Raw genomic sequence first — 72089 nt, forward strand, 5'->3', positions numbered from 1 at the left:
AATATTCATTTCTCAAGGTATAGAACATAAGAGCAGGAGTGTGATGTTGAGGCTCTATAAGGCATTCGTGAGACCAGGCTTGGAGTATTGTGTGCAGTTTTGGGCTCCTTATTTTAGAAAATATATACTGACATTGGAGAGGGTTCAGAGAAGATTCATGAGAATGATTCCAGGAATGAAAGGGTTACTATATGAGGAACATTTGGCAGCTCTTGCACTGTATTTCCTTGAGTTCAGGAGAATGAGGGGAGATCTCATAGAAACATTCTGAATATTAAAAGGCCTGAACAGATTAGATATGGCAAAATTATTTCCCATGGTCTGGGATTCTAGGACAAGAGGGCATGACTTTAGGATTGAAGGACAGAGATGCAGAGAAATTACTTTAGTCAGAGGGTGGTAAATCTGTGGAATTTGTTGCCACAAGTGGATGTGGAGGCCAAGTCATTGGGTGCATTTAAGGCAGAGATAGATCAGTTCTTGATTATTCAGGACATCAAAGGGTGTGGGGTGTGGGGATGACTGGAAGAATTGGATCAGCCCATGATTGAATGGTGGAGCAGACTTGATGGGCCAAATGGCCTACATCTGCTCCTATATCTTATGGTTTTATGGTCTTATGAAGTGTGGTATTAGCGGGAATAGTCAAAACTACAGGAGAAGTTGTGTGAATGGTTGTTGCGGTCGGAGCAAAAATTCAAAGTACAAAATAAATATGTCACCATATACTTACCTGAGATTCAGTTTATTAATTTAGAGATACAGCATGCAATAGGCGCTTCCGACCCTTCAAGCCACACAGCCCGATAACTCTCGACAACCGTGATTGACCCTAACCTAATCTCTGGACAATTTACAATGACCGGTACATTTTTGAATTGTGGAGGAAACTAGAGGACCTGGAGGAAACCCATACATCCCACAGGGAGGATGTACAGAGACTCTTTACAGAGGATGCTGGGACTGAGCTCCGATGCCCCGAGCTGTAATAGCATCATGCTAACCGCCATGCTGCCATATTTCTCGCTATTTTCCTGCAGGCATTTGCAATAGAACAAAGAAATACAATAGATCAATGAAAAACTGCACACAAAGACTGACAAGCAGTCAATGTGCAAACAAAGACAAACTTTTTTTGGCATCCGTTTGTCTCGAGAGACCATGGATTTGCACCTTGGAAAGTTTCCAGGGCGCAGGCCTGGTCAGGGTTGTATGGGAGACTGGCAGTTGCCCATGCTGCAAGTTTCCCCTCTCCATGCCACTGATGTTGTCCAAGGGAAGGGCAAGGGCCTATACAGCTTGGCACTGGTGTCATCGCAGAGCAATGTGTTGTTAAGTGCCTTGCTCAAGGACATAACACATTGCCTTAGCTGAGGCTTGAACTAGCGACCTTCAGATCACTAGACCAACGCCTTAACCACTTGGCCACGCGCCAACACAAACTATGCAAATAAAAATAAATAAACAAACAGACAGACAAATCTGAAAACAGGAGTTGTAGAGTCATTGTGAGTGCAAAGGTTGTGTTTAGTGATCAGTTCAGTGTTGAGGTGAGTGACATTATCCACACTGGTTCAGGAGCCTGATGGTTGAAAGGAAATAACCTGGCAGTGTGGGATCTAAGTTCAGGAGCATTGCTCAAAGTTTCTACTGCTGCTCAGTTAGTTGGTAAAAGTCATTAAAACTACAAAATGAATCATCAAAGTTTTGCCAAGAAACAGGTGACAGTTGTCAACAGTTTTACCAAGAGACCAGTGACATTTACCAGAGCTACCAACAAGTTGTGATTTGGTCAAGTTCCTGACGTACTCTTGCTGCCTCAGCAAGAGTATTATAGGCAAATAGTAATCTGATGTACTGGCCAAAAAAAAAATTAGAAATGGAGGCTAGTTCTTTGTTGCTTATGTCTGGGCCTATGATGCCTTTACTTTCCAATAAAAATAGCAGGACAACTGGGCTAACACTTCTGCAAATGTACCACACATCAAAAGTATTGGTCTAGGCAAACAACTCTCCTATATCTGCTGAAGCTATGGAAGGTGTTATATATGTTTTTTTATATATGTAAGGAAGAAAAGTATTAATACATTTAAGATTTTAAAACTACTTGGCACAAAGTATTGTCTGTTGCAAGACATTAAATTTATTAGACTTCAGTTTAAAATGCAGTAATTATTACAATGTGTCCAGTCTGTATTACAAGACTCAGGAAACAAAACGGTACTCCAGTATCTGCTATCTTAATCATCAGATTGCAATGTATATATAATTCCACTTCATACTTGATTTAATGAGAAACAGATAGCTCTGACTGAAGTAAAGGTCAGCACTGGTTAGTGTAGTGGTCACCAACCTGTTGATCACGATCGACTGGTCGATCTTTGAGACTTTCCCAGTAGATCCCAAAAAAAGTGAAAAATAAATACACAAATACTGTTGAGAGATTGTTTCCGGGTTGCAGGGTTTTAGTTCCGTTCTTTCTGCCCAGTGCGCATGCGTGTAGCTCCCCCGCCACGCACTGCACAGTGTACTTCACTGGTCCCCAACCACCGGGCCGTGAGGAAATGATATGAGTCAGCTGCACCTTTCCTCATTCCCTGTCACGCCCACTGTTGAACTTGAATGCAGGCAAGGTCATCAGTCGCCTAAACGCAATGATATCCTCACGCCAGGGATCACTGGTTGGCCTCGGATAACCGGCTGCCTTGTGCGGCCGGTGAAAGGTGCCGTAGCTACTAGCCTGGGGCACAGACAGATGGGCGCTGCCTCTAAACCTGTTTAGCACACCGAATGTTTGTGGGGAACCCAGTGCTAAAATATTCTCAGATGACCTAATTCGGGCTCAGGGTTTCGTAAGCAGCAGAGCAGCTACCTCGCTGCGATCTACTGAAATTCATCCCTCCAGCCAAACTTTTGTCGGCTGATAGATCCTACCTACCTACAAGGGGGGAGGGCGCACACCCTGTCACACTCTTCGCTCGGTCGGTCACTCTCTCCGGACTGCGACCGCGGCACAGGGACCTCCAACCCTGACCTTTTCCTCTCATCCCACCCACGACCAGCCGCACCTGACCAAGGCGTCTGGCGGCGGGCAGGCGGCTGGAGTTCGGGCCCGGAGGCTGTCAACTGAAGCAATGAAGCCCTCAAAACTGCTTCAGTACCCTGAGTCTAAGCACCCTGCACTTAAAGACAAACCTGTTGAGTTTTTTCAGCAGAAAAAATGTGAGCAAGCAGGACAGAAGTTAAGTGCTGAGAGCCATGTAAACTAAATTGCGGAATAGACTGGACATAAGGAATCTGCTTCGAGTATCACTGTATTCCGGTCATGTTTAACACCCCCCCCCCCCCCCCACACCCACCCCGTTGGCCAGTCCGCAAGAATTGACTAAACCGGTCTGCAGTGCAAAAAAGGGTGGTGACCCCCTGGTGTACATACATTATTTCTACTTTTGGGTTGCGGGATTTACTTTCAGTCTTTTCTGCCCGGTGCGCATGCGTGTGACTAACCGATTTAGTAGGTCGATCTTACCTTTCACTAAGGCCGAGGTAGGGGATCTTGGGCTTAAGAAGGTTGGTGACCACTTGGTTAGTGGATCAGCGATCTCCAACTAGGAAAGGTTAATCCCAGGAATGCTTCCATTCATGACATGAGCATTCTAACCTATGGAGATCACATCCATGTTGGCTTCATTGTCACACTGAAAAATTCCATTGGGCCACCTTCCAGCTGCCATTGTTTCCCATCCTCCTAGTCCTGGAAATATGCTAAAAAACGATTGTGGCTCCCATTTCATCTAAACATAATTTGTCAACTGTGACAGAGCTAACAGCTCATGCTTCCCAGAAGCAATTAACACATCCACCCACCCCTAGACCCAGCATGACTCCATTCACCTAGAACTTCCAGACATTGAGGATATTTTCCAACTTTTCAACTTTGACAATTGTCAAGTATATTAAAAGGCTGAGTACAAGTTTAGATGAATTCCTTTGAAGCTTCTATAAACCAGGTTCATTAGTAAGGAGTTCCCACCAGCTATTCTCTGAAAGTGTGTAGAAAACCCCAGGTCAGATGTCCATAGGTGTAATAAATTATATAGCCATAAAATTATATAGAAGATGAATAGATCCTTTGGCCCACTATGCCCATGTCAAACTTTTTGCTTATCTATATATAGTACTTTGCCTCCATTAGATAGGCATCTTTCGATTCCTTTCCTACCCAAGTGCATGTCTAGATGTCTCTTTAACATAATGATTTTATCTGACTCTATCGCATTCTCTGGGAGTTAGTTCCAGCTATCAACCATCCTCTGTGTAAGAAAACTTTCCTCTCAGATCTTTAAAACTGCTTCTTTTCACCTCACATCTATGCCCTATTGCTTTTGATAACCCTACTACCAAAAAAAAATACCCTATCCATAGCAACACACACAAAATGCTGCAGAAACACAGCAGGTCAGGCAGCATCTATGTAAATCAATGAACAGTCAACGTTTGGGCCGAGACTCTTCTTCAGGACTGGAAAGGAAGGGGAGAAGATGACAGAATAGAAAGCTTGGGGGAGGGAAAGGAAGATAGTTAGAAGGTGATAGGTGAAGTCAGGTGAGCAGGAAAGGTAAAGGGCTGGAGAAGAAGGAATCTGATAGGAGAGGAGAGTGAACCATAGGAGAAAGGGAAGAAAGACAGGACCATTGGAAGGTGATACACAGATGAGAAGAGGTAAGGGCCAAAGTGGGAATAGAAGAAATGGGGAGGAGGAGAAGATTCTTTTTACCAGAAGGAGAAATTGATATTCATACCATCAGGTTGGAGGATACCCTGATGGAATATAAGGGGTTGCTTCTCCACCCTGAGGCCACATTGTGGCAAAAGAGGAGGCCATGGATCAACATGTTGGAATGGGAATGGGAATTGCACTTAAAATGTTTGGCTGCCACGAATTTCTGATTTTGGTGGATGGAGCAGTGGTGCTCAATGAAGCAGTCCCCCATTTACGACGGGTCTCACCAATATAGAGGAGGTCACATTAGGAGCATTGGGCACAATAGGCAACCTCAGCTGATTCGCAGGTGAAGTGTTGTCTCACTTGGAAGGGCTGTTTGGGCCGCTGAATGGAGGTGAGGGAAGAGGTGAATGACTACCTGAACCATTCCTCTTATAACTTTCCATACTTTTATCAGGACTCCCCTCATCTTCCTTTCCTCAGGAAAACAAATCCAATCTCCCTCCTTAATAAAACTGATTCAGATTCTGATCTCTGCATTCTCACCACCACAACTGCATCTTTCTTATTATGCGCTGACCAGAATTGCACACAACATGACATCCCAACATTTATATTCTCTGCCCTAACCTGAGAAAGCAAGCATGCTAAACGTCTGTACCACTTTATCTCCCTGTTATGCCCCCTTCAATAAACTATGAACTTGAACTCCAAGGGCACTCTGTTTATCAAGCTTTCATAGTGCCCTGCCATTCATACTGTATGTCTTACTCCTTCTTGACTTCCCAAAGTGCACCATCTTGCACTTAAGTTCCACTTGTCAATGTTCAACTCAAACGTCCATCTGCTTCCTCGCCATCCACAATAATTTCAACCTTTGTTGCATCTGCAGCCTTTAAAATCATACCTCACACATTCACATCTAAATTGTTTAGTAAGTATCACAAAAAAGAGCTGAGCCCCATAGTCACAGACTTCCAATCAGAAAGTAACTTTCCACCGCTATCCTCTGCCTCCTGTCTAAACCGAGCCAAATTTGGATCCAAGTAGGCAGCTCACTTTAGATCCCATGTGTCTTAATCTTCAGAATCAGCCTATTATGCAGGACCTTGTCAAATGGCTTGCAAATGGGTGAGACCCATCTTCCTTTACCCTTCCTGCCTCAGGATAGTGGTTAGCTATTTTGAATAATAGCAACAGCTTCTCAAGTCAAGTCAAGTCACTTTTATTGTCATTTCAACCATAACTGCTGGTACAGTATGTAGTAAAAATGAGACAACATTTTTCAGGACTTTGTGACATATTTAATTGAGAAACATCAACCTTTTTTGATTTAACTGTTTTATCATAAGCACCTCATATTCATTTTTGAGTGCTCCATCCTGTCTTAGAAGATGATTCTAGAAAGTTGGACCAAGAATACTTTCTCACTCTTCTGTGTTTCTATCATTCGGGCAAGCCATTAAACAAACTTAATTTTTCAAGTCTACATGCCTAATAAATTCATCCCTTTTCACTAGTGTTAACATCAAATATTAGACACTTTCAAAAATTGGATGCAGTTGACAGAACTGAATTCTGCAGCAAGAGCCAAATGTACAGAAGGACATGAGATGTTTAGGGCCATTGACTCGGCATTGAAATATTAGACAATGTTTCATGACATTATTATCTCAGTGCTGTTTGTGGGAGCACTCTGTATCCAAATTGGCTGCAACGTTTCCCACAGCACCAAAGGCTATGCTTCACATTATCTTAGAATTCTGATATCCTAAAAATGTGGAATTCTTTAATATAATAGGCAGTTCTTCCTTTCATACACTCACTGGTCACAGAACTGACGACCACTGGAACCTTTTTTTGTTTCTCACAACATTCTCTGTAAAATCTAGAAACTGTTGTGTATGAAAATCACAGATCATCAGCAGTTTCTGAGATACTCAAACCACCCCCATCTGGCACAAACAATCATTCCACAGTCAAAGTCATTTAGATCACAGTTCTTCCCCATTCTGATGTTTGGTCTCAACAACTGAACCTCTTGACCACATCTGCATGATTTTATGTTTTGAGTTGCTGCCACGTGATTGGCTGATTTGATATTTGCATTAATGAGCAGGTGTACCTAATAAAGTTGTCACTGAGTATAAGAATGATACTCATATATCGGCCCCTAAATGACTACTAAATGTCAGTCAGTAAATTAGGAAATTTAGATATAAGTAGGTCTTCCTGATGAAAGGATGAAAGGTTGACATTGTGTTTGCCTCCACAGATGCTGCCTGACAGCTGAGATTTATAGCTCTTTTTTTGTAGCTTGTATTTATGTTTACGTCAATGGTTGTTGGAGAATGGACAGTGAACATTTGAATAAATCTATCCACTTTGCAGTGGAGGACCTGGGATAAGAGGAACAGTTTTGTTTCACTCTGCCACAAATCTAAGGCAAACGTAATGCACTGAGTGGTCTCCCACAGAGTTACGAACTTCAATGGTTTTAAAGCCACAGGGAACAACTGTACTTAGGTTCTATTCCAACATCTGTCCTGGCCTGTCCCAAATATTACAAGGAATTTTGGCCCCTTTCCCTTTCCTTTTGGCAGGGCTCTTTCTGTGTATATCCTTGTGGAGGGTGTCACTGATGACAAATGAACACTCGCTGATGAGTCCAAATCGTAAGAGGGTCTTTGTAAGAAGTTAAGATTTCTCACTGGTACAACGAAAACCTAAGGGGCAGAACGGGAGAATTTATGTTCCCGTGTCTGGCTTTAGTCTCATGTTTGAACGGTTGACCTGCAAGCAACCTGTAATGGAAAGATAAACTCATTCTTTATTTCATAGGATTCAAAACTATTACAGAGTAGAAGACAACAATTGCTCTGCAGGTAAACAGATATCTGATAAAAGAATTCCCTTAAAAGAATAAAGAACCAGTTTAAGACATCTATATGCAGCTTGACAGATGGCAATAATTTGGAAGTATCCACCAGACACAGATGGCCTTGTGATCCATGATTGCTAAGCTTTCAGGAAACCCTTTTATGTGATTCAGCATTGGTGTCATTGTCATGGTTTTTGCTTTGTTGGCTAATTCAATCAAAACTGATAATCCCCGACCGTTCATCTCTACATCAAAGGAAAAATTTCCCAAGACACAAGAATCTCATGGCCCTTATTATTTGTTGTCTTATTGTTGATAATTTCAAAATCAAATCAAAATCACTTGTGGACTAATCCCACTTCTACTAATTTCCAATGTCTTTTTCTTCAGTACATTGTTTATCCCTAAACAAATCTTCAAAGCAGTTTAGTCTACGTTGTTTGGAATGTTGGCGCTTGCTGTTCCTTGCTGGCTACCCTCTAAAATGAAGGTTTACAATAAAATGAATTTGGGTCACATATAGGCCAGACTGGGTAAGGATGTCAAATTTTCTTTCCTGGGATAATCTATATAAGATAGCATGTTGAAATGCAGCTTCCAGTTTATGGAGGATTAGTTTAGTATTTGTTTTGTTTGGCGTTTGGGTAGAGGTAGAAAGTAAAGACTACCAAATCCCGTTAAGATGCACAATTTTATGTAGCAGACATTGTTTGAATGCTTTCACAAAGAACCTAAGACTTCAATTGAGCTTTAAGGAGGCAAACCGAGAGCTTAATTGCCAAAAGGACACAAGGTTCCCAAGGTTCGCAAGGGAAAGAAATTTTTTGGTGGAAGTGCCTTTGAAAATCAGATGTTTCAAAGTGAATGCTTGAGCTTTCACTGGAATGTTCGGGAATGTTGTTTATGTTTCACTGCTAGCGCATATCTTCTCTTTAACCTATAAGCATAACTTTTTTTTACCCATTATTTTAACCAATGACTCTAAAGGGTTTTCAATGGGGACATGCTTGCATTGGAAACAGTTCCCTTGGTTGATTCCTGGAAAAACAGAACTGATGATGTTTGAAGAAAAGATGAGTAAGTTGTGTTTATATTTATTGGAGTAGAGCTCTTAAAAGGGTAAGATTTTGGGGGCGGGGGTTTGTTGACGTGGATGCTGAGAAGATTCCTTAGCGTGGCCAACACAGTGTGGGGTATAATTCTGGAATAAAAATTTTTCCAGTTCAGATGGAGTTGAGGAGGATTTTTTTTAACCATGAGTTGTGATTCTTACCCTCCTGTTAATTGTGTTTTTACATCCTTTGGAATTCTGTATCTGAGACATCTGTGCAGGCTATGCCACTGAATATATTTAAGGTGAAGACTGAAGGACATTTACAATGCAAGGAAGTCAAGGGGTATGAAGAAAGCAGGAAAGAAGTGTTAGGGGTAAGAATGGAGCAGCACTGATCTAATGAGTGTCATGGCTGCTCTGTTCTTGGTCCTCTGCCATCATGTTGTCATTCTCACGCTCCTGTTTCTTAAGTTCTTTGAATTCTTGATACAGAGGCAATGGATGGTGTAAGGTGGGTGCAGGTAGTTTTCCAGCTTTCTAGTTATGCTTCAGCACACATCTCCAGTGTCACTTTCTTACAACAATCCAGATCTCTTGACTTATTTTACATCCTAAGTTCTATTTTTTTTTTTGGAATATGCTCGATGATTGAAGCTTTCCAACCTCCCAAAGATTTTTCTCATGTCAGTCTGGACTGACAGGACCTGTATTTTGAGTCTCTGACCCTTGACTTTAATCATGCTGCTCAGGGGAAACATAATGTCTGTGTCTACCTTGTCAAGAGTTTTGTCTGTTTTGATGTTATCAACTTCCATTCTTCTAAACAGGCCCAGTCCTTCAAATGCAATTTCTCCATTCCCATCCTTAAACATCCCACAGCCCATGAAAGACTTCTTTTTAAGTGGAATAGGAATTCCTCAACTTCATGAACTGGTGAATAGTATCACCAGGTATCCCAATGTTTTCTGAATCCATGAGAGAAACATTACCCCACATTGGCTGCAGCTGATCAAGAAGGTACCCCCTCACTATTAATTTCTTTTGGGGCAATATGGGAATCTGACACTTGTGCATGAAGAATAATTTTAAATGAGAGATCTTTTTGCCTGTTTGGTTCCATCTTCTCACAATGGGACCTGGAGGTTCAATGGCACAGTAGCTCTGCCTTTTCAGTGCTGGATCAGCACTGAGACAAGATCAGTCCATCATTGAAAAGGGTCATCCCATCCTGAGTTTCTACTGTGGTGTTCACCACAGAAACATACCATGTAATCTTCATCAAAAGACCAGATGGCCCCAAAATAAGAATTAATGCTTGGGGACAGAAGAGATAGCAGATGCTGGAATCTGGATTCCAGTCCAGATGAAAATATCAATTGTCCATTTCCTTCCATAGATGCTGCCTGAGCTTCCGAGTAATTCCAGCATCTTGCTTGTTGCGATGGCTTTATATTTCAGGGATAGTTATGCCCTCCCATTTTAAACTATGCTGTCATAGAATCAAAAAGGTATTCATTCTAATGTTTGACCTAACACCAGCGTTGAGTAATCCACCAGTTTAAGGTAGAGTTAGTGAGGATAATCAGTTCCCTGTCAATATGAGAGATCCTGCAGCTAAATTCACACCTCTCGCACATAATTGAGTTGTGATTTGTTATGCTTGTGCCCAGGACTCCAAAGGAACTTGCTGCTGACCATCATTCGCAATGATGTTTAGACTGTGCTTCCAATTTCTACCGTATGAATTCAAGTCCAGCAGCTGAACAACATGGAAGTTAAAAAAGCACACAACACAAAAGTTACAATCAAACAGTGTAATTAATGAATAATTGCAATTTGCTTTATTTTAAAAAAATTATTGATAGTCATATGTAAAATAAATTCTTTTGAATACATGTAAAATACTATACAAAAGAAAACTTTATTTCCCCTTGCAACATGGGATTTAAAACTAAATATAATTGGTTCTAGTTGAATGATATTAACAGCTCTGAAAAGCAACACTGAAACATCTGTAAGAATTCCACAGCAAAATGGTAGATTCAATCTTAGATTAAATAATCTTGCTATTTTAATAACATTGATGTGAAAACAGAATATTGGTAGATGCAAAATAATTAGAATTTCTCTCAGCATTTTGAAATCTGTGATACTTGCTTTAAAAATAAGTCTGAAATTCAATACATATATTCCTTTAATAATTACAATGGTGTCTTTAATATTTATGGTGATGGTGGGTGGTAGGATGAGGGATGTAGAGACAATAGAGGGGATGGGAAAGTCAAGAGATGATAACTTCCATTTGACTTACTTAGCATACCAGCAGTAATTATATCCACAAAGCAAACTGAATAAAGTGTATAGTATATTGCGGTGTCTCATTCCCCAGATCCTGCTTTCTGAGAAAATCCGCTGCAAACAATAAGTATAATAACTTATTTAATACGTGACTTTATATGATTGGCATTTGTGTCATCTGTGATCTCAAACAACTTTTCATGTCTTCTGCATCTCTCTTCTTTTCCAACATTAGTAGAATCCCTTGTGGCTGTTTTCATCTCTTCCAATTGTCATTTTTTAAAATTTGGAAGTGGCCAGCAGTTACTTAGTTATTCTGAATATTGAGTGGTAACGGATTGATGCCCAGTAGATTCAAAATTCCCTTACGTGCATGGATCTTGCTTGTGCCTCTTATAACCATAGATATTCCAAACCAATTTAAACTATGCACAGACTCCAGCACAACATAACACACACAATATCCCTTATAATGCAACTACAATCTCCCAGTAACCTTTATATTGACTGACATCTTGCATCTTAACATTGCATCGTCAACAGCACTATTACAGGAAATAACTAGCAGAATGACTGGGATAAAAATAATCCCATTCACTGGATACAGATCAAGATAAACTTCAACAGCAAATTTCAAGCAATTCATCATCTGGACTCCTTTAAAAAGATAATTTTCTGGCAAACTCTCACTGCTATCCATAGTTCCCTGTATAATTCTCTCCAAAATTACCTCACCATTTTGTTTTTCCATAGTCACTATAATGTGCAGTTTAAGAAGAGGGATTAACATAACTTTATCTATGTTACATCTGTTGTTCTAAGCATTATTCACTAATAGTACATACTTCATTATGCTTTACGTGGGCTTTAAACCCTTGAGGTGTCAGAATATTAAAAATACATCTTGATATTTGTAGTGAACTCTTAAAAGAACAAAAAATTGCTACTCGTGTTAGCACAACCAGAAAATTAGACTCAGCACCCCGAAGTAGAGAAAAGAACTGGCTTGATTTTCTCTTCAAAAGAAATCTCAGGCTTTGGATTATAGAACTGTACATAAAATCCTGTACATGTTTACACTTAGCAATCACCAACATGTTTGTGACATTATAAGATACTTTTCTCCTTTGGTATTGATACTGAGGAAAATTCTGTTAATATATGGCATGGTCTATGTCACAATCTCTCTTTTCTCAACCTGATTTCTGATCCTTTTGTCAATATATGTAAGTATTATGACAATTTGGCTCACTAATGTGTGCAAGTGTTCCACCCAGTGCACTTTGATCGGCAGCGATGAAGCTCTGTTAAGTGTAAACATGTGCAAATATGTGCTGCCAATGGAATATTTGATCTCACCTTACTGCCAGTTGGGTAAAAATACAGTTCACAGCTCATTTTGACAGTCTGTATTTTAGTTCCCTGGTTTTCTGCTCATTGGGCAAAAATCGAGGATGCACATTTTCCTGAAAGGTACTTTCAAAGTCCGGGGAGTGCTTAACTGGAAAGTTTCACTAAAGTTAACAGGGGTGAGAACTTGGCCTTTGCCAGCATGAGCTTCAGCAAAATGGCAGTCTGTTTTCATTCTGCAACTCAATTATCGGGAAGAAAATTTGGAGTATTACAACCTTACTGAATAAAAGGCTTCTAATTCACTAGTTCCTGCCTCATCCAACTGTTGTCACTTATGGTTTGCATTTTTTACTGACTGAATCAACTTGTAAGATTAAATATATTGGACTGTGCTGAGAACAGCATGATCTAATACTGTAACCACAGTTCAGTTTCACGGATTGATTAAGAATTGATAGTGACATAAACTATCAGCTTTATCTCCTCTTGATAGATCAACTTCATTTACTCCCCCGCCACACCTCCTTACACCCTTTCTTTCGCCAGCGTACGATACAAGGGCTTTTGCTGAAATTTTGTTTTGAAGTCAACAACAAACACATGATCAAAGGTGAACTGATATTACCCAACTACTAAATTTCCAGATGTTAAACTAGCCCTAGTGCTAGTTGGATGTATTGCAACAATGATTGACTGGTGCCACCAATTATGATGTCTCCATAGAATCAAAGACATGATCAACAATTATGCCTTCAGCACTGGAGTGATACAACCTTGCATCTCCCTGTAGCTCCATCCTTACATGTGTATCTGATTCACTATTAAATTGAGCTTTAGTCTGCTTCACTGACCCATCAGTTAGTGCATTCCAGATCACAACCTGCTGTAAATCAATGTTTCCACATCAGTTTGGTTCTGTTACTAATAACCTTAAAGCTGTGGTCATAGAGTTTCCTGTCAGTTTCCTGTCAATTTCCCCATTTCCAATATCAAAATCTTTTTATTAGCCTGAACACTTCTTTTAAATCTTGTCATTACTGTCTCTTCTCCAAACACATTTTCTCTGATCTCTTTAAATAACTTTACTGAAGTTTCATTAAATTGCTTCTGCACCCAACCTCAGGCTTTGCCATTTTGCTGGTGCTTACATTGGATATGGTACTCTAGCTCAGACCTAACCAGTAAAAATCTGGCAAATGTTTCTTGCTTTAGTAAAATTAAGGGTCCTATATATTTTCTATCAGTCTACATATGGCACCAAAGAACACACAATACTTTGTGTTTCTGCATCCCCTTCTAAACAAGACTACTTGTAAAATACTGCAGTTGTGGAAAGCTGAAATAAAGTCTGAAAGTAAACAGATGCTGTAATCAGGTGCTACATATAAAGATAGAAACAGAACGAACATTTCACTTGATGGTGTCTGAACAGAACTGGAAGAGCTTTGATGTGAACGCAAGACAAGGTGGGGAAAAGAGTGGAAGATAAATGACAAATATGGTGAATGTAAAAGATGAAAGAGGGTGCTAAAGATTAATTATGATATAACTAAAAAATAGTTTGGAGGAATGGGAGAAATTGAGAAAATAAAAATAAATTTAACTTTGGAAATGAAAAGTGCCAGAATATAATTATTAATTATCTGAAATCACTGAATATTCAGTGAGTCCTGAATATGAGACATTGCCCCTCAAGCTTATGTTTAGTTGCATTAGAACAGTGTAAAAGATCAAGGACAAGAAGATCAGCATTTACATTACTTATTTCCCAAATTTCTTTACCAAATTCATCACTTCATAGCTTCAGGCATTATGTAGAATTTCCCCTGCCGTCAAGCCATTTCTCCAGGTGCTCTGCATTCTTCTAGCGTCTACTGTGTAATATTCTTCCGTTGTTTATTTTTCATAAAAATACACAAATTAGCAACAGGTTGATTGGACCAGTAGTGAGTAGCCCTCACTTTAACTTCACGCACTGCATCTTTTAACTTATGTGTTTTGAAACAGATTTTTAAATATCATGAATCACATAACACTTTGAAGAAAGGAATCTGATACACAAGCTTAGATTGTTTTAGATAAACTATTCAACAAACTTCCTAAAACTTACTGGGTGATAAATTGAAAACGGCCTTTTGACTTTTCACCTTTTCTTGAGATATAAATGTTCAGTCTCAGTTTTCTCAATGATAGATGTGGTCTTATCTATTCAAATTAGGTTAGTGGCTTTCTCTCTAATGTAACGAGAGATAAAAGGGACTTTGAGTCTGCATGAAAATGGTGGATAAATGAACTGGAGAGATATTCTCCATGGTGGAGTTGAATGGAGGAGCAGATTTGAGGGGCTGTGGGACTTGTCTGTAGTATTAAGTTTATCTCACTGAAGTTTCTTGATACAAAGCTACTAGTGAAATGTTTGAAGTGTGTAACTTTGTGCGACTCTGGCGAATGGCATCTCTGCAGATGAAACCAATAGGTTTTATGTGGGAAAAGACATGACTAATGACTGTTCTTTGGCAGCCCACTGGAGAAATGATGAAAGATGGTGACTGCTCCTGCTCTCCCAGAGGCAACATTGCAAGTCAATAAATGCAGGCTTGCATGCATCCCAATATGTTTTAAAGTGCTGGGCCAGGCCCTATGGATCAAATGGCTTCCACTTGTGCAGAAAGGTTAGATGTGTAGTTCACATAATCCAACCAATATCATTGTGGGGCATTTCCAACAGTGGGAGCTCAAGTGTAGACCTATCATCAACTTTGTTGGGGGGGGGGGGGGCACTGGGATGTGAAATAAATACCAGACCTGTTAGTGATACCCACACCCTGAAAATTACAAATTGTAATGGAAAATAAAGACTGCAGGCCAATGCTGCCTGCTGTAAGGCTTTTAATTTATTTGAAAATGGTAACCTGTCATGGATTAGCTGAAGTGAAAATGCTGTGACTCTTGGACCTATCTTCTTTGCGCTTTTGCATTAAGCGAGAATGGATTCTTGTTAAAGAAAAGCGGCTTTAACAAATCCTGCATTATTTACATGATATGGTCCTATAAAGCACCTTGTTTCACACAGTCTCGGGGCTGTAGCACAATCCCAATGCATTCAGATTTTCTGGCAGATGTGGAGCCTCGATTTGGCTTCTTTCCAAATTTTGCAGGAAAGTCCTTTAGCACAGTCACAGCGCTGGAAAAGCTCTAAGCCATGTGAACCTTTCCTCTTCTGCTTTGTACATACTTCTCCCTGACGAAGAACAGGCTTGCAAATCTTGGTCCAAAAGTGGCGGGCGCAACAGAATCCTTCCGCACAATCAGAAGAACGTAAACAAGAGTCTCCTTCGTGACCTATGCAATGAAAAGGACATGAATTTACATATTTCTCTGAGCATTGGAAAAAGTGTGCCACCAAGGTCCATGGTGGTTACATATTCAGACAATAACGTATACTGAACTGATGAAGACACTATGGGGAGGTGGAGTTTTGGTGAAGCAGACAGAGTTGGAGAGTTTTTTGGAGTGAATTCCAAAGCTTGGGGTCTCAGAAGCTGAAGGATACCAATATTGAGATTTAGGAACTTTAGAGGGCAGATTTGAAGAATTGCTTGTACCTGACCAAAGGGAAGGAGGGGCAAACTAATTGTACTCTTTGTATAATTCTATAGATAATGAAATAATTCTTGACTGTAAAGAGTTGTAAGTCAATACCTTTTTACTTAGAGGCCTAAATCTTTGCTAGTTATTGCCTCAAAGCATCAAGAAGCAACATCTGCAGATGTCATTTTATGAACAGCCACATGAAAGAGCAGGAGTGCCCTCAATAATTTTTTGTATGAGGTCTATTGAGTCCCATATTGAAAAAACTAGTTGACAAATTGTAGTTGGTGAAAATGTAATCCCGTTTTAAAACACAAATCCTTCTACTGGCATTGAGAACTATCTGCTGATTGTTTTATGCAAAAAAAAATCCTGTAAAAGTGAACGGGTCCTTCAGAAACAATCCGAATTTATGATTATGGAAGAGATGTGAAGAATTTGAATTCATATTTCTAATTAACTGGGGCAAAGGGAGTGTTCTAATACATGCTGAAGTACAACAAAGCAACCTAGATTACCCTGATGTTCATCAAATTGAGCTTATCTTTCACATCTATATCCTAAATGACTATAATTTATGTGTTCACTATGAGAAGCAGAGTTAGCAATTATGCTGCAAAGTATTCCTGGAAATGTCATTATATAACCTCCAGTGGTTGTTAGTCCAAGAGCTTATTCCATTCCACTAATAACCAGCTGACTAAAATCACCAACAACAGTGAAGAATAGCAGTTTCCTTCCATGTCCCTGTGTGATTTCTTTCAGCTACTAAATTACTATGATCCAAAGATGCCAAAAATAATCTCAGGGGAGCAATGGATGTACAGAAATTAGGCCAAAGATGAGGTGAAAACTTTTGTCGAACTGGATGCCCAGAAGACCCTGCAACTAAAGTGGGGGATATAGCTGGAGAAAATGATCGGATCAAGGATGGATCCCTAAAGATTTTAGATAAAACATTATGTTGGTGAGAGCTCTTTTATTTCAATTATTACTGGAAGGCACGGGCTATCATCTATCAATGGCAAAAAGACCTTACTCCAACTGACTGTGTCAAGGACTAGAGAGAAGATGAAGAAGAATAATGGAACATGGTCGCATTCACTGGATGTGTGGTGTATTTGTATATACTTATGTAAACATGGTTAGATAATGTAAGTACAACATGTGAAGATTTCCTCACTGTTAGAAAAAGAACCACTATTTAAAGACTTTGTATCCTTTAAAAGTAATTATGAGTAGAATTTATCCACATTTTAATTGAATCCAAGATCCAGTTTAGGATACATGACCAGAGGATGGGAAAACAGGAAAATAGGAATGTACGGGTCTGCTTCACCATTTAACACAATTATGGCCAATTATTCATTTCAGTGCCATGTTCCTGCTTTCTCCCATATCCCCTGATCCCTTTAGCATTAAGAAATACATCCATCTCCTTCTTGAGTATATCTAATGAAGTGAATAAATTTTAAAAAGGGCAAGAGATAAAGGCTGTGGTGAAGACAACCCGAGGCCTGTTAGGAGGCTCTAAATATTTTGTGTGTGAATTAGTACTTGCCTGAAAGCACAGTGCAATGGACAAGTGGAACAAGGAAGTTTGTCCCAGAGACAAGTATATGTGAAGCATGTAAAAACCCACCCGGTGAAACAATGAACTTAGAAATATGTATCATCTTATTTACAGGGGTAACATCAGATTGGGATATTTCCTGGAGTAACCTTCTTAAACTCCCTCTAGTGAACCTTTGCAAAATCACCCTCTGAAATATGATAAAAATGATCTGCCTTCGCTCCATAATTTTGCTACTCTGCTCTTCTGTCAAATCGTCAAATGCTAAAACATAATTCATAGGCTGAAAAACTCTTTATTTGCTGGATTTCATTGGTAGTGAATGTGATAAGCCTTGTGACTAGAAATCAAAGTATATTTCTAATTTGCACCCTTCTCCTTGTAGAAGAGGAATTCCCCATCTGAGTTCTAATTATAACTAGACTGGTCTGGGATGGAAATAACTAATGCATTATTTTACAGTTCCACTAGAGCTTTAGCCAACACAGTAAAATTATTAATTCGCTTGCTTCAAGTATACAAGTTATTCCCAACAGCCTGGTATGGCCCTATATGTGGCTGTAAAAGTTTATCAAATAATGGTGAGTAAGCACTTATTCCAGTGTTATATGGAGCAGCCACCCAAATATAAGTTGTGGGGTTTATTATTAAGTGATCTAATTCACTGCAAAACATTATAAAACCCACAAGGAGCCATTGCTTTAAATCAACTTTAAGTATCTTTCCAGTCTCCAGCTGGTTATGATGGTAAACTACAAAGACTTTGTGAGCAGTATATTCCTGGGATGGAACTTGCTGCTAACTTCATGGTGCATTCACAATACATGCACTGCCTATAGAGGTACTGTATCTCTCAAAATGATGTAGTAGTGGGTTTGATTCCCCATATACAAAATACTAAAATTTCCCTTGGTAGCATGGTTAACACGCCTCAGTAAGGTCAGATGTGACACTTGGCCTCACGTTCCTGTTAAAATTTGAGGCTGATAAAGAATTTGGTAATAATAATGATGGCACTTACCTTTCTCACGTGATGGTTTAGCCTGGGTGTTGCCCACAATCTGCCAGTATGTGCCCTTGGATCCACGGTGCGTGACCTTTTTCGAGTGCTCTTGTACATCCCCAGCGGAGGTCCTGTGTTGAGTGCCATCAAGAAGTGCAACACAGATCCCTGAGAGAAAGAACAACAACGGCAACAAGGTTATCACACAGCCAAAAGCTAGTCACCGTTAATCCAGTGGCAAAATCACAAGGCATGGGAGCACATAGGGAGCTCTGTGTGAGTGGCGCAGTGAAACGTTGAGTGAGCTCACCATTTCAGAAACTGTTCAACAGCTTGCACCACTGAACTCCTCCTGCAGCAGGTGCTGTCTACATATAGCCCTCATTACCAGCTTGGAACTGCCAGAATGAAAGAACTTTACCTCATCCTAAGAGATGTCATATAGAGAAACGCACTTGTGCAAACATAGAGCCAGGTAGAAATGTGTGTGTGTGTGTGTGTGTGTGTGTGTGTGTGTGTGTGTGTGTGTGTGTGTGTGTGTGTGTGTGTGTGTGTGTGTGTGTGTGTGTGTGTGTGTGTGTGTTTATACATACATGTATGTTTGTGCTTATAAAAGCACAAATAATTCCAGAGATGAATACTTGTGCCTGATTTGTTACCCACTGACATTTCAAGATCAGTCCATTCGTTACCTTGCTGGGCAACTTTCCAGTACCTGGAATCCTACTTCTCAACATTAATTTACTATTTCTTTGGGCATCATAAAATTCTCTTACATTCAGTCATATCTCCTTTCATTACTATTATACTAATGGCTATTATTTTCTGCTCATGTGAATGCAGTTATTTAGCAACTCAGTGCCTAATTTAGCTTCTTAATGAGTCTAGTAATTTCCTTGCTTCTTTTCTGGCCCACAAAATATTCTTGTGCCAAATGAATCGCTCCATCCATTTGTTATTCAGTTATCCTTTCAGCCACCTTGGTATCTTTATAGTGATTTAAGTTGCCTGCTGTGGTAGCCCAGGTATCAGAAGCATACAGGAGTGTAGTGCAGAGATCATTGCTGCTCGCAGACCATGCTCGAGGTTCAAGATCTTCATCTTCAAGCGCACTTTTCCTCAATCAACAAAGGCTGTGTTACTACAAGATAGATACCACAAAGACAGAAAATCCTCTTAATGCACTGGAAGGATAACCAAAGAATGCCAACACCCTGATCCTGGGTTCCAGAACCCTGTCTGGGTTCAAAAGAGTAGAGATCCGAAATAGAAAATATCACTGTTGTAAAGGGTTAAATTATGAAGAAATGGCTCTTGGAATTGCATATATATGTTTAACAGGTGTGCTGGGTAGGAGATGGTTTTCTTGCTATAGCTTCAAAGTGACTGGATGATTTAATTAGACCATCACAAAAAAAATCCATTCCTTTGTTGAGTTAATTAAGAACAGGGCTAATATTAGAATTAGAATCAGGCCTTCCAGGAATGAAATCTAAAGACAATTGGAAAATGGTGATTAAAATCTGGAATTCTCTCTCTATAACTTGTGGATTCTGTGCAAAGTAAATTGTTAGAACTGAAGGTGGCAGATTTTCATGAGGCAAAGGCACATCAAACACATAAGTAAGAGCTGAGCTATGAAGTGATGGAATAAACACAAGAGATTCTGCAGATGCCGAAAATCCAAAGAAACACACAAAATGCTGGAGGAATTCAGCAGTTCAGGCAGTGTCTATGGATGGGACACTGTTTCAGGCCAAGGCCCTTCAAGAGATTGAATAGACTTGAGGGGCTGAATGGCATGTTCTGTTATTAGTTTCATATTATTCTCAGATGTCTTCAGTTGTCACAGTTCAGCCCTCTTCTCTGCTGAATGATGGCTCAGATCTCCCTATGCTCTTGAAGGAAATACATGTACCAGTTATTAGTCTTAGCAGATTGCCCAGCCATGCTAGCCTTTATAGATCATATAAATATAGGACAGAGAAGAAGACCATTTACTATGCTCTATGTTGAGAGTCCTTTATACTGGAGCCAAAGTCCATTCCTAAGTTGTAGTGGTCTTTAAACTACAGATATCACTTTTTTTTTCCTCTCTGTGTTCATCATATACCACTATACCACACCATTCCGCCAACAACTGAGGAGTGGAGACTGAAGTCAAAGATGATGACAAAAACTGTTCAGTCTTCATCAGGATCAGCTCTTTTCTGACTGGTTGCTTTCACGGATTGGTTTATTATTCAGGGGCTAATATGATGAATAGTTGTATTGATAAGTCTGCTACTATAGAATGGAAATGTCCATGCAACATCATGGTACATCGGTCTTGATAGAGATACTACCTGGCTCTTGGAGTGAATGGCATATTAGAGTTTGTGTTAAGTGATTCTTGATGAGATTATCTTCTTCTGAAAGATAAGGGATGAAGGCAGGAGTTTGACAACACAGTGTGGGTTCCCTCACAAACACCTTGATCAGGGTTGTCTGCTGGACCTAAAGACCACTTAGTTCATCCTTCTACATCCACCTCCGGTGTTGTGGTCACTGTGAGTCTTGCAGTTGGAGCAGTAACCACTTGCTGAAGGGTATTGGCTTCAACTGCAACAAATCACCAATCTGGATAAAATTCAGCAGACTTTTAAGGGAAGGAAATTGGTTCAACCAACATTCCCCAAGTGATCTCCAGCTTAAACATGCTGTGCAAGTTAAATATCATTTATTATAAGCTGATGCTTGTGGTAACTGTAGGAAGTCAGGAAGTGCAAGAGTGTGAGATTTCTTCCAAACTCAACACTTTAACACAACTTCATTGCTTTTTTTGGGGGATGCGGTTTCCAATGGGACTATAAAAGAGCATCATGAGGCACAGATGTGAAAAGATCGTTCTTGCAATTTCCTTCTGAGAACTACAATGTGGTCAGTTGCTGATACTGCTGTAGTATTTCTATAGCAAACTCAGTTTTTACTCATTTATGTAGGGTAACTGTTTTGCCCTCCTCCAGTGGACTGTGTCATTGCTAGAGACAGAGCATCCTGGAACCTGTAGCAGAGAACTGGAACAAAGTGATAAGTCTGTTCACTGGAAAGCTACATGCACCATCCATCACGTGTACAATCTCTGAGCCAGACCATCCTTGGTCATCATTTGCAGTCCTTATGATTCAGCACAGAGCTTAGCAAACATTCAATAATTTTAATTTTTATTTGAGAATTTATATTTTTACTAACAATTTAATGATTTAATTTTTATTTTTGTTTAATTGCTTTTGAACTGTTAGACAATGTATATAGATCTTGGTTCATGTCACCCAGCTGGCATCATGGATCTAGTTTGTGTTTTGCCATAGTTAGAGTCAGCAGTACAATGCAAACCCTAGCACTGGACGACAGCCACAAATAGGGCAAGCCCAGTCCAGCAAGGCACTCTGATGGTGTGCCAGATAGAAGCCAGATGGAAACACTGGAGAAAATAGAACAAGGAACCTGCTTGGTGATGTCAATTGCCACTTCTCAAGCCAGGGAATTTCTTCCGCACAGTCTTGTGGAAGTTTGCACAGCTGGATTCAGAATTTTGGGCTCACATTGGCTTAAATAATCGTGCTTGTTTGTAGCAATTTCCCCTGATTGTTTCAGGAAGCGAACAATGCAGGTTACCATCACTGGACACACATCACTGAATGTACTTCCCCTTGAGCTTGATGCATACTGGCGTATGGGCAGCACTGCCGTCAATGTATCCCAGCTGAGAATAACCCAGCAAAGGAAACTTTGGTAAATACACCGTTTGGTTCTTGGAAATGAAAATGAGTGGAAATTACTTAAACTGTCTGATTTTCTGTTTCTCTTCCTCATGACCAATTCTTTTCAGAACAAATCCTGAAACATTGGGCTCTTATATTAAACATCCAGTAGAATGGCAGCTGCTCATCATGTTCTGCTTCTAGCATCAGGGGGCTCACCACAGATCTGATTTATTGGCATTCAGTGTTACAGTGAATTCCCACACCATAGCCACAGAATGTTTTAAGGTTACACCACATTCTTCGTCTGTTTCACATCCAGTGCTACAGAATGGACAGGCTGGAACTTGTTGAAAGATGCCGGTACATCTACATTGACACTTATTTCCCAAACCTCACAGTTATGTGCCTGAAATTCTGGGACATTATCTCAAGGATGGAGTTCCCAAACTCACTGGGCAAGCTCTGTGAGCAATTTCACAGCAGTGCCTGCCGTTAGCCTCTTTAGTGGGGTCTAAAGCTGTGCACTAACCTTCTGCAGCTCTCCAGCAGATAGGTGTTGTTCTTCTTAACCTACCTGAAGTCTGAATGGAGTGGATCTGTCATGGGAAAACAATAACTCCAAAGAAATTCACATCTATTGGTTCGCTTTTATGGCCTAACTCTTTACAAATATATTTTAAATGATAAAGAAAATTCTAAATGTTTTGTTGTTCTCAATAATGTTGATTTTTGTTTAGGAATTTATATTTTTACTAATAATTTAATGATTTAATTTTTATTTTTTGTTTAGTTGCTTTGACAATGTTTCTGAATGTTTTGTGTATCGACGTTATTTCATCTCACCCATCTAAAAGCATGGCATCACCCAAACTGGATTTTAATTATTGACAGGTTAATATCTCTGGACAATAAAATGTAATCAGATCATACGCTGGTAGCTGCCAGCAGGTTCTAGCCTAATTTGTTCGAGCTGGCAAATCACACAATAAGGCCTGAACCAAAGGGTTAACCTGCTATTTATGGACAGCACAGGGAAAAGTTCTGATACCATATTCATTCAGATTCTGTGAAGACATCTCTGTGACTGCATAAAACAACCAAGTGAGTGGGGCCTGAGGGTGACCCAGCCTGGAGCTGTGTTGCCCTGAATGCAGCAAGACGATCAGGTTACCAGGTGTAACCGAAGGTTAAACAAAGGATTTTACAGATCCTTAGGACAGTCTCATTAACAGACATCCCAGATTTCTATACTTCATCCAGGCCAGCTTTAAAAACTTCAGCAAGATCTCAAGGGGTTTCTGCCCCGCACATCTGTATCTCCCACCCATTCAGGCAACAAGATAATAAACAGGAATTCTGCTATGGTGATAATGGTTTGTAGACAATTGTTAGCCAGGCAAACTGTTCTATGCAAGCTTTCAAGTTCAACTGGTTGGATCTACAGCAGCTCCAATAATCCATCCCTCCAAACTACTGCACTACCTCTGTTCAGAACCTGCACCAATGCATTACTCTCTGAGTACTGCACCTCCATTAGTGCAGGGTTGCCTCAGTACAGCAGCAATGCAGCACTCCTTCAGTGCAGGACATCCAGCAATGCAGCACTGAAGGGTCAGTCTTCTGTGTCCCTGCTCCATGCCTTTGACCAGTTAGTGGCCCCTCTCTGCGTCATTATTTACCTAATACAGATGCTCCTGAAATTATAAATGCCTGACTTATGGGCGCCCCGTACATGCAAACAAGCGTCTGGGAAACCAGAGTCAGCTGCACTGGGGCTGCGGGCACCTTCTGCCAGGGTGGGGCAGGACCATGCGCCTTCTCTCCCCACCCATCACAGAGTTGCAACAACCAGGTGGACCCCAGCAGAGTTTGGAGAGCCAAGCAGTCACCGAGCCTTAGGAACCGGCTGGTGGCTGCTCTTCTAACATCTGCCGACTCTCCTGTCACACTTCATTCTATTTGTTTCCGATATACGAATGGTTCAGTTTGGGAGCAGTTCTCAGTAAAGGAACCCTGTTGTAACCTGGGGGCTTACTGTACTATGACTCATAAGGCAGTGAATTCAAAGTGCACACACCATTACTGCAGTAATTCCCAGGGCAACACATGGAGTCTCTGTGGCATCGCTTCTTCCTTCGTCTGCAGGAGAGGCAGGTTGGGTAGCCTTGGTGGTGTGAGTGGTGACAGTAACCACTTGGTACACATTCCTTATCGCTGCTGCATGCTTGTTTCTGAAGGATAGGAAAAAAAATCACAAAGTATACTATTAAGATTTGATTAACAATAGTAACAGTAAGTGAAGCAAATGCTGCAGATGGTTCTGTGGAGAGGGTGGGGAAGATGAGAGCATGGTGATGGTGGGTGGGACCAAAGGTTGTTGAAAATCCACTCAGCACCTTGCCCTGAAGGGGAGAGTATCAGGTTTTGATGCACTGTTGGTTGAAAAAGAGTGGCTGCACTCAGTAAAATCCCTCGCGTTATTGAACGCTTGTGAAAGATAGCTTTGTCTGAAATCATTTTCACACAGATATCCTCTTCTTATCTCATTCACAATGTCATGTCCCCTTGTACAATGTCCTCTTGCTCCACAGTAACCATCACAGATTTTGCTTCTCTATTTGCTGTTGGGTATGAAACGGCGCAGAGAACAGGAGTATAATTAACACAACAGCATTGTAATTGGAAGAGTCATAGCAGACTGATGTAAAACTCCCAAGGTAACAATGTAACTATGTAAACTACAGTGACATTTCTGCATGCTGAGTTGGAAAATCTTAAATGTCTTTTTACAATGAATATATAATTAGTTTCATAAATCTAGCCATTACAATAAATAAAAATGTTACTAACTCAATGTTTTCCCAATCAACTTTAATAGGAGAATTTCTTATGTCAGCATGCTGTAATCTTACCCGTTAGTGATTGCTCTACAGTGCCATCACTGCTGGGAGGGTGTAATTACAATTTACAAATTTATAAAAGGAAGGATTTCAAGATTGAAATATATTTATTACATGCATATTGAAACATACAGCAAAATGCATCATTTGTGCATTTTGTATTGTATTGTATTGACATTTTTATTGAGTGTATTGAGATAAGTCCTTCCATGGCCTCAGGATCACATTCCAGAGCACTTTGTAACCGATGAAGTAAAGAAATATTTTGGCGTTATCTCTGTCTGAATGTAGCCATTTAGTGAACAGTAAGGTCCCTCAAACCAAACTAATACCAGATCATCTGTCAGTGTGCATTTTGACATGGGTAAATTTCATAATAAATGCAAGAATACATATTTATAAAATGTATAAAATAAAGACAGAGGTATAATTTCAAAACAGATCCATAAATCACACCTGTTCTGGTCCAATTATCCCCCTGAATTTAATTTAATATCTAAATAACAAACAATAATTTGCATACATCATTAAGCTAGACATTATATAATAAATTCATTTTTCATTCTGCAGTTCTTAAAATACTACAGTATATATATTTAATTTTTTGAAGAAATTTGGCAAATATACTTTTAATTTTAGCTGTAATGCTGCAAAAGGTCAAGCAGCATTTGTAGAGGCAAAGAGCAGTTTGACATTTCGTGTTGGCACCCTGCGTCAGGAATGCATCCACTGCCTCCACAAATTCTGACTGACTCACTGAGTTCCTCTGGCAGTTTGCTTTTTGCTCCTGATTCCAACATCTGCAGTCTCTTTTAAAAGGACAATTTTAAAGGGAAGCCAGATGAAATATTCTTCTGTTTTAGTTACCATGTTCCGAATTCCCGGCTGCCCCAAAGCAATGACATCAGAGATCAGCTAGCATACAGTATAAAATGTGAGTAATGACTACAATATTACAATCTGATTGAAGGATTAAAAGAGAAATGATAAATCAATTTATTACTCACTTCTCATAGTGCAATGATTAGATTATCATTTTATAATCACTGCCATGTATCTGTAATTCTTTATGCAGAGTCTACACAGAGAATCCCCTGGAGATCCACAACAAAATCCATGCTATCTTTTAGATAAGTTTTGGTCTGTATAGTTACAACACTGTCGGGAGTAATGCCATCCACTTATAGTCAGCAGTGTGGATCTTGGGTCACTGTACTACCTCTGCCCTGAATTAAAAGATTATGACTTCATGCTCTATATATGAGACTGAAGCGTGTATTCCAGACTAACATCACAGTGCAGGAGGTGCTATTATTACTCAGATGGTTGTTGTATATAGTTGCTGAAAATAAAAAGGAAAACTGAAAAATTAAGTTGTGTTTGGGACACAAGGAAGTAGAATTTAGATTTGGTACATCATAACAGCATTGCATACAACACAAGTTCTGCAAAATGATTGCAAAATATCTTGAAAGCAAGTGTGCAATGATGTTAACATAGCTTCCACCTCAAACAGCAGCGTTCAACAGCCTCACTCCACTTAAATAATACATTGCTTTCCCACTCTTCTTACATCATACTTTGCTACTTTATAATCCATATGACGCTGTTATTGTCCATTCATCTAATTGGTTTATATTCCTAGCAGATCTTTTACTCAGAATTTAGAAAGAGTGTTACTTGATCTAAAACTGGCATTACATGAAATTGATTCTGCCAGCTGTAATTTCTGAGTGAAAATACATTTCAAAATTTGAATTCAAGCTATGATCCATGTTGTTATAGAGCATAGGAGAGTTCAACACAGAAACAGGCCCTTGGGTCCATGATGTCTGTGCCAAGCATGATACCAATTTCAACTAATCCCTTTTGTTGCACATATACCTCCATTGTTTGCTTATCTGCGTGGCCATCTAAAAGCACCTTAAATGCCACTATCATATCTGCTTCCACTAACAACCCTGTCAGCACATTCTAGGTACCACCACTCTCTGTGTGAGAAGATCTTGCCAGGTACAACCCTTTACGCTCTCTCTCAATTTAAAGCCTTCTGGTATTCAATATTTCTACTCTAGGGAAAAAAATATTCTGGCCATCTACCCTATCTATGCCTCTCATAATCTTATAAGCTTCAATATTGCATTCAATATTTGCTGAGTTAATTCGTATTTCAACTCCTAGCTCTCAGGACCTGAGCACTTTTGTTGATTGTGCAATCCCAATCAGTAGGAGCAGTGGTACTGTAACTGAGCTTTTGCAGTGTACTTGGAAAAGATCATCAGTTCTACAATCACAATAGCAGACGGACACTAGGGGTACAAAAGCTGCCAGGGAAGAAGGAGAAAGTCTTTACAATTGTGGACTTCTGCACCTTCAACCCCCAGAACCAATCATGGTGCCAAAAAGTACTTCTTGTTTTAATTAATCACATCTTTCTAAAGGCATTCATTAGTTTGAATACAGACTGAGCACTTTAGAATGTGAATGTCTTGTCTCCAGTGAGTTTGGGATCTACTTTATAAAGTGCAGTGTCCACAGAGTAATCTTAGAAAGGGTTCTTTACTAAATACAGCAGAAGGTCATGCATTTGTTTACTTTTGACTGTTCAATGACCAGGCACTTTCATGTCCTTGGGAGCAAGGGATGAAATATGAATAGCATAATGACTGATATCACTGCATGATCTTCAGCTGGATATAATCACTTGGAGCATAGCCTGACATGTTTATTTCATTTGGAATTGCTGCGATTTTATTCAGAAATGATTGTAAATATAATCTACTTCATGTAATGCTGATTTGGATGACATAACACTCTTCCTAAATTCTTAGTAAAAGGGTTGCTAAGGGATATAAACAGGTTAGCCTCTCAAAGTTCAACCCTACATCGCTGTTGTCAGAGACGGAAATGAGCTCTGGTGAAGCTGTGTAGGCCAATCCCCTGTACAGTGAATGGAATGGACTACAGAAGCTTTGATGAACTCCAACCATACCATTGACTTCAGAGGACGATGGAGATGGGAGGTCATCAATGGCCTCTGCTTCACTGGAAGCTAAGGACCCAAGTAAGTAAATACAAACAGGTTAAGTGAGTGAAGAAAACCAAGTCATCTAGATTAAAGTGTGGAGAAATTTGATGCAGGAAGAGAGGGAAATAAATGCATTGTTTAAGTTATGTGAATGCTGCTGTTGTGAGAGAAGTTTGCATCAGAAAGTTGGCAGGCATGACAAGAAATGGAGAAGGTAAATGGGATGATAGTGAATGGACTACAAAAGTGAATAAGTTTTGTTATAAATGTACAGGAATTAGTTGAGATCATGCCTGAGGTATTGTGTATAGGTTTAATCTACTTAGTTAAGGAAGGATATACTTGCTTTGGAGAAAATACAAATAAATCCACTTAATTGATGCCAGATATGAAGGAGTTATTATATAAGGGATGAACAAGCAGATGGGCATACTACATGAGCTTAGAAGAATGGACAGTAATATTATTGAAAACAAGATCCCCAGCAGCTTGATAGGATATATTCTGAGAAATGTTTCCTATGGTGATTAACCTAGTACTGGGAATTATGGCCTCAGGACAAGAAATTGGTCTTTTAAGATTAAAGAGAAGGAATTTCTTCTGTCAGAGATATGTGAATCTTTAGAGTTCTCTACTTCATGAGCAGGAGGGGCTGAGTCATTTAGTATTTTCTGAATTACAGGGAAAACCACGGCATTGAGGATCGAACATGAAAATGAACTGAGGCTTTGATCTTACTGAAGGCTTGTAGGGACGTTTATTCTGCGTCTAGTTCTCATGCTCTGAATAGACTGTTAAACAGAGATACCTGTCTATCTTTTAAATGAAGGCAAGTTTTCCTGGCACAAGAAAATGATGTATACTCAATCATGTATGGGAAGTGGACATCACTGGGATATATTGTCTATCTCTAATTGTTCCTGAAATGAAGAAGTCGTGAATCAACCACATTCTTAGTTCTGGAATCATATGTAGATCAGATCGAATAAGAATAAGCAGATTTCTTTCTCTTAGTAGGATCAGTGAACTAATTAAGTGCTTGCAATAATTTAGCACTTTCAAGACCATTGTAACTGAGACTAATTTAATTTTAATTCCATATTAATTTAATTATAATTTTAGTGGAACTGAAATTTGGAAAAAGAGATCACAGCTCCTAAAGACAAGCATAATAATGAACAACATGATTTACAAATAAAAAGTATAAAATATAATAAAATATGCTCATATTAAATTTGTAGAAAAGTCATAAATTCTGGAAGTTTGCAATATTGGGAATATTGTTCTGCCCACCTCACCAGTCTTATTCAATAATATTCCCTTGACAATATAAGAGTTCCCTTGGACAATTTTTACATATATATCATTGTACTCAGCACTGAAAGAGGTTTGCAGCAAAAAATATCAGATTCTGAACTGAGGCTTTGGCAAAAAGGTGACTGATGATTCAAAGGTTTTTCTTTCTGTTTGTGTTCTCTTGCTGATTAATTGGCTGAGACACAACATGATCCACACAAGAGCAAGTTCACAACCCCCTTACTAGTTTCAAGGGGATAATGTTCCCACTGTGAGCAAACTGTTCCTCTTGTAAATGACGCTTTTCTTTGGATTAGTTTATTCTCAATAATCTAAAGTGCTATCATGCTCAAAAATGTTGCACAACAACCTAAAGACTCCCTTCATTTTACATTATTTTACGTTCGACAAGTAAGTCTTTCTTTCCTGAGGTTATGAAATCTATCATGCTAGCTCATTAATCCTATTGGGAACATACTGAGCGAGCTTTCACACTGGTCAGCTGGCTGACCTATTTCCACATCACTGCCAAGGCTGCTCCTTGCCAGTGTCAGGGAGCTAGACAAATACACTTGAGGAATGACTTTCCATCTTCATCTTGCCAAGATGGCCAGTCTCCTCTCCTTGTCTTCTGACATTCAGAGTTCATTGAGGAAGAGAAACAGATCACACTTTTTCATACAGAGGGTAGAGTGGGTGGGTATATGGAACAATCTGCCAGGGGAAGTGGTAGAGGCAGGTACAATTACAGTATTTAAAAGAAAGGAGAAAAGGATTAGGTGGATATGAGCCAAACATGGAAACAGGTTATTTGGCCCAGGCTCTGGGGCAATTAGTGAAATTCTGTCTCCCAGCTCCAATGGGCCAGTCTCAACTCTGCAGAAGTTGGCACAATCACCTTGTCACCACTAGGTTCTCCATTTTCACCTACACTGCCAAGGGCATATAGATTTGTATGTTAATTGGACATGAGGTTAATTGCAGGTAAATGATATTAGCTTAGATTGGGATCTTGTTACCATGGACCATTTTGGCCAAAGGACCTGCTTCTCTAATGTATGGCTCTATGACTCTACCATAAATTACCCCAAATACAAATGAGATAGGATTGTAGAGAGAATAGATTGGAATGAAAATTAGTAAGGAAATGGCTTTGCTCTGTGAGCTGGCACAGATTTGATGGACTGAATAATGTCTTTCTACACCATAAGGAGTCGGAAGATCATAGGGCAACACATTCAAAATGCAGGAGAAACTTAGCAGGTCAAGCAGCATCTATGGAGAGGAATAAAAAGTCAACACTTTGTGCTGAAATTCTTCATCGGGGTTCATAAGGTCATAAAGTTATGGTGACCAAGTTACCTGAGCTTGTCCCATTTGCCTGTGTTTGGCTCATATCCACCTAATCCTTTTCTCCTTTCTTTTAAATATTGTAATTGTACTTGCCTCTACCACTTCCCCTGGCAGATTGTTCCATATACCCACTCACACTACCCCCTGTGTGAAAAAGTTGTCCTTTAGATCCCTTTTAAATCTTTCCTCTCCCACTTGAGACTTCTGCACCAGTTTTAGAATCCCTGGCCCTGGGGAAAGACTGTTATCACCTTACACTCCTGTACCTAATAAAGTGGCTACTGAGTGCATGTTTGTTGTTTTCTGCTGCTGTAGCCCATCCACTTCAAGGTTCACCATGTTGTGCATTCAGAGATGCTGTCCAGCATACCACCTTTGTAATATGTGTTATTTGAGTTATTGTTGCTTTCCTGTCAGCAGGTACTAGTCTGGCTGTTCTCCTCTGATCTTTTTCATTAACAAGGTGTTTTCACGCATAGAACTGCTGCTTAGTGAATTTTTATTGTTTTTTTGTACCATTTTCTGTGAAATCTAGAGATTGTTGTGTGTGAAAATCCCAGGGGATCAGCAGTTTCTGAGGTTCTCAAATCACTCCGTCTAGCACAAGAAATCATTCCATGACCAGAATCACTTAGATCACATTTCTTCCATGTTCTGATGGTTGGCCTGAAGAACAACTGAACCTCTTGACCATATCTGCATGCTTTTATTGTTGCCATATGATCGGCTGATTACATATTTGCATTAATGAGTAGGTGTATAGGTGTACCTAATAAAGAGGCCACTGAGTTTATCTATACCCCTCATGATTTTATAAACCTCTTTTAAGTCACTCCTCAACCTCCTAAATTCCAGGGAAAAAGTCCCAGCCTTTCCAGCCTCTCCTTATTAGTCAATCCCTTCAAGTCCAGCAATGTTTTTGTAAATCCTTTGTGCACCCTCTGCATTTTAATGATGTAAGGACTTGGGGAACTGAATGGTAATACTCACCAGAACAACCAATAAGATTCATCCACACTGACGAATAGCTAATGAGCGGCTGGGTCAAGGCTCCCTAATTTGATTCCTGATCTAATTTGATGTGTTATGCACTTGTTGCATCATCTGATGTAGAAAAGACAAGAATAAACTGATTTTATTGCCCCAGGCTATTAGCCACTGACCAGCTGGGAAATTTCAAAATGAAAGAATTTAGAGATTTAGAAATGGGTGCCATGGTAGCTTCGCAGTAGCGACACACTATCACAGCTCGGGACATCGGAGTTTGGAGTTCAATTCCAGTGACGTGTGTGAAGAGTTCGGAGATTCTCTCCATAAACACGGGTTTCCTCCAGGTCTCCTACAATCCAAAGATGTACCGGTTAGTAGTTAATTGGTCATTGTAAATAGTCCTGTGATCAGGCTAGGGTCAGATAGGTGGGTTATTGTACAGTGTGGCTTGCTGGGCTGGAAGGTGCCACAGGGCTCGGTATTGGGACCACAGCTGTTTACAATTTACGTCAACGATTTAGATGAAGGCATTGAGAATAACATCAGCAAGTTTGCTGATGATACTAAGCTGGGTGGCAGTGTGACATGTGACGAGGATGTTAAGAGAATTCAGGGTGACTTGGATAGGCTGGGTGAGTGGGCAGATACTTGGCAGATGGCGTTTAATGTGAATAAGTGTGAGGTTATCCACTTTGGGAGTAAGAACACGAAGGCAGATTATTATCTTAATGGTATAGAGTTGGGTAAGGGAGTAATACAAAGAGATCTCGGAGTCCTTGTTCATCAGTCACTGAAGGTGAATGAGCAAGTGCAGCAGGCAGTGAAGAAGGCTAATGGAATGTTGGCCTTTATTACAAAGGGACTTGAGTACAAGAGCAAGGAAATCCTCTTGCATTTGTACAGGGCCCTGGTGAAACCACACCTGGAGTATTGTGTACAGTTTTGGTCTCCAGGGTGAAGGAAGGACATCTTGGTTGTAGAGGAAGTGCAACATAGATTCACAAGGTTAATTCCTGGGATGTCAGGGCTGTCTTACACAGAGAGGTTAGAGAGACTGGGCTTGTACACGCTGGAATTAAGGAGATTGAGAGGGGATCTGATTGAAACATATAGGATTATTAAGGGATTGGACAAGATAGAGGCAGGAAATATGTTCCAGATGCTGGGAGAGTCCAGTACCAGAGGGCATGGTTTGAGAATAAGGGGTAGGTCATTTAGGACAGAGTTAAGGAAAAACTTCTTCTCCCAGAGAGTTGTGGGGGTCTGGAATGCACTGCCTCGGAAGGCAGTGGAGGCCAATTCTCTGGATGCTTTCAAGAAGGAGCTAGATAGGTATCTTATGGATAGGGGAATCAAGAGAGATGGGGACAAGGCAGGAACCAGGTATTGATAGTGGATGATCAGCCATGATCTCAAAATGGCGGTGCAGGCTCGAAGGGCCGAATGGTCTACTTCTGCACCTATTGTCTATTGGAAGGGCCTGTGTTATACTCTCTCTCTAAATAAGTAAAATAAATAAATTAGTCTAAGGGATATTTTGGCTTAGTTACCACTAACTAGTTCGAGTATTAACAACATTTGATCAAAGATGTTATTAGACAATAGATGCTTTTCATAAAACTGCATCTTCAGAAATGAAGGTGATGCAGAAGAAAGGCAAATGAAACTTAAGCATACTTTTATCAAAATAAATCGAAGCGATCACATGTTTTCATTCAGTTTCTAGAATTTATTTGCAAAGAGCTAAGTGCCTCAAAGCAAATGTCAGAACCTACAGTAGTTAGGTCTTTTTTTGGAGTAAAGAAGCTGGATAGGAGATTTGATAGAGGTTCAGACACAAAGTGCTGGAGGGACTCAGCAGGTCAGGCAGCATCAATGGAGGTGAACACAGAGTTATCGTTTTCAGCCGTGACCCTTCGTCAGGGCTCAGAGTCTCGACCCGAAACATCGGCTCCTTATTCCTTTTCACAGATGCAGTCTGACCTGCTAAGTTTCTACAGCTTTTTATTTCTGTTGCTCTGGTTTTCCAACCTGAAGAATCACTTTTGTTTTGGATATAGGGGTACAAGATCATGGGTTTAGGTCAGAGAAATTGCTCTGGGTAATGGGTGATTGATGATCTGAGGCACAAATTCAATATGTTGGGCGGAAAGCACAGGTAGGATGTGAAGAAAGTGATCTGGGACTGATTAATCAAAACTTTCAAAAGGGAAGCATGGTATTAATGTAAGTAGGAGTTTGACGGCCAATGCAGACACTTTACTGTACTCTCTGGCTCTGTGACTGGAAAATAGGTAAGCATCTGGGAGAAATTAATTTCCAGGGCTATGGGAAAAGAGTAAGGGTATGTGGCATAATAGATAGTCCCACAAAGAGTTCCATATGCACTCAGTGGGTCAAAGGAAACCTTCCATACTTGAATCATTTTTGCTTCTTCAGGTCTACTAAAAATGTAGAAAAAATACAATCTGCAACAATAGATGTGAATTATAGAAACACTAGAACAAGAAGAGGCCATTCATAGCCCCTGGTGTCATTCAATGGGGTGTTGGCTCGTCTGTTCCCTTCCGAAAAGCACCATTTCTCTTATTCAATCAACTGATGATCAAAACGTAACAAACTCAGGCTGACTTCTCAACAGCAACTGCTCCAAACTTCTAATACTTGTCAAGAGTAGAAATGCTTCCCAAATTCAGTCATAAAAGATACACATCTATTATTTTTTTTTAGTTCAGGCTTACTAAGCCAGTGCCAAATATATAAAATGTTTCTTTACTCTATCAGTTCAGCTAAATAGCTTGGAAATTTTTGATCAAATCATCACAATTCTGGAGAATAAATTAGTTGTTTGTGTAGCCTCTCATGGAGTCATAGAAGACTACAGCACAGAAGCAAGCCTTTTAGCTCATCTAGGCCATGCCTAGTCACACCTAGACCATAACCCTCCATAGCCCTCCCATCCATGTGCCTATCAAAATTTCTCTTAAATGCTGAAATCAAACCCACATCCACTACTTCCGCTGGCTGCTCATTCCACCCTCTCACCACCTTCTGTGAAGAAATTTCCTCTCACTTGCCCTTTAAATGTTTCACTTTCAACCCTTAACTCATGACGTCTAGTTCTAGTCTAGCCTCACTGCACTTCAGTGGAAAGAGCTTGCTTGCATTTACCCTATCTATACCCCTCATGATGTTGTATACTTCTATCAAACTTCCCCTCAATTTTTGATGCTTTAAGTGAATAAATTCCGAACCTGTGCAACCTTTTCCTATCCCTCAGGTACTCAGGACTCGGCAACATCCTTGTAAATATTCTCTACACTCTTTCAATCTTATTGACATCTTTCCTGTAGGTAGGTGACCAAAACTGCACGCAGTACTCCAAATTAGGCCTCACCAACGTCTTATACAACTTCAGCATAACATCCCAAATCCTGTAGATAGGTAGATACTTTATTGATCCCAAAGGAAATTAGTGTCACAGTAGCATTACAGGTGCACAGATATAAATATTAAAAGAGAAGTTAAAAGAATTGACAAAAATGTCACCACAAACAGTCTAACAGGAGGCAGTCATCACTTCCCTGGCTATAGGTTGACTCATTATAGAACCTAATGACAGAGGGTAAGAATGACCTCATATAGTACTCTTTGGAGCAGCAGAGTAGTCTTAATCTGTTACTAAAAGTGCTCCTCTGTTCAGCCAAGGTGGCATGCAGAGGGTGAGAAATATTGTCCAGAATTGCCAGGATTGTCTGTAGGATCCTTTGTTCTACCACAGCATTTAGAGCATCCAGTTTGACTCCTATAACAGAACCAGCCTTTTGTAATCAGTTTATTGAGCCTGTTGGCATCACCCGTGTTGATGTCATTGTCTCAGCACACCATTGCTTATAAGATTACACTGGCAACAACAGACTGTTAGAACATGTGAAGGAAAGGCCTGTATACTCCAAAAGACCTCAGTCTCCTCAGAAAGTAGAGGTGACTCTGGCCCTTTTTGTACACAGCCTCTGACTTGGAGCTCCACTTAAGTCTGTCATCCAGGTACACCCCCAGGTACTTGTAGGTCCTCACCATATCTACATCCTCACCATCAACAGTAACAAGGAGCAATGCAGGCTTAGTCTCCTAAGGTCCATCACCATCTCCTTTGTCTTACTGATGCTGAGCTGCAGATGATTCAACTTGCACCATTTGACAAAGTGATTCACCAGGGCCTGTATTCATCTTCCCAGTCTCCCCTTATACACACTATTATTGCTGAGTCATCAGAGAATTTCTGCAGTTGTATGTAAAGTCCGAGATATACGGGGGAATTGCACTCGTACTTTGATTTATGAAGGCCAATATGCCAAAAGCTTTCTTTACAAACCTATCTACCTATGATGACACGTTCAAGGGAGAACGGATCTGTATTCCAAGATATCTCTGTTGTACCACACCCCTCAGTGACCCATCGCTCACTGTGTAAGTCCTACCCTGGTTTGTTCTTCCAAAATGCAACACCTCACACTTGTCTGCATGAAATTCCATCTGCCATTTTTCCAGCTTGTCCATATTCCACTGCAAGCTTTGATAGTCTTCTTCACTGTCCACTACATTCCCAAACCTGGTGTCATCTACAGATTTGCCGATCCAGTTTACCACATTAGATGGCAAACGAAGGACGCAGCACCAACCCCTGCTGCACACCACTAGTCACAGGCCTCCAGTCAGAGAAGCAACCACTATCACTCTGTTGCTTCTCCCTTGAAGCCAATGCCTAATTCAATTTACCACCTCATTTTGACTGCCAAGCGATTGAAATTTCTTGGTCAACTTCCCATGCAGGACCTTATCAAAGACCTTGCTAAAATCCATGTAGACAACATGCACTGCCTTACTTTCATGAAATTTCTAGGTAGCTTCCTCGAACAGCTCTGTAAGATTGGTTAGACATAACCTACCACACAGAAAGCCATATTCACTATTCCTAATCAGTCCGTGTCTATCCAAATATGTATATATCTGGTCCATTGGAATACCTTCCAATAACTTAGCCACTACTGATGTCAGATTACTGGGCTATAATCTCCTGTCTTAATCTTAGAGCCTTTTTTAAACAATGGAATGACATTGTCTATCCTCCAATCCTCCAGCACTTCATCGCTGGCTAGGAACATTTTAAATATCTCTGCTAAGTCCCTAGCCTCCCTTAGGGTCCCAGGGAACATCCTGTCAGGGCATGGGTATTTATCCACCCTAACATGCTTCAAGACAGCAAACACTTCCTCCTCTCTAATCTGTACACAGTCCATGACTTCACTACTGCTTTGCCCCACAACTATAGACTTTGTGTCCATTTCCTGGGTAAGTAGAGATATAAAAATTCCATTGAAGATCTCCCCCATATAGTCTGAAATTGGATCTTAGCGGCAAGATGAGTGACGGTCTTTGCCATCAAGACAGCATTTGATATTTGGCATCAGGATACCCAGCCAAACTGAAGTCAATGGACATCAAAGACAAAACACTCCAGTGGTTGAAGTCATACATTGAAGAAAAGGAAGATGGTGTAGTCAATGGAAATCAATTATCCTAACTCCAGGGCACCACTGATGGAATTCCTCACGGTGGTGTCCTAGATCCATCCATCTTCATCTGTTTCATCAATTATCTTCCTTTCCCCGCAATTCAGATGTAGAAATGTTTGCTGATGACTGATCAACTCTATTCTCAACTCCTCAGCAAATAATGCAGCCTGTGTCTATATCTAGTAAGTTCTAAACAACCCTCAGGTAAGGGCTGACAAGTGGCAAGTAACATCTAGGCCACAAAAGTGCCAGGCATTGACTATCTTCAACAATAGAGAGTCTATATATCACTTAATATATTACCATTGGCAAGTTCCCCACCATCAATTTCCTGTGGGTCATTGTTGACCAGAAACTCAGTTGGACTGTCCATGTAAATACTGTGGTTACAAGACAGAATGGAGGCTATATATCCTGCAGGGAGTGATATTTCCTGACACCTCAATTCTTTTCTATAATCTATAAACCACAAGTTAGATGCATGTTGGAATACTTCCCACTATTTTGCACAACTATAGATCTAACAATGTTCATGAAACCTATCACTTGAAATGATCAATAAGCAAATTGTTTGGAATTAAATGTCCTCGCTTGCTCTCTCAGGGCTGGGTGTGTCTACACCCACACCATTCCCTGCCCCGGCTCTCCTTCTCTGCCGCCTGTCCTAGATCCCTCCTGTGGTGCTCCAACCCTCGCCATTCCCAACATCCATTGCTCTTGCCGGATTTACAAAACTTAATCTCTGTTCAATGATGACAAATACAGTATTGTGCAAAAATCTTAGGCACCCTAGCTACAGGTATATATTCGTGTGTGCTTACGACTTTTGCACAATACTGTAAATGTTGCTAATGTACCTGCCTCTGGCAGCTCCTTCCATTGACTGACCACTCTTTGGGTGGAAAAAAAAGTTTCAAATTAATTGGAGGACTTCAGTGAAATGTTTTTTGAAAGTTGTGGATTCTTTTACTGAATTCAGCTTGTGTTGTTGAAACTGGAGCTCAACTCTGAATGCCAAATTTGCTTTTCCTTGAAATGCAATGTATGTTGCATGTATAACATTGTTGGGCAATACATTTTGCTTCAGTCTGATACAAATAATTGAGCAGTAAGCATAATGGCCTCTCCTGTTGCTATAAAGTGGCTTTCAGTGTGAAAAAGCCATGATGTAAATAGCAAATCCTATCTTCAATCTTAAGCCAGCCTTCATTCTGTAATATACCTGAATCAAAATAGAAGGTAACTCAACATTTGACAGATATTTATACAAAAAAAAGAATAAAATCAGCCCTACCCTTACACTATTCTAATGAATCCAAATGACAGTCTGGGAATGCCAGATAAGGATGAGAACACACTTGCTATGATTCCTCAAGAAGTCTGTGAATCTCAGCCATAAATAGAAGATGGAGACATAAAGTACTGAAGATGCTGGAGTCTGGAGCAACAAGCAATCTGCTGGAGGAACTGAGCAGGTGGAGTATCATCTGCGGGGAGAAAGGAATTATTGATGTTTTGAAAGCCTGGATCAGTTCCTGTGATCCCACAAATGATGTTCATCCAGCAGAAGAAAAATCACAGGAAGGGGACATTGAGAAAGGGTCTCACTGAATTCCCATCAAAGATGGATGTTCATTCATCCAGCATATCGTTTGTTACTTAAATATGGATGGGTATACCTGAGAACTGTGCCTCAGGACAGAAATGTAAGGTGTTATGTTGAAGTTTAGAAATCTCATGCAACATGAGAATGAGGGAATCCAGTACTTGGATCAGGAAGGGCAGCTCTGTGTACACTACTCATCCTCACAAAGTGAAGTTAATGTATTTGGAATCCATGAGGAGTGCCAAGACCATTATAGGCACCAGCATGCTGAAGCCCTGCCTGTCACAAGTCTGTACCTGTTCAGATATAGGGGAGGAAGGTTATTACTGATGAACAGGAGATGAAACCCATCAACCCCCAGAAGTGATGAGAGTGATTCTAATCTGCAGCTTTGATATTGCATCATGCGGGGGTGTTTCAGAAAGGAATAGTATGTTGGAACAGTAATGATATAGGGAATCCCAGCTCTTATGGACATGCTGCTTTCCAACTGCAGTGAAATTAATCTTCACTGATAGCATCCTGGTGGTTACGTAATCCTTACCTTTCCACCCACTGCTCCATGCAGCTTTGAAACTTAGGAACTTAGATGTTAACCCTCCCTCATAACATCATATCATTTACACAGGTTTTGAAAGCATTGCCTTTAATCTCATTTGTTTTGTTATCTGACTGTCTCTTTGTGTCTTGCTATTTTTGTACACAGAGTAAAACAAATATCATTTCATTTTCTCAGCAAAGCATTTGGCAACTGTGAATATCCCAGATACTTTTTAATCATTCACTGTTGCTGTTTATTCCCTATTTCTCTCATAAATGGTTCCTTTCCTTTGCCTGTTGCTCTCCTAGTCTGACCCATTTGAAGTACTCTTCTGTTGTGCCTTTACCTTTCACTCTCTCTCCTCCGTCTTCTAGGAGAAGAACAAAATCAAGGTCCAAGTATCTTACATAACTGACAAAAGTTCTTTGCAAATGCTATTCCCTAGAACAATACATAATAACATTTACAACATTTTTTTTATCATGTGCATGCTATAAACTTGGCACATTGGAATTCTAATAATTCAAGAGTAAAGTACAATGCAAGAAAATATAAACTGTCAAGTATTTTGAGTTAAGCAAAATAAATAACACATCAAAGTGAGATCTAATTAAGGAACAGAGCTGATGTGTGCTGCGAAATATCAAGATTGTTTTGTAGATACAATAAAATCAACTTTAACCCTTCAGTCACTAGTCATGACTACATACTATATAATTGAGAAGCTACACAGTACATCATTCCTAGCATGTGGACATACAAGAAAGACGTTGAAACATGCAGATTTTTTTTCACTAGTGATGATTAGGAGATACTTAATATTAGGCAACTTTGAGATAGACTCCTTCTAGCGGTTGAGAGGTGGAGATAACTAAGATTAAATGTTAGAGATTTAACACAGAGAACAAAAGAAATACATGTTTTTTGGCTGTAGAATCACTGTCAGTAATTAAAACAGATGCTATGCCTGATAAACGATAAAGAAGAACAATGATAATAGAACAGAAGCACAGGATTAGGAGTACTGTATGTGGACAGTAAACAAGCTCAGTTGTATGACGAGACTCTGCATTGTAATTTTTATGCAATTATCCTGAAAAACAAAGTGCTAAAATGAGATTACTTCCTTGTGTGCATATCAGTAAATAAGATATCTTCCTTTCATACTTTAAACATGGCCCTATTATCACATTGTAGTGCTTCCAACTACATTTCAAGAGAGTCAGAATCAGGTTTACTACCATTGAGTTAGGTGATGTGATATTTATTGCTTTGCAGCAGCAGTACGGTGCAAAGACATAAAATTAATGCAAAACAAAAGGAATAACCAGTTTAGGATTAGAGTACAAAGGTAGTGAAGCCCTTCCTACAACTGAGCAGATCTTTGGAGCAATCAGACCTGGAATACTGAGTGCTGTTTTTTATTTTCTTGTTTAGGGAAGAATATATTTGCCTCAGAGAAAGGACATATTTTATAGGATTAATTACTAGGAGAGATGACTGATGAAGAAAAATTGAGTGAAATTGGGAAAACTGAGAGGTAAATCTTCTCAAAATATTTGAGGAAGTTTTACAGGTTGCTTTCTGTTTTGGGGGGATCTTAAACAAAGGGACATCATTTCAGAATACATAGACACACAATTAAGACTGAGATGACAGACACAGGATAATGAATGATTGGAGTTTCCACTCAGGAATTGATTATTTTTATGGCTGATATAAACAGTCTTTGGACCACAGAAGAATCAAGATCTATGCCAGAATATTTGAACTGAGGCTGTGGATCAGATCAGATGATGTTAAAACTTATTTAAATTGTGGTGTGACCTGTTTATTTTATTTTTACGCTCGATCCAATTTCTTCAGCATTCAATGTAAAACTTGACTCACTTTGTAATCATGTCACTTCAATGTAAACAGGCCAGTCTGATACTTGTTCATAAAGTCATGGTAATGTGATCTTCCCCCATGGCTTGCCCTACCTCTCTTCCCTTAAGCTTTCTTTTAAAAGCCAGTGGTACTTTTTAAGAACTCTTAAGTGATGCTCTCTTTGATTTGCTACATTCTTTCTAACCAAGCCAACTTTAAATGCATGTTATTGTTAATTGAACAACTTTTGTTGGAACATCTGGAACAACTTTTTGCTTCTCATACCTTCTATTCTCCCCTAAGTATCTTGTTTGCCTCTCCCTCACCATTTTTCATTAACATGTTGCTGTTGGTAACATTACCAGAAAACGAAGCACCACTTTCAATATTGACAAGGATAGCATCCAAATCTGTGTCTGCACCATATCTCATGACCCAGACTGTGAGTCTAGCGTTGTTATTCCATGAGTGGAGATTTCCTCCATCTTTATACTAAAGCCTTTTTTCCCATTGCCCCATTCTTTAGCCACCAACACCATCTCTATTATTGGTAGCTGTCTGAAAGTTAGCCACACTGTTTATAATATTGGCACCATCTTTGATCCCATAATGAGCTTTGGGGCACATGCACATGTCAAGATAATCAAGACCATCCATTTTAACTTCCATAATGTTACCCAACTCCACCCTGCCTGACATCGTCCAGTGGCGGTGTAGTAAACTCAAAAGGGCAGTGGTTTAAAGTGAGAGGGAAGAATTTTAAAGAGGATTTGAGGGATGTGCTCCATTTCACTGTAAGTGTTGATATCTGGAATGTGTTCCCAGCGAAGGTGATGAAATTAGGTACAATCACTACCCTTACAAGATATCCAGACAGACACAGTATATAGGCAATGCATAGAAGGATAAGGACCTAATGCAGGCAAGTGGGTTTAGTGTAGATAGGCAAATGAACTGAATGTACATTGTAGGCCAAAGAACCCATTTCTATCCTGTATAACTCTCTGGTTTTGACCCTCATCCACACCTCTACAGTTGGCTATATCAATGGTTTCCTTTATTCCATCCTTCCTTAACTTAAAGTCATTCAAAATTTAGCTCTGGATACCGCTCCTCACACCAAACACATTCACCCATCTCCTTTCACCTTTTGATTTGGCTCCCATTCAAGTAACTCCTAAAATTCATATTCTCACCTTGTCTTCATATCCCTCTATGATCTTACTAATCGATCCTTATGATCTTCACTAGCCCAATATTATTCCAAGACAACTGCAAAGCAAAATTTGCAGATAGTGGAAAATATGAAACAAAAACAAAAAAAAAGTTGGAAATACTCAGGCAGAATCTAATGGAGAGGAAACAGAATCTATGTTTCAGTTTGATAGTTTTTCACCAGAAGCGGAAAAAAATAGAAATCTAACAAGTCTTAAGTTGCAGAGAAGGAAGACCTCTTCCACAGGTGCTGAGAATTACTGCTCCTAGTTAATTCTCCAAGACATCTACACACAATGCTTTCTTCCTTAACCCCAGATGAAGTTACTTCACCAGTGGCCCATTGCCAGCTGTACCATCAGCGGCTCAGGTTTCAATCTCTGGACCATTTCCTATACCTCTCTGCCTCTTCCTCTTTCTTTCTGACATTCAGACCCTTTATAAAAACTCATTTGTTTGGCCAGGCACTTTATTATTTCACCTATGGGGCTTGACAGGTTTTGCTTTGCTTGATTAAACTCCTCCGATGCATTTTGGAAGAATTCCCTATGGAAAGGTGGCAGTCGAGATTTTGTAAATAATTGTTCTGCATTCAGATTAAATTCTTGACACAAGGTGTCAGCCTTGGCTCAGGGTGGCAGCCTTCTCAGGCGACTATTCAATGAACATCTTCCGATTTTTAAGGTTATAACACAGGATAACACACAAATATGTCAGGCAAATTTACGAGAGATTAGACTGAGGAATTGCATGTTATGGGAAACTGGCACAGGAGATGAGGTCAGAATTAATTAGCTATGATTGTATTGAACAGCAAGGCAAGCCGAAGCAGGCTACTACTTCTTGTCTTTTCTCTTCCTTCAGTTTTTGCCTTCTTGTGCTCTAGAGATGTCCTGTATTTTCTGCCTTTTGGATGAGATGTTAAAATAGTGTTTTATGTCATGGAAGTACGAAGACAAGATTACCTAAGTTATTCAAAGAAAAACAGATATCCCCCTTGTGCCGTAATCAGATTAAATTCCTCACCCACCATCTACATAATACATTATTTTACTTTGTTTAATTGAGATACAACGCAGAGTGGCCTTTACGGTCCTTTGAGCCAAGCAGCCCAGCAATCCCCTGATTTAATCCAAGTTTAATCATGGAACAATTTACAATGGCTGATTAACCTGCCAACCAGCATGTCTTTGGACTATGAGAGCACCCAGAGGGAATCCCATGCAGTCACAGGGAGAATGTAAAAACTCCTTACAGGCATTTGCAGTAATTGTGCCTGGGTCGTCTATACTGTAAAGCGTTGTGCTAACCAACCATTGCACTGCCATGCTCCTATTTGGCTAATCTAATTTATAGGACCACGTTGTTTGAAAATCAGAAGTTATATTCCCTGTAATGACTGTGTTTCAACTTCACTGGGGCACCTATTAAGTGTGCGGTTCAAACACAAGCTCCTTCTCTCCCATTCATCCTATAATATAAATGCATATTGAATATGATAGCTGCCACTACACCATCCTCTCAGTGACTCCATGATAGTTTAACTTCACTGCGTGCTACCACAAGCTGCTATAAAATATAAAATACATGATTTAAAATGAATGGGAGTAATGCAAATAAATGATACTTGGAATTGGATTTTGTGTCAAAAAAGATTATGAATTTTTTGTTGTGTTGTGTGATGATTGATGCCAAATATGTTTTTGTATAAGTAAGAGGGGTAGGCGTAATAAGCTGTAGCTTCAGCCTACGCCCTTTCGGTCTGCTTTAAAAAAAATATTATTTAATTTTGTCTTATGAAATCATCTTGAAAAGAAAGAAAATTATGCTTTTTGTTATGTTTGTACTGACAGAAAAATAAAATTTCATTCATTCATATAAAATGCAGAATCTGAATAGGTGGCTCTGTCTGCTGAGTTTGCAGTGTATTGAATGGGCCCTGTCTGGCATATTTAGCAAGTGATAGGTGAGCTAGATTAGCTGAATTTTTGTAGCACAGTTCATGGCCCGGAGATGTCCAAAATCATGTTGCAGCTGACAAAGAAATTCTGAAGTGACTTGTTGCAAATCAGGAAATGTGGCTCATTTTGCACAGCAGGATTTCAGGTGCAGAAGATCTCCTTTATTAACGCAGGCTGAGGGATATTTATCAGTCAAGGCATTGGGGCAAACTCCTCCAGTTTTCCAGAGGGATCTTTAGGTTTGACTGAGGAGCAGTAATGTTACATTTCCTCTGTATGGCACCAAAGCCTCAGTACATGCGTCAAGAATTCTGAACGGCACTTGGCCTCAGATGTGAGTGCCACCAACTTCTCACAGTAAAATGACTTAAACAATGATATGGATTCGCCAGGTAACCTTTTCATGATTCAAGATTCAAGTTTATTTATCATGTGTACATCGAACCACACAGCGAAATGCGTCGTTTGCGTTGGCAACTAATAAACCCAGGGTGCGCTGGGGGCAGCCTGAAGTGTCGCCACACATTCCAGCGCCAATAATGCTTTCTTATTCCGGCTGAAGAAAATGCGCACCCCATCATATATCCGGAGCAAAGTAATCTCTATTTCTGACCTCACACTGCACTCAGTTCTTCTGATACTAAATCTTCCAGTTGTTAGGAAAATTTAATTTGTGGCTTACCAAATACATTAAACTAATAAAAGAAACAGTTCACATTTCGGTGACTTTACAGAGAATTACCTCAGAATAGCTGTACAAAGGGGACATGTAACCGAACGGGTCCACGTCAGTAATAATAAGGCTGAAGTTCATTTCTCCTTCAAGGTTCCAAAGAGCTGAACTTACATTGTTGACAGCAGGGCGTTTGAAATTTATTGGCGTTTTTATTGCTCTAACTTTATTAGTGGGTGGCAGTAAGATAATTAAATACCGTTTGACTCCATAAGTTTAAAGTGGTTGACTCGGGAGAAGCGGAGACGCGCCAAAGGTATTGGCTTGTGTCTGCCGGTTACTCCCCTTGATGTTCTTGGTTTAAACCTCTAGTTTGCGGTGCATTCAATCCCTAATTTCTCCCGCTTTCGACCCATACTTTCTCTATTTAACCCCTCCCCTCGCCCCTTCGGACTTGCCATGGGATGAAAATCCATTTCTGTCTCCGTGCCATCCCTTGTATCCATCAGAGCTCTGGTCAGCCGAACCGTCCCCAGAACAGAGTAAATCGTTCAAAGTTCAGACCGTCGTCAGTCTGGTGTTTCTAAAGATTCCCCCGACCCTCCATGGGTTACAGATGCACCAGTAGGTAGATTCACAGGAAAGCTCATTCTGGTGGGAAATAGGACCTTAGCAATCTTTTATATTTATCTTTATATCCGTCTCCCTCTCCCTCTCCCCCTTCCTCTCCCTCGCCTCCTCCTCTCCCTTTCCCCTCTCTCACCCTCCCCTCTTCCTCCTCTCTCTCTCTTTCACTCATCAGTCTCTCTCCGCTCTCTCCCTCTCTGTATCCCCTATTAATTCCGCCGGCCTACCCCTATCTTCCTTTAACCAGGGCACAGAGCAAAGACTGAAGGTAACAGGGATGGCTGCGTACGGTTGAAGGGTCTCAGCCCAATCCCGACGTGCATAACAGCTTATCAAACTCAGTATGTGCGCCATCAGATTCAGATAAACAGCCGCTCACCCTCCAAAAATTAATCTCTACTTTACCCACAGCTCGTTGCCCACGGGCTAGCCCGCAGTGCACGGCGTGAGTTCACTCACCTGGCTCCCGGCGGCACTTTTCTTGTTGACCTTCGCCTGCGGAATCACGGTGGATCTGTTGACGGGCAGTTGGTCCGGAGACTGTCCACTGACCGGAGACTTGATGGAATTGACCTTGGATCTGCCGCTGTCAGCCCTTTGCACCCCGAACAAGAGCAGCGCGGTCCAGAGAAGGAACCAACCAGAAGGAGACATGGCCAAAAGTCTTGTAAAGAGCGAGAGAGGTGAAGTCTGTGTGAGAGCAAGCGACTCACATTAATAATTCTCCAAATGACAGCACTTTAACAGAGATCTAACTAAATAGAGCACGGTTAGGCTCGACAACACGGCGTCAGGTTATCCCAATGGAATCGATTTATCGGTAATAATCTGCAATAATAGTCTTGGAATTGGGTCGCCTGTAATTGCTCCGTTTGAAGCCGCAGATCGCTGTCTGCGCCCCTCGAGCTCTCTGCCCCTCTATTTATAGACCCTCCTCCGCCCTTCCATGCAGGAGATGACGGGCAGCGTGAGGAGGGAGGGGGTCGGATACAGGCGGGTCTCCCACCCCTTCCCACCACTGCCGCCACGACAGAACTACCTCCCTCCTCATCCCTGAGCGATCATCTCCAAAGATTCAAACTGACGGCGTGATAATAAAGGGAATCCTGTGGGAGAGCTGGGAAGGGTGTAAAGGGGTGGGAGGGGCATGTTGCAAGGATAAGTGTGGGTCAGACCCTCCATTTCTGCTCCCCCCTCCCCTCAACGAGTCATTGCCCCATTTTCACACAGTCCAGGAAAACGAGCGCTGCTGCGCGCGGGGATGAAACTCTGAGCGCTTAAGGATCGCACCGCGGATTTTTGTTTTTGGAGACCTGATTATCAACAGCTAGACGAAGAGGTGATCGTATTTGACAGGCGAGGAGAAATCAGTTTGATCTGTTTTACTGACAAGGCCGCCTCGACCGACTCACGACTCACCCTCTGACCCATGAATTTACGATTCCCAGACGCTAGAGAAGCCTTCTTCTTCCCTTCACAGGTCCCCCTGCATGAAGGTGGGAGAAGGGTTAATATTAAAGTGCAAGAGGCATTTTGCAGGTAAGTTAAAATCGGAGGGACAAAGGACGCTCTCCACAGTTCGCTTCAAGAGCGATCTCTCTCTCTTTCTCTCTCTCTCTCTCTCTCTCTCTCTCTCTCTCTCTCTCTGTTGCTAGCTCTTTGCTACCGGTTTTGCGTTAAGAACGGAGAATCTGATAGTCAACCAATATTGTCCATACATAGGCTACGTGTGGCAAATCTTCACTCCAGACGAGGCTAACTGCATTCCTTACGAGAAGAACAAAAATATGAGTAACTGTTGAAGGGCGAATGATGTCAGTGCTCATAGCAGTAAGGTACCAACTTGGAAATGTTGACCTTTGTCAATAAGAGGCAATTAGTTGGAACGTGACGGTGATTTTATCTCCTGGGTTACCGAATGGAGTTAGGACCACGAACCTAAAACCATGGTCCTTGACAATCACTGACCTCTTTCCTCTCGTGGTTGTTCATCCTTAGAGAACTCAAATCACACATTTCTATCTCCTTTACAGGATCCACAAGCCTGTTCTTGCCCTACAGAAATCTCTCCTTCCTCTCTTCCCACTTAGAGCTCCGATGCACTTTGACAATCCGTAAGTCAGTTTCACTATCAACATTCTCTTCACCTTCATTGCACCAATAATGCCCCGTACCGTAAGCTGCAGAGAGTTGTAAACTTAGCCAGCTCCACCATGGGCACGAGCGTAGCGCCCAGGACATCCTCGAGGGGCGCTGCCTCAAAAGGGCAGCGTCAATCATTAAGGACCCCCATCACCCAGATCACCCCCTGCTACCATCTCGGAGGTGGTACAGGAGCCTGAAGACACACTGTCAACGATTTAGGAACAGCTTTTTCCCTTCTACCATCATATTTCTAAATGGACATTGAACCCACGAATGCTACCTCGCTACTTTTTTATTTCTATTTCTGCACTATTTGTTTAATTTATTGCGCGCGCGCGCGCATTCACACACATTTCTCTATTGTCATGTTTTGTATTATTCTGCTGCCGCAAAAGCAACGAATTTCACGGCGTATGCCGGCGATATTAAACCTGATTTTGATTCTTCCTTGAAAACAAATACCAACTAGTTCTCCTACATCACCATCCTCATTCGTCTGCCTGAACTCATCACCTCGTTGAACCAATGATCAAATGCCGATTGCCGTTCCATTTACCAAGGGAGTTATCCTCCGTGATCCTGACTGCACACTGTAGGGTCTGAGGTATTACTTATTCCATAAGGACTCTAGCCCTTTGGATTGTTTTACAAATATTGTTAAAATCATTTAACTTAGCATAATAAGTTTTCTAAATTATATTCTAATGTGTGTTAACAGTTTTGACAATTAAATTACAGATATTTTAGCCGCTTAGTTCAGTTTTAACAGTTTTTGAATGTCTTTAAATGTTAGGGACATCTGAAAAGGTGTTAAAATCATAGTCAACTTTGCAAAGTTCTCCCCCATCCCCTCCTCCTTAGGTTCCTGTCAAAGCTTGTCAGTGTGACCTTTGTGGTAACTCCAGCATGATCTGGTGTTCTCTCGCCCCCTGTCCCCCCCCTTTACCGCCTCCCTCCACCTCTCCCAACTCCCCCATCCCCCCCCCCCACCTCTGCCATCTCCCTCCCTATCAGGCAGAAGTACAACCACACAAGCATGTACCATCAGGCTATCCAGCTGTTAGAAGACTTTTGAACAGACCCCTGGCATCATAAACTCACAATCGACTTTGTTGTGGCCTTGCACCTTATTGTCTACCTGCACTGCACTTTCTCTGCAACTCCAACACTTCATTCCACATTCTGTAATTGCCTTCCCTTGTTCTACTTCAATACACTGTTGTAATGATCTGCATGGAAGGTTTACCAACTTGCTCTATATCCTCCCTGGTTAGCCTCCACCCTGTTGGCATGAACACTGATTTCTCTAGCTTCCAGTAATTTTTTCTCCCACCCTCTTCCCTCTTCTTCAATTCCCCACTTTGGCTCCCCTCTTACTTTTCTCTCCCTCTCACCTGCCTATCACCTCCCCCCCCCCCCCCCCCCGTGTCCCTCCTCCTTCTCCCATGGTCGTCTCTCTTCTCCTATCAGATGTCTCTTTCTCCAGCCCTCTACCTTTTCTACCTCTCACCTCCCAGCTTCATACTTCATCCACCCGCTGCTCCCCAACCCACTTGGGTTTACTCCTTCTAGCGTGTGCTTGTTCCCCTGCCCTCACCTTCTTATTCTGGCTTCTTCTGCCTTCCTTTCCAGTCCTGATGCAAGGTCTTGGCCTGAGAGGTTGACTGTTCATTCATTTCCATTGATGCTGCCTGACCTGCTGAGATCCTCCAGAATTTTGTGTGGATTTTTCAGTCTACCTCAGTATAAACCTATTTACCAAATTGTACTAATATGTCAGCAGAATGTACTACTAAAATATAAAGGTCAGGACATGAATGTAAAATTAACAGCTTCTTTGTATAGTGCGTTCTTTATATAGAGTAGGAACAAATGGAATTTCCAATTCATCATTGAAACACGGTAGTTCAGGGTAGTGTGTATGCATATCAAACAAACATTGTACATCTAAAATTCATACTGAGGAATAAATATTCCTTTGGATTTGTTCCTTCTCCTCTTTCTTGATATTGAGGTTTAGTCTTGGAATTTAAGGTTTCTTCCATCGTATCAGAGTAATGCAGCATGAAGACAGGCCCGTGCGACCAACAATTCAGTGCTGACTATCAAGCCCCCACTTTACTCTAATCCTATACAAATTCTGTTTCATTCTCCTCCCCAGATTCTGTTGCTCATTTATACCCTCTGGGCAGTTTGGTGGCTGTTTGTCATATTCAATGATGACAGGGGGCCTGTACAGTAGAATTTTTAAAGTGGAAAAGCCTTTACACTCGGGCAGTTCTGCTCTCTTTGTCACCAGGTTCGGACATGGCCCAAGTGCGGAGTGAGGGACACTGAAGCGTGTCAATAGTTCACAGACTTCAATGCGAACAGTGTTAAAGGAAAAGAAAACCATAAACACTAGGCCACACAGGGCCATTAACTAAAACTCTCAAATGGAAAACGAAGCCGACACTGCAGCTGAAAAGAACTAAGAATAAAACAAATACCGCTAGTCTTCAGGGTCAGTTGACTCGACAGTCCAAATTCCCAGGCCAGGTGGAATGCAGGCAGGCAGCAAAGTGTTGCTGTGACCAAGTCTTGACAAATACTACGATGGAATGAATGGAGTTAAATACTGTCACAATGAAATAATAACTAGCTGACACATGCATATTCACGAGTGTAATTGCCGTTTCTGCTGCGCTGCCGAATCCGTGGTAATGACACTCTTGACCTCAGAAGTCTGGGTCCAGTGGAACAAGTAGTCGTCAGAAACTGGGCTCTTCCTTGGTTGCAGTGGATAACCATTACTTCCTCTGTCATGGCCTTTGCTCTCTGCAAATTGTTGCAGAGCTCCCATCCTGACTGAGGTAGACCACCCACTACGCTGGAGCTGACTTCACATACCAGAACAGGCACGTCCCTATTTCACTGTGGTATGAGGCCTGCCAGCTACCCTCACTCAGCTGATGAAGTGGTGCATCAGGGTGCGGCCACTGCCGCATGTGCACAGTTACTTAGAGCCACAGGTGAGAGCTGAGTGTCCGGTGGGGATCAAAAGTGAGTGAGCTGTCCCAGAGTGGATATGACAAGCCCCTTCACCAGAGTTGCTACTCCTCCCAGACATCCCAGGGACAATTTCTAGTGGCCAGTTAACACATAAAACTGTGACTTTAGGTTGAGGGAACAACCAGTGGAAACGGACTTGGAGGTAATGTGCAAACTCCATACAGACAGAAATGGATTTTAGGATTAAATTTTGGTTGCTGGATTTAGCTTTCGAGCTGCACCATTGCACCACCTTCTTACAGTTCCTAGGTTGTTAAATCAAACCTATAGCATTGATCTCAAAATCTAAAGTGTGAAATACCATTGCTATCTTTACAACTACTCCCCTGCCCAGGTATTATTACTTCGTTGCTTTTAAGAAAGGTAAACAAAAGTTATATTTTTAAAGCCAATGACACACATTGTCAGACAATTTCTGTGAGATATAACATTCTTAGCAGTGTGGAGGAACAGAAGGATTTTGGGAGTCCACATCCATAGATCCCCCGAAGTTGCCACACAAGTTGATAGGTTTGTTATGGAGTGTTGGCCTTCATTATTCAGGGGATTGAGTTCAAGAGGCATAAGGTAATGTTGCCGCTCTATAAAACCCTTCCTGGGTAGACCACACTGTGGAGTATTGTGTTCATTTCTGGTCACCTCATTAGAGAAATGATATAGAAGCTTTAGAGAGGCTCAGGGGAGATTTACCAGGAGGCTGCCTGAACTAGAGGGCATGTCTTATGAAGATAGGTTCAGCGAGCTAGCTCCTTCTGTTTGTAGCAAAGGAGGATGAGAGGAGACTTGATAGAGCTGTATAAGATGAAAAGAGGGATAGATAGAGTGACAGCCAAAGAGTTTTTTCCCCCAGGGGAAAGTAGGGAATACACAAGGGCATAATTTTAAGGTGATTGGAGGAAAGCAAAAGGGGGATGTCAGAAGTAAGTTCTTTACACATTGAGTGGTGGGTGCATGAAATACCCTGCTGGGATGGTGTAAAGGAGAAGGCATAGTGGGATTTAAGAAACTCTTGGATAGGCATATAGATGATAGAAAATGGAGGATTCTGTGGGAGGGAAGAGTTAGATTGATCGTCGAGTAAGTTGAAAGGTCGCACGACATAATGGGCCAGTACTGTGCTGAAATGTTCTAAGTTCTAGGTTCTAAATACGCAGTGAACTATTTTGAATGTGTTATTTTCTCTCTTTCTCTTTTTTCCTTCAACTTGTACTAATGCCATCATGTTTCCTTATTTTGTCATGTAAGTTACGTATAATTTATGTTAATTTATGTTCATGTTAGTTTTATAATATTACTGTGCTGCTGTTTATGGCATGTAACCCTTGGGTATGTATGCCCATGACAATAAACTTGAACTTGAACAATGCTCTCTTGTATCATTAGCAATGTTTGGGAAGGATTTATTGCATTCTAGACAATATAAAAGACTACAGTAGCATTCAGAGAACGATGAGTCTCATGCAAGCATGTACCCCAGAATCCAAAGAAATTTCTGTTGATGAAATCAATTATTGTTGGTTGTCCCTCTGCCACTTCATCTTTTTGGCAAGCTTTGATACTTGGATCCATCCTTAAATGAAAGGATGTGCAACCTCTATCAGAAGGTAGAAACATAGAACATCGAACATCTACAGCACAGTACAGGCCCTTCGGCCCACAATGCTGTGCCGAACGAGTCCTTACTTTAGAAATTACCTAGGGTTACCCATAATCCTCTATTTTTCTAAGCTCCATGTACCTATACAGGAGTCTCTTAAAATACCCTATTGTATCAGCCTCCACCACTGTCGCTGGCAGCCCATTCCACACACTCACCACTCTCTGCGTAAAAATCCTACCCCTGACATCTCCTCTGTACCTACTTCCAAGCACCTTAAAACTGTACCCTCTCGTGCTAGCCATTTCAGCCCTGGGAAAAAGCCTCTGACTATCCACACGATCAATGCCAGACATCATTTTATACACCTCTGTCAGGTCACCTCTCATCCTCCGATGCTCCAAGGAAAAAAGGCCGAGTTCACTCAACCTGTTTTCTTAGGGCATGTTCCCCAATTCAGGCAACATCTTTGTAAATCTCCTCTGCACCTTTTCTATGGTTTCCACATCCTTCCTATAGTGAGGTGACCAGAACTGAGTACAGTACTCCAAGTGGGGTTTGACCAGAGTCCTTTATAGCTGTAACATTACCTCTTGGCTCCTAAACTCAGTCCCACGATTGGTGAAGGCCAATGCACTGTATGCTTTCTTAACCACAGAGTCAACCTGCACAGCAGCTTTGAGTGTCCTATGGACTCGGACCCCAAGCTCCCTCTGATCCTCTACACTGCCAAGAGTATTACCATTAATACTATATTCTATTATCATATTTGACCGACCAAAATGAACCACCTCATGCTTCTCTGTGTTGGACTCCATCTGCCCCTTCTCTGCCCAGTTTTGCATCCTATCGATGTCCCGCTGTAATCTTTGACAGCCCTCCACACTATCCGTAACACCACCAACCTTTGTGTCATCAGCAAATTTACTAACCTATCCCTACACTTCCTCATCCAGATCATTTATAAAAATCACAAAGAGTAGGGATCCCAGAACAGATCCCTAAGGCACACCACTGGTGACCGACCTCCATGCAGAATATGACCCATCTACAACCACTAAAATATTGCTTGCTCTTACATCATTCATCAGCATTACAAATGAATGCAGGCAAACCAAGTCAAATTTTACAAGTTCTTGTCTGAGAAGTCACAAACTGATGGAGGAATGCAGGATGTTACAGCAAATAATCTGGTGGGAGTTATGCTAATGTTCTGTATCAAAAGCTGCAAAACATTGTAAAAAGCACCAAATTCCTCAAGTAACAGACACAAAGTGTTGGAAATTTCAGCATTTTCTGTGCGTTGCTTTGGATTTCCAGCATCTGCAGATTTCCCCGTGTTTGTGAAATTCTCAAGTGCTTGAGGCAAAGAGGGATTGATATCTCATATTCAACAGCGCTTAATTATATACATAACTTTATAAATATAAAACCATGAAACCATAGGATAAAGAAGCAGAATTAAGCCATTCGGCCATTGAGTCTGTGCTGCCATCTATTTTCCCTCTCATCACCATTATCCTGCCTTTTCCCCATAATCTTTGACACCCTTACTAATCAAGAACCTATTAACCATTGCTTTAAAAATAACCAATGACTTGGCCTCCACAGACATCTGTGACAATGAATTCCACAATTCTCCTCCCTCTGGTAAAGAAATTCCTCCTCAATCTCTGTTCTAAACGGACATCCTTCTATTCTGAAGTTGTGCCCTCTTGTCCTAGACTCACCTACTGTCAGAAACATCCTGTCCACATCCACTCTGTCTAGGCCTTTCAATATTTGATAGGTTTCATTGAGATTCCCCCCCCCCCCCATTCTTAAAAACTTCACCGACTACAGGTCTAAAACAATCAAATGCTCCTCTTTCATTAACCCTTTCATTCCCAGGATAATTCTCATAAAGCTCCTTTGGACCCTCTCCAATGCCAGCACTACCTTCTGAGATATGGGGCAAAAGCTACTCACAATATTCTGAATGTATTCTGACCAATGCCTTATAAATCCTCAGCATTATATCCTTGCTTTTATATATTCTTTTACGGTCCTCTTGAAATGAATGCTAACATTGTGCTTGCCTTCCTTGCTACCAACTCAACCTGCAAGTTAACTTTCAGGGAATCCTGCACTAGGAATCCCATGTCCTGCACCTCCAATTTCTGAAATCACTTCCCATTTAGGAAATTGTCTATCCCTTTATTCCTTCTACCAAAGTGCATGACCATATACCATACACTTCCCTCCACTGTATTCCATCTGCCATGTCTTGGATATTGTTTAACATTTCTCCTAACCTATCCAAGTTCTTCTGCAGACTCCCAGCTTCGTACACAACCACCCACCCACCTATTTTTGTATCATCTACAAACCTGGCCACAAAACCATCAATTTGTCATCCAGATCATTAAGATACTACATGAATAGTAGCAGATGCAACACTGCAGAACACCACTAGTCATTGGCAGCCAATCGGTAAAGGGCCCCTTTATTCCCATTCTTGCTTCCTGCCAGTCAGCCAGTCTTTTCTCTAATGCCATGGGCTCTTACCTTGTTTGGCAACCTGATGTGAGGCACCTTTTGAAAATTTAGGTAAACACCACCATTGTCTTTCTTTTGTCTGTCCTGCCTGTTCTTTCCGCAAAGCATTCATAGTTGTCAGGCAAAATTTCCCCTTAAGGAAATCATGCTGACTTCAGTCTATTTTATTGTGTACCTCCAGGTACACAGAAACCTCACCCTTAATATTGGACTCCAACATCTTACTAACCATTGAAGTCAGGCAAAATGGTCTATAATTTCCTACCTTTTGTCTGCCTCCCTTCTTAAAGTGGGTAGTGACATTTATGATTTTCCAGTCCTCCAGAATCACTCTTCTCTTGCCTCTCTTTTACTTCTTTTATATATATATATATATATATATATATATATATATATTTATTTTTTTTTTTTTAATTTGGGATCCTATTTTATATTATTAGATAACCTACCTTCATTTTTTCTCACCTTATTGCTTTTTTAGTTGCTTCTGTTAAACTTTTAAAAGCTTCCCAATCCCCTAGCTCCCTATTAATCTTTGCTATATTGTATGCCCTCTGTTATGCTTTCATGCTGTCTTTTTGATTTCCCTTGTCAGCCATGGTTGCCTCATCCTCCCTTTAGAATACTTCTTTGGGATGAACTGATCCTGAGCTGTCTGAATTACTCCCAGAAACTCCAGCCATTGCTACTCTACCATCATCCTTGCTAGTGTCCCCTTCCAGTCAATTTTGGCTGGCTCCTCTCGCATGCCTCTATAGTTACCTTTACTCAATTTTAATTCAGATACATCCAGTTTTAGCTTCTGCCTCCCAAACTACAGAATTAATTCTATCACTTATGATCACTGCCTCCTAAGGATTCCTTTACTTTAAACTCCCTAATCAATTCTGGTTCTTTACACACCCAGTTCAGAATTGCCTTTTCCCTAGTGGGCTCTACCACAAGCTGCTCTAAAAAGCTAACTTATAGGCATTCTACAAATTCCTTCTCTTGGGATCAAACACCAACCTGATTTTCCCAATCTACCTGCATATTGAAACCCCCATAACCAACTACCATTGCTCTTTTTAAATGTCTTTTTGAGCACTCATTGTAATTTGTATCCCATGTCCTAGCTTTTGTTCAGAGGCCTGTAAATAGCTCTTATCAGGGTTGTTTTTACCCTTGCAGTTTTTTTAAATTCTACTTATAAGGACGTTACATTTTCTGTTCCTATGTAACTCATTTCTAAGGACAAGATTTTGTTTTTTTTTACCAACAAAACCACCCCACCCACTCTGCCCACATGCCGGTTCTTTCAATAAAATGTGTATCCTTGGAGGTTAAGTTCCAAGCTGTGATCTTTTTTCAACCAACACTCTGTGATGCCCATGTCACACCCGTCAAATTTCTACAAGATCATCTATCTTATCTGATATACTGTGTGCAGTTAAATATAACACCTTCAGTCCTGTATTTACCACCCTTCTCAATTTTGTCTCCATGTTGCATGAAGTTAAATTCTTAACCCTTTCTAAACTTGTCATTTTATCTTTTATTCTGGAGAACTCTGAAACTTCTCTTGCATTCTCCTTCCCTTTCACTTTATTGATACCTTTCCAAGCTGTTGAAACCACCCCCAACCCACAGTCCTAGTCATACGATTCTCCAGGACCCAGATCCCAGCATGGGTCAGGCAGAGCCCATCCCATTGGAAGAGCTCTCACCTTCCCCAATACTGATGCTCATGTCTTATGAATTCAAGCCCACTTTGTCCACTCCAATTTGAGTTCCTAGCTGCTCAAATTCCCTCACCAGAACCTCTTTTCTAGTATCAAGGGTCATTTGGTGCTTAGTTTAATTTTTGTTGTGACCTACTGAAATTTGTTAATGCTTGTATATTTCTGAGAATACAGTAATACTTGAGAATATTTTCACCGATACCAGACTGAGCTTTTGTTCATTCCCTGCAGTTTTAGAAACTGTTATTTAAGTATGGAAGATCAGCTCTGGAATTCCTACAGCAGAATTTAAGCATCCTCCACAACAAAGGTGGCCAGGCTGCTTTGCCTTCCCTGTGCCTCAACCATGGACTCAGTCAAGGGTCTGCAAACCCTCGCAGGTGGCCTGCACAATTGTTTCAGCAATCACGCTCGTGAGTATTGCACGTTCCAGCCAATTAGTGTTCCATTGTGGTGGTATTTAACTCCCTTCTTTTAGTGCCAGTCTTGTCGAGACTTGACAAAAAGTAGAGCAAGGTCAATGTTCCCTGCTTACTGTGGTGAACTAGATATACCTGTCTGGACTGCTCCTGTGGCTCCTCCCACAGACCCCTGTATAAAGGCGACTGTGGCCTGTTGCTCTGCCTCATTCCCCAGGATGTAGTGTTGTTCATTCTTCCAGTCAATAAAAGCCGATACCTCGCTTCCTACGTCTCAGCGTGAGTTATTGATGGTGCATCAATTACTGTTGTCCTGGTTCCGGAAAAGAAGATACCATTTAGACTGATGCTGTTAAGGAGCGCTATTTATTCAGTATTAAGCTTCTACTGCTGACCTGCAGTATTGGCGTTAGCTTTCATTGTAAGTTCTAGTTAATGGCCTTGTTGGCCTAATATTTATTGCTTTTCCTTTATTTCTGCACAGCTTCTATTAAAAGTCAGTGAGCTGTTGATTGGCTTCAGTGGCTCTCTCTCTCTCTCTCGGCACTTGGACCAGAACACACATTCCTGTCAGCAAGTCTCAACCAAAGAAAATGGACCTGGCAGAGAGAGAACAGCTAACCTTGGCCTTGACATTCAGTGGCCAGATGGGAAAGAAGTTACAATCGTTTGAAGATGCTTTGGGAGAAGTGACTGTGGCAGAGCAACAGATACTCTCAGAAGGACGAGCCCTGTCCGGATCAAAGTTTGTGCAGCAGAAAGTAAAATCAGTAGAAGCTGGGTTAGCAACATTTCTTGTGCAGTGCAACAGCTACTTTCAGAGGGGTAAGCCCCATCCCAGCAGGAAGTATTGGTGTCAGCCCTCGTAGCCACGGTTTGGCAACTCACCACAAATAGCTGGAATTATGCTGCAGCAATTATTGCTGTCATGGCTGTGGTTCAGCAGCTTACTATCGACAGCCAGAATCAGGTGACAGCCAAAACTGCTCTCGTAAAATGCAATTCAGCTGCCTTCAGCTTTGTCAGTCTCGCTCTCAGCATCTCCCAGATCCTCCTTTTCAATAGTCTCTAATGCCCCAACTCCCGTAACTGTTTCTGGACCAGAACCAAGTATTCCTCCACCAGACAGGTACTCTGGTGACTCTGACGGCTGCAGGAATTTTATTACTCAGTGTGAGCTGGACTTTCCAAGCCCACCCTTAAAGCGACCCAAACTCAGCTCGTTTAAGGATCTATGGGAAGAAAGTTCCACCACAGCCCAGTCGTTTTGGTAATTTGTTGTCAAGTTTAAGAGAGTTCTTAATCTTCCAGTGCATGGTCAGGCGGCTGGCCACTGACTTCTGGACATGTGCCAAGGTAGACGGACAGTGAGAGACTATGTAGTTAAGTTCCGTTTGCTTATGGTGGAGATGGGGTGGAAGGAGAAATCCCTCATCGCTACCTCTGAGTGCAGGTGTCCAGCATGAAACTGTAATGCATGATGACCTGATTTATCTGGCCAATCAAATTGACAATCCGGCAACTGAGTGATACAGAGAAAGAATGCCTTGAACTACCTACTCCTTAGATCATTGTTTGTCTATAACCTCTCCTGCATTACCCAGTACGCAATCTGCAGGGGAGCCTATACAGGTGGGGAACATGGTCCCATCTCAGCAGGAATGAGATCAGTGCAGGAGAACAGGTTCTTGACTCTACTAGGGTGATCCAGGATACTTCTTGTCTTCATGTCCCAAACGCCCAGTAAAAGAGGATACCCATCAGCAGTATTGACAGTTCAGTTCTCCCTGCAAGCATCTTCCCCTTGTTGTGTAACGCTCCCAGTTTCCTTACCGCGGGGGTCTCAGACCCATGAGCCTCAGGCACTTATTGACTCTTGGGCAGCCAGGAACCTCATGGATATCTCTGGCTCAGAAATGGCATGTTCTGACTCAGGGACTGAGAGAAGATATCATCAACAAGGCTCTGGATGCCTGGCCTCTAGGCACTAGCAAGATCCACCTTTCCACAGAACTCCTCCAACTTATGCTAGAGGGCAGCTCTCATATCTGCTTGATTCACCTGAGCTGCCGCTGGTGGTTGGCCTTCCCTGGTTATCTCGACACAACGCAAGGATTGATTGGTCCCTAAGTGTGCTCCAAGAGTGGGGACTGGCTTGCCTGTCTACCTGTCTGGGTTCAGCTCAGACCCCTGTCCACAAATCCTCTCCAGTGTCAACTGCTAGTGTGGACCTGTCTGATGTTCCAGCTGAATACGTTGACATTCTTGATGTCTTCAGTTGGAAGAAGATCACCTCTCTGCCTCCACACTGGACGTACAACTGCACCATTGAACTCTTAAACTTATTAGTCCTCCCCAGGGTTGGCTCTTTTCCCTCTCTCATCCCAAAACAGTGGCCATGGAAGAGTACATCAAGGAAGGACTGACTGTAGTGTTTATCCATCTGTCAACCCTGCCAACAGAGGTGATCTTCAAAAGGGATGGCAATCTCCCTCCCTGCATTATCGCCCCTCCACAACATCATGGTGAAGAACCAATACCCTCTTCCCCTGCATTTGAACATCTTCAGGGAGCAACCACATTTTCAAAGATAAATCTGTGCAATGCTTACAGTCTGGTTCATATACAAGAAGGGGATGAGTGGAAGACTGCATTCAACATGTTCAGGGGCTACCTTGAGGCCCTTTGATCCAGCCAACACCTCTGCTGTTTTTGGTCAAAGATGTACTAATGGACTTGCTTAATCAATTTGTTTTCATGAACATGGACAACATTCTGATCTAATCCTACTCTTGCCAGGAACATGGTGAGAATGTCCGGAGGGTTCTCAGGTGGGTCCTCAAGAATAATCTTTATGCCAAGCCAGAGAAGTGTGAGTTCTGCAAGGAACAGGTGTCATTTTTGGGCTATATTCTCACCCCTTCCAGTGCTCAAATGGACCCATTTGAAGTTAAGCAACACACACTAAATGCTGGTGGAACGCAGCAGGCCAGGCAGTATCTATAGGAAGATATACAGTTGACGTTTTGGGCCGAGACCCTTTGTCAGGACTCGTCTCGACCCGAAACATCGACTGTATATCTTCTTCCTATAGATGCTGCCTGGCCTGCTGCGTTCTACCAGCATTTTGTGTGTGTTGTTTGAATTTCCAGCATCTCCAGATTTCTTCGTGTTTCCGTGTAAAGTTAAACCAGTCACAGAGTGGCCCAAGCCATCTATAGTCAAACAGAAACTTCAGTTCCATCACGGCCTCCATAAATACACTCATGAAAAAGACCCCTGCGTGATTCCTGTGGACAAGTGAAGCAGACCAAGCATTCTTGGAACATGCAGACCCCTCCCATCCATTCATTGTCAAGGTGGAAGCACTGGAGCTATACTCTCCCAGTTCTCTTCTGTGGATAACCGGTTGCATCTCTGTGCCTTTCTTTCCCTTTGCTTGACTCCTTCTGAGTTAACTCCAAAGTCAGGAACCAAGAACTTCTGGCGGTCAAGGAGGCCCTGGAAGCATGGCCGCATTGGCTGGAAAGGGCAGAGCACCACTCTTTGGTATGGACAGATACAAAAACCTCTCCTACATTCGTGATGCCAAGAGATTCAACTCCGTCAAGCTGACTGAACTGTGTTCTTCACCTGGTTTAATTTTTAATTTCACCTTCACCTACCAACCTGGCAGCAAGAATATCAATGCCTGTATTCTGAGCTCTCTGCAAGAAAATGATGGCTGATGCTCTCTTCCAGTAGTTTGATGTGTCTGAGAATGATGCCACTCCAGAGCCCATCCTTCCTCACTCATCTATTGCCGCTCGATAATTTGGGGTTTAGAAACAGAGGTGAGGGCTACCCAAGCAGGGGAGCTCCTAACCGATTATTTGTCCCTGTCACAGTGCACTCCAGACCTTGGAACGGGGTCACTCCTCTCGTCTGGCTGGTCATCCAGGAATTAAATGGACCCTGGAACTTATCAAGAGATGACTTTGGTAGCCGTCTATGTCTCAGGACATCCATGACTTTGTCTCTACCTGTCACACTTGTGCCCACAACAAGATGTCACGTCAAAGCCCTATGAGCCTGCTAAGCCCACGGCCTGTGCTCACCACCTCTGGTCCCACTTTTTGGTGGGTTTCTTGACTGGTCTTCCTCTGTCTGATGGAAACACTACCACGCTAGTGGTGTGGACCAATTCTCCTGACTTCCCTCTTCACTGCTCTTCCTAAGCTTCTATTGGCTCATGAGACAGCCACCTTCATGGTTGAACACGTGCTCAGGCTGCACAGTATCCCTCAGGACATAGCGTATGATTGAGGACCACAGTTCATGTTCCATTTTTGGAAGGACTTTTGTTCTCTTGTGGGAGCAGCAGCTAGCCTCTCATCTGGTTTTCACTCCCAATCTAATGGCTGGACTGAGAGAGTGAATCAGGAACTGGACATAACATTGTGCTGCCTGGTCTCTTTCGACCCCACATACAGGAGCTCTCAACTGGTCCTCCACTGGCAATGACCCCTTTTGAATGTCAAAAGGGATTCCAGCCACCACTCCTTCTGGATCAAGAGATTGTTGTGGGAGTTCCTGCTGTTGAACAGTTGGTCCAGCACTATAGGCGCGTATGGAGATGTTCCAGGTCTTCTCTGCTGCACACTCAGAAACAACATACCCGGCAGGCTGATCAGCTCTGTTGACAAGTGCAACCTCTCAAGCCAGGGGAGAAAGTCTGGCTGTCATCTAGGAATCTTCCCTTGAAAGTCGAGAGCCGCAAATTGGCCCCATGGTAAGTGGGACCATTCATAGTGGAGAAGCCCATCAACAGAGTCTCGTATGGATTGTGCCTACCATCATCAAAGAAATTCACCCAATGTTCCATGTTTCCCACCTCAAGCTGGTTACTACCTTCCCCCTGGCTTCAGTCACCCCGCCCTCCCCACTTGATGGATGGGTCCCTGGTCTACTCGGTGCAGGGCAGGGTCCAGTATCTCATGGATTGGGAGGGGTATGGCCCTGAGGAAAGTCCTTGGCTCCTGGGCCATGATATCCTGGTCAAGCCTCTCCTCTGGGATTTCCTGCAGACCCTGGTCTCTAGTGCCTCAGAAGCTGTCACACCCACGGCAATGGGAACTATGCGCCGTCACAGGCAAGCTGCAGAATGCGCTGGGCAATCATGCTCATGAGTATGCACGTTCCAGCCAATTAATGTTTCATTGTGATGGTATTTAACTTCCTCCTTTCAGTGCCAGTCTTGTTGACATTTGGTCAAAAACAAAGCAACATCAACTCTCCCTACATACTGTTGTCCTGATTCTGGGAAAGAAGACTACTGTTTAGAGTGATGGCGTTAAGGAGCAGTATTTATGTAGTATTAAGCTACTATTGCTGCATCGGTGTTGGCTTTAGTTGTAAATTCTAGTTAATGGCCTTGTTAGCCCAGCGTTTGTCTCCTTTATTTCTGCACATTTCCTATGAAAAGTCAATGAACTGCTGATTGGCTTCAGCTTCTCTCTCAGGCCTTGGGTCATAACTGCACATTCCTGTCACCCAGAATCTATTTATGACCGACAGCAATACAGTTATAGACCACCAGTATGTTAAGTAAGAATGATAGTCATGTTAAAACCAACAGCTAACATTGGATGATTCAAATTAGTATTTTGCAATCTAAGAAAACCATAATGTATAATTGGTTAGGCACTTAAGAGTCAGGAAATAGGTCCCCACCATTAAAGAAAAGAACAATGCATACTTTATTTGTTAGTCACAATTGAATGGTGGTAAATTGCTCTTTGGTCAGATGTTTTAATCCAAACCATAAATAGTACAGCACTTTTTCAAATGGTCCACAAGTCAGTGGACTGATGGATATGAAAATGAGCAGTACCATACGATCATTACTCTGCTTATGTGCAGAAACTGTCACTCTTGCCTTCTGCCAGTCAGTTATTAACACATTTTTCTAGGTGACAGTAGCACCTCCGGAAATGATTAACGGCACAAACCTTGGAACATAATTGATGCAAAGCCGCTTTATTGGTTCCCTAGGGTGCCCTATAGGTTGAAAAGAGCATTAAAAAAAAACTGCTTTTGAATATACAGTCAAAGCAAAGTCTAATAGCTATAGCAACACACCACACATTTTCCTCCAAACCTCTAAATCTCTGGCTAATAATGTAAATGTTGATAATTCTGCCCTTTTTAGCCAGTGGACCATATCCAATCACCCTTTCTTTGCAGAAATTCATGAAAATCTTATTCCTAAATGTATTTCCATCAGTTTCATAATGTTTTGGTAGTATCCCTTTCTTAGTTCCTCTCTCCATCATCTCTCTGCTTCTTAGTCAGTTATCCACATCTTCGTTGTCTCCATGCTTAATAACTGCGATGTTTCAGGTTGCCCCTATTCTCCGAGCTTCCACTTACCCTGAACACTATTTTCCATATCCCCTGCTGCACTGTTTAACTTATCATTACTCGTGTCTTCCATTGCCTACAAAGGCTGTCTTTCACACAGCTTCTGTGTTGTTTTCATGCTTAGGACACCCCATCAGTTCCTTCAATATCTCCAAACCAAACCCCCAAGTCTGTCCCAAATTCTTCATTTATCTCAGAGACTTCCACACATCTCTCCAACTCATAGTTTATTATTAGTGGTTAAGCTTTAATTCCATATGAGAAATCCTTCCTTTAAATGCATATGATAATCCATAAGCTCACCCAACTTCATGAACTCCCACTTACTCAAAGCTGTTGTGTATTTAATATTTCAATAATTGAGAAATATTGCATATCTATATTGTTTGATTAAGCATTCTTGTTCATTTAAGTAATTCATTTCAGGTTATATGTATAATTATTTGAATTACATACATCATCACACTGCTACGTGATATGTGCACGCCTCACTTAAAATAAGTTTGCAGTTAGATCCACAGCCCCGCATTCCTGTGTCTTCATTTGAATTTAGTTTAATGTTTTGAAGTTATAAAACATAACAAAACCCATCTCTCTGACCAAATGTTTAGTCACCTCACCTGGTGCATAGGATCCTCTTCACTGAAACAGAATCAGGTTTATTATCACTGGTATGTGTCGGGAAATTTGTTAACTTAGCAGCAGCAGTTCAATGCAATACACGATAATACAGAAAAAAAAGTAAATCAATTCCAGAAAGCATGTATGTGTATATTGAATAGATTAAAAATAGTGCAAAAATAGAAATAATATATATTTAAAAAGTGAGATAGTGTTCACGGGTTCAATGACCCTTTAGAAATCATATGGCAGAGGGGAAGAAGCTGTTTCTGAACAATCCCTTCCCTAAACCGTTCCTTGACTAGAGCTTGGCATTCAATACCATCATTCCCTCAAAACTAATCAATAAACTTCAGGCTTATTGTCTTCATCAGGGGATCAGAGGTGGAGAGGGTCAGCAAATTTAAATTCCTCAGTGTTATTATTTCAGAGGATCTGTTCTGGGTCCAGCATGTAAGTGCCGCTATGTAGTAAGTACAGCATTGTCTTTCTTAAAGAGAAGATTCAGCATGTCTCTAAAACCTTGAAAACTTCTATAGATGTGTGGTGGAGAGTATATTGACTGGTTGTATCATGGCCTGGTAGGGAAATACCGATGCCCTTGTATGAAAAAGCCGACATAAGTCAATGGATACGGCCCAGTCCATTATGGACAAAGCCCACCCTACCACTGAGCACAGCTACATGAAGCACTGCCTCAGGAAAGCAGCATCCATCATCAAGACCCGCACCATTCAGGCTATGCTCTCTGCTTGCTGCCACCATCAGAAAAAAAAGTACAGGACCCTCAGGACCTGCACCACTGGGTTCAGGAGCAGTTATTACCCCTCAACTACCAGGCTCTTGAACCAGAGGGGCTAAGTTCACTCAAACTCACTTGTCCCATCACTGAACTGTTCACATAACCCACAGAAAAGAGAAAATCTGCAGATGCGAGAAATCCAAAGCAACTTCCAGCATTTTGCGTGTGTTCTTATAACCTATGGACTCTCTTTCAAAGGTTCTTCATTGAGGTTCTCAATATTTATTGCTATTTATTATTAATATAGTATTTTTTTTCTGAGCTCAAGCTGGTAAAACCTGACTTACAGACATGCCCAAGCACACTGGGTTCTCAATTGCTAGGAACTTCTGAACTCTTGTAGTGGTGTTTAGTTTTGAGACTTTTTGAAGATTTACATAACTATTTCTGTGTAGGCTTAATTGTTTAATTTTATTGTGTAATGAACTTCCAGTTGTAGATATTACTATTGGAACAATGTATACCCTGTTCATGTTCCATATTTTTCTAATTCAGCATGTTTCTGGTGTTTTTCAGGTAATTGATTTCTGAATGCTATGTGTGTTTGGAATGGTTGTATCTATTAAACATGTTGTTCGTGTTTGTTTATCCTGTATTACTGTATCCAGGTTGTTATTATGGCTTATCCTATTTGTAATAATGGATCAGTTGTAATATAATTTGTAGGACTCTGACTCAAAAACTGGATCAGGTTTGGATTTACAGTAAGGTACGGTGTCTTATGGGTTTGTATTTTAAAGCAAGATTTTGGTGAATGATGTTTGCCACTTGATTGTGCCTCTAAGTAATCAGATTGAGTTAAACTGTTGGATTGTGTTAGATTGTTTCTGGTTTCTCTTGGCATTTTCTACATTTATCCTCTTGAATCTGCTGGTCTTTTATCATGTATTTTTGATATTTTTGTGTTAACCAACTGCTATTATTAATATTTCTTTTTTCACTTTCTTTTTGTATTTGCACATTGGTTGTTATCTGTCCTGTTGGTGGGGCCTTTCATTGATTCTGTTGCATTTCTTGTATTTACTGTGATTGCCTGCAAGAAAATTAATCTCAGGGTTGTATATGGTGATAATAAGTTTATTTTAAACTATGAACTTGTTATAACTTTTTCTTGAAACAAAAATTGAAAATGCTAGAATAACAGGGTCTTTTTAACTGAGACATTAACTCAACAGATACTGCATGGCCTTCTGTGTATTTCCGATATTTTTAAATTTAAATTTCACGCTGCCAGCATCTGCACTTCACTGATTTTCATTAACTTTCATTGTCTTTGACATTATGTATAAGCACTTTAAGCATGTTTCTCCATTATAGGCACTATATAAATTTAAATCATGTGTATACTAACTCCTCCAAAGATGTACAATAATGAAAAATGTTTACAAAAACAGGTTAAGGTTTTTAAATATAATTTCTCGTAATAACAGCGTTCAGATAGAAGCATATTCCTGGAAATTTACCTGCCTTTCATTGCCACTCTATCATTCCCTCATGTATCAGTCTGAAATGGAATTGCTTAGGTACTAAAATGATCAGTCAGATTCCAATCTTAGTTACAGGTTTAAGGAAACAACATGATTTGAAGGTATCCTCAGCCAGGATCTTAATATCCTGCAGTGTGATTCTAACTCAAAATAACACTACATTTTAAGTGTTCTTGCAGTCCGCCAATTCTGTCTTCTAAAGTAATCACTATGTAAACTTGACTCTGAAAGATGTGGGGTCATTTTCCACCCATCCTCTGATGCACCCTGGTTGACATATACATCATATGATCTAATGGTCAACTCAGTTGATGAGAGGGCTTGGTATTTGATCTCTCATTAACATTGAGCCAGAGGATTTCATTCCTTAAACAGTAAATGTATTTGCTACATTTTCTATTTTAATTCTTATCGATGCACCACAGAAAACATCCAATTGAGTAGGATCATAGCTTGGTTTGCCAGCTGCTCTGCTCAAGACCACAAGAAATGGCAGAGTTATGGACACTGCTCAGCACATCATGAAATACTGGTACACCCTCTACTGTCTACATTTCTCACTGCCTTAGTAAGGCCGTATATATAGTCAAAGATCCCTCCAATCCCAAGCATTCTGTTTTCTCTCCATCCAATTGGGCAGAAGTTACAAAGGCCTGTAAGCACGTACCTCCAGGCTCAAGGACAGCTTCTATCCTGCTGTTATAACACTATTGAATGGTTCTCTGGTCCAATAAGATGAACTCCTGACATCACAATCTATCTCATCGTGATGTTGCATTTTCTTGTCTGCCTCTACTGCACTTTCTCTGTAAATGTAACACTTTATTCTGCATTTGTCATGATGTGCTCATGAAGGACTGGACCCAGGTGCGGAAGAATGGCAGGATCCCCAGCAGGAGTCAGAAACAAAAGGTTAATAATTGAAATCAGACTCTTGGTGGAGCAACTTAGTGACACCATGACAATTCATCCTTTCTGACACAATGACCCACCGAGGCACCGACCGAAAGCCCTCCTTAAGTGATTGTAGACTGCAGGAAACACATACAACCACAATCAACTTAACAAGATTAACCCAAAAAACAAGCTGCCAATGACTCCAGCCAAGGCATTGATTAGTAACTGCAGGTGCTCATAAATCCTAGAAGCCCAATGCTCCATGGCAAGCCACAGGGATCATGATAGTACCTCCCCTGGCACCTGAGGTCCTAGGAAACTCTCGAGGCAGGTCTGAAAGACACAAGGCAGACCTGGAGCCTGAGGCATTGCTGGAAAATTCAGAACAGCTCTGATAGTCCTGAGGCAGATCTGAAAAAAGTGAGGCAGACCTCTCGGGACAGAGCACTCATAGAAACATAGAAATCCTACAGCACAATACAGGCTCTTTGGCCCACAAAGCTGTGCCAAGCATGTCCTTACCTTAGAACTACCTAGGCTTACCCATAACCCTCTATTTTTCCAAGTTCCATGTACCTATTCAGTAGTCTCTTAAAAGACCCGATCATTTCTGCCTCCACCACTGATGCCGGCAGCCCATTCCACGCACTCACCACTCTCTGCGTTAAAAAAAGCTTACCCCTGACATCTTGTCTGTACCTGCTTCCAAGCACCTTAAAATTATGCCCCTCCCGTGCTAGCCATTTCAACCCTGGGAAAAAGCCTCTAACTATCCACACAATTAATGCCTTCTCATTATCTTGTACACCTCTATCAGGTCACCTCCCACCCTCCGTCGCTTCAAGGAGAATAGGCCGAGTTCACTCAATCTATTCTCATAAGGCATGTTCCCCAATCCAGGCCACGTTCTTGTAAATCTCCCCTGCACCCTTTCTATGGTTTCCACATCCTTCCTGTAGTGAGGTGACCAGAACTGAGCACAGTACTCCAAGTCAGTACTCTCAAGGCAGGTCTGAAAAACACAAGGCAGACCTGGAGCTTGAGCTCTCAAGGTAGGTCTGTAAAAACAAAGCAGACCTGGAGTTTGAGACAGCATTGGGAAATTTGGAACAGCTCTGATGTTTCCGAGGGAAATCTGAAAAAAAAACTCAAGGCAGATCTTTTGGGGCAGTGCTGGTAAATCTGGAACAGATCTGATGCTCTTGAGGTAGGTCTGAAAATACAGAAGGCAGACCTGGAGCATATAACTTGGAAACAGTGCAAGAGCATATAGCTTTGAAACATAGCATTTCACTTGGAAGCACCGCAGGATCATATAGCTCAGAAATGTTGCAGTTGACTTGGAAACGTAGAATATAACTCACGGAAGATAAGAGCATAATATGGAAGACCTTACGAATCTTGTTGACTCAGAGAACCTCAGAAAAAATCTTGAACACAAACTGAGGAAGCTCAGAACCTTCACTGGGTCCATAGATGAGTGGGATCATTCTGTCATGGAGCGCTCATGAAGCGTGGAGGAATGGTGGAATCCCCAGGAAGAGATGGAAATAAGACGTTAAACATCAGAATCGGAGCCTTGGAGGACCGACTCAGTGACACCATGATAATTCATCTTCTCTGCTGAAATGACCCCACTAAGGCACTGACCAACACACGTCAGCCACAATCAACTTAACAAGATCAAACCAAAAGCAAAACTGCTCAACGACTCCAGCCAAGACTTTGATTAGTAAATACAGGTGCTCAAAAACCCTAGAAGCATAATGCTGCACAAGTCACAGGGATCATGACGACATTCTCTTATCGTTTTCCCTTAGACGTATTAATGTAATGAAATGATTTATATGGTTGGCATGCAAAACAAGGCTTTTCACTGTACTTAGCTACATGTGACAATAATTAACCAATTTGCCAATTTAATTTACCAATTTAAAATAACCATATGTAATTGTTTTTACTTTTTTCATTTTTATTGTGTTTGTATTGCTGGGAAGTTTGACTTTCATTGCAGAAATGAGCCAGTTGAGAGTCTTGATCAAAGTGTGGGGCTGCAATTATATTTTGGCTAGACTGAGGAAGATGGAGAGGTTTTATTTATCAGTTGAGGTTCCACAATATTCCAAGTGGCTGACTATTACTTCTTAATAAGATGTGGAATTCAGAATCTGTTTTTCTGGCTTATACATTTAGATTGCTAACCAACTTAAATAAAAACCATTCCACCATATCCATTCTTGCTGAGAGTGAAGTGGCTAGAACTCCCCAAGGGTCCTTATAACCATCTGAACAGCAAAAGAACGCGTGAGTATTATTAATTTAAAATAGCAACCAAGACAGAAAGTTAGAGTTGCAGTGTGCCAGATATTCATTCCATTGCACTTTCAGCTGATTGCAAAGTTGAATAAAGGAGGGAAATGTTCACAATATCACCTGCTGTGATAACAAAAAACAGCAAATATTGCCAAACAAAATAAGGGTAAATTATAAACTACAGTTCCAATATCTCAAAGAGTAGAATAAAATGCTGGTCAAAATTATGTTGTTGCCTTTATAGCCTACATGCCTTGCGACCTGAGCCCGCTCATGTTATTTGACTAAATAAATGAAGCCATGAGTGTGGCTACACCAAAGGTGGGAAGGCGTTGGCCAGAATAAGAGAAACCTTTCTACAGAAATGTGTTCTATGTGAAAGTGCCTCAGTAATCAGCGCCTGAGTGCAATAGAGAGGTCAGGAAATTAGCATACCAGCCGTGTTATTCGCAAAGGTACATCATTGGGCTATAACTTTCACTGAACAGACATTAACTTTTAAATTTGTCTCACCATTTAATGTAATCCCCCAATCCCTGAAGCTAATACTTTTTTTTAGATGCATCATGCTTCAAGGTCTAGTGTTGTCCAATGCAAATTACCATCAATGGAGAGGGGTAGCAGTTTAATAAATCGCTAAATTCAATGTAAAACACCTTGTAAACTGTAAACTCTCTTGGAGGGTAGTGGAGGAATTTCAAGTTGATTAGCAGTTTGACATGCCATGATGTGAATGCCCTGTATATGGCCATATCTGCCCACATACCCATCTATGACTAGTGGGATTTGATTGTCCCTGGCCAGGTCAGAGTTTGTAGACCCTGGTCAATTATCTCTTAGGAAGGTAAAAGATAACAACCATGTGATGCCTCTGGTGTCTTGGTAGGGAGAAGCTTGGTATCCTTTCAAAGGTCGGTATCCTTTTCTGCCTTTCCTATTGAAATGCCTGAAAAGACAGTGATTGAATCCAAATCCCACTATTCCCTCTGTCAGTTTAGATTAGATTTGATTTATTTATTGATCACATATAAAAGCATACAGTGAATGTGTCACTTTGCGTTAACAATCTGAGGACAGGTGCAGGAGGTAAACGGGTTTGGAAAGTTCTGGATCATAACCTTTCTGCTCAGATCTCCTTTAAAAATCCCTCCTTTAAACTTAAACAGCTATTGAACATGAAGGTCGGTAGAGTAGTGTATGAGGACAGAGAGAACACTATCCTTGCTCTGGGTGGGATGGGACAGGATTTTGAAGGTGCAATATTTGCAGTTGCAAGCACCACCAGCTATGGTGGAGGGTAAGGCATGATTAGGGCAAGAGGAAGTTATCATTAGCACTAATGTGGAGAGTTTCATCATCAGAACAGTTACAATGAAAATGGAGAGTTGGGAGAAGTTGTTCAATGTGACGCAATGAGAAAGTTTGAAGAAATCCGCAGGCTAAGCAACACTTGTGGGATGAAAGGAATTGTCCGCGTTTTATTTTGAAACCCTGTGTCGTGTCTCAAGACCTGCCTCAAGTCAGGACTCGAAGTAACACTCACAAAATGCTGGAGGAGCTCAGCAGCTCAGGGAATGAATAAACAGTTGATGTTTCGGGGCGAGACCCTTTTCCAGGGCTGGAAAGGAAGAGGGAAGGCACCAGAATAAAAAAGGTGGGGGGAGGGGAAGGAGGCTAGCTAGATGGTGATAGGTGAAGCCTAATGGGTTTGAAAGGTAAAGAGCTGGAGAAGAAGGAATATGATAAGAGTGGAGGGTGGTCCATAGGAGAAAGGGAAGGAGGAGGGGACCCAGAGGGATGTGATAGGCAGGTGAGAAGAGGTGAAAGGCCTGAGTGGGGAATAGAAGAAGAGGGGAGGAGGAAGGAAGTACTCAAAGCTTGCATCATGCCTCCATTGTTCAAAGTTTAAAGTAAAGTACAGATATGTCATTATAGACAACCCTGAATTTATTTCCATGCAGGCATACTCAATAAATCCAATAACCATAGTAGAATCAAAGACCAGTGTGCAAAAACCCAAAAAAATGAGCAAATACAAAAACAAAGAAAAAATAATAATAAATAAATAAATATGTATTGCAAACATGAGATGAAGAGTCCTTGAAAGTGAGTTCATAGGTTGTGGGAACAGTTCAGTGATGGTGCAAGTGAAGTTGAGTGAAGTTATCCCCTTTGGTTCAAGAGCCTGATAGTTGAGGGGTAATAACTGTTATTGAACCTGGTAATGTGAGTCCTG

The 72089-nt window shown here is 41.1% G+C and overlaps 1 protein-coding gene across 1 annotated transcript; it reads right to left on the reverse strand.

Annotated features, from left to right (window-relative positions):
* Positions 1-10483: 10483 nt before the first annotated feature.
* Positions 10484-46748, reverse strand: dkk2 (dickkopf WNT signaling pathway inhibitor 2). Its single transcript, XM_073042498.1, has 4 exons — positions 46320-46748; positions 24303-24456; positions 18498-18647; positions 10484-15654 (listed from the first exon to the last, which is right to left on the reverse strand). Exons 1-4 carry the CDS (start codon positions 46512-46514, stop codon positions 15416-15418), a joined length of 738 nt encoding a protein of 245 aa, XP_072898599.1. The 5' UTR covers positions 46515-46748; the 3' UTR covers positions 10484-15415.
* Between the last annotated feature and the right edge of the window lie 25341 nt (positions 46749-72089).

The sequence above is a fragment of the Hemitrygon akajei genome, chromosome 4 (assembly GCF_048418815.1).
Source record: "Hemitrygon akajei chromosome 4, sHemAka1.3, whole genome shotgun sequence".
Classification (NCBI taxonomy): Eukaryota; Metazoa; Chordata; class Chondrichthyes; order Myliobatiformes; family Dasyatidae; genus Hemitrygon; species Hemitrygon akajei.

Excerpts from the sequence above, each read along its gene's own strand:
- dkk2 (XM_073042498.1), bottom strand. The coding sequence starts at position 46,514 with ATGTCTCCTTCTGGTTGGTTCCTTCTCTGGACCGCGCTGCTCTTGTTC. Across the intron at positions 24,457-46,319 it reads AAAGTGCCGCCGGGAGCCAG|AAACAAGCATGCAGCAGCGA; the intron begins GTGAGTGAACTC and ends CCTATCCTTCAG. Across the intron at positions 15,655-18,497 it reads TAAACCATCACGTGAGAAAG|GTCACGAAGGAGACTCTTGT; the intron begins GTAAGTGCCATC and ends TTCATTGCATAG.